Source organism: Pseudorasbora parva, chromosome 9, assembly GCF_024679245.1.
Source record: "Pseudorasbora parva isolate DD20220531a chromosome 9, ASM2467924v1, whole genome shotgun sequence".
In the NCBI taxonomy this organism is placed as follows: domain Eukaryota; kingdom Metazoa; phylum Chordata; class Actinopteri; order Cypriniformes; family Gobionidae; genus Pseudorasbora; species Pseudorasbora parva.
Window position 1 is genome coordinate 15,968,441 of NC_090180.1, and position 63,353 is coordinate 16,031,793.

Here is a 63,353-nt window from a genome sequence, read left to right on the forward strand (position 1 = left end):
ATTGCCAAAATGGTATGATCCTCATTTCATAAGATCTCTCTTCGCGGGTGAGATTGGTGATCGAATCAGGCTCCACATATCGATGCATCGAATCTTCGACTATTCGGGGTCACCCTAATGTGGATACATAAAGATTTTACGCCTGCATAATGCATAGCTATCTGATTTAAGTATTGTAAAAAAAAAACATTATTTTCATATTGTATTCTACAGATTTTTAAAATTGGCTTTAAAAATTGCAAGTTGAAGTTTGAGATGTTTTTATTTGTTTTATAAAGTATTTTTAGAATTATAAAATAAAATGTCTCAGGTTACTCACATAACCTATGTTCTCTGAATAGGGAACAAGACGCTGCGTAGTGACGCAATAGGGGAATGCCCTCTGGGTGTGCCGATTTTCTAAAGCCTTAAAGGGTTACCTCAGCGATTAGCATATGGCTTTGTATCAGTAGAAACCCTGGAGTATATTCAAATGATTGTGCTTTCCCCCCTCATATCCCCCTGAGACAAGATATTTATGCATTTTATTTCTGTAAAAATTCCTCCTATGATGCAAATTGACGATATTTGCATCATAGGAGGAATGTTTGCCCAAAGGCTAAAGACTACAGCTAGCAGAGGGAGCCATTTCCGCATGTTTTGAACCCGCGCATGGGGGATGGGAGATTACACTCAGCTTGCAGGGAGAGCTCAGCTCACAGCTACAGGCACTCATTTAAACGGAGCTATGGTGAGCAATGTAAGTCTTCTAACTTCTCAAATTAATTTCTATGAAAGTTAAGCTTGCAAAGGCATGAACTGAAACGCGCCAGACTGAACTCGCGTTGTGGATGTATGCCGCGAGTGTAGTCACGATTACCTCAGCTCTCATCACGAGACCTCATCAGCTCATTTATTTCACTCCTGCAGTTAGTGCTCAGTGCTGTGATACTCGCGTGGTGACTCGCTCATTATATTGAACAGACACAAACAAGTTTTTAATTGTAGTGTCTTCTCTAATTCAGTCACTGTAATCAAGTTGGTGGCTTTGGGAATGGCCTCACAGGGCAGCGAAGCATTCTGGGAATTGTAGTTTTTCATCCCCATGAGACAAAAATACATTTTTTGTCTTTTCTCAGTCTAGAAGGCGCCAAATTAAAAAATAATTTCACATTTCTACTACATTGATGACCCAGTTTATATACAGATTCATCTTCCCAGCGCTGAAGTACCCCTTTAATAGAATCACGCCAATTCATTGGCTGAAGGAGCAGCGCCGCCCCCCTTGCTCAACACCCTGAGATTTATTTTATCTTATCTTCATATAAGATAGGATAGTGCAAGGAGCTAGTGCAATAGTGCAAGGAGCTTGGCAGTGTACGCAGCGTCTCGTTCCATATTCAGAGAACATACAGTGCCTTGCGAAAATATTCGGCCCCCTTGAACTTTCAGAATTTCAGGCTTCAAACATAAAGATATAAAACTGTAATTTTTTGTGAAGAATCAACAAGTGGGACACAATCATTAAGTGGAATGAAATTTATTTGATATTTCAAACTTTTTTAACAAATAAAAAAAACTGAAAAATTGGGCGTGCAAAATTATTCGGCCCCTTTACTTTCAGTGCAGCAAACTCTCTCCAGAAGTTCAGTAAGGATATCTCAATGATCCAATGTTGACCTAAATGACTAATGATGATAAATAGAATCCACCTGTGTGTAATCAAGTCTCGGTATAAATGCACCTGCACTGTGATAGTCTCAGAGGTCTGTTTAAAGCGCAGAGAGCATCATGAAGAACAAGGAACACACCAGGCAGGTCCGAGATACTGTTGTGGAGAAGTTTAAAGCCGGATTTGGATACAAAAAGATTTCCCAAGCTTTTAACATCCCAAGGAGCACTGTGCAAGCGATAATATTGAAATGGAAGGAGTATCAGACCACTGCAAATCTACAAAGACCTGGCCGTCCCTTTAAACTTTCAGCTCATACAAGGAGAAGACTGATCAGAGATGCAGCCAAGAGGCCCATGATCACTCTGGATGAACTGCAGAGATCTACAGCTGAGGTGGGAGGTCCACCCCCCTGACCTGAGTTTCTGCTTCAATAGAAATTCTGCCGTGAGGATCAGGATACCAGAAACATGGACCGCCCTGAGAGACAGGAACTTGTCCTGAGCCCATAGGAGAAGGTAAGACAAATGCCTGTCCAGGGTGCGCGATCGCGATCCCCCCTGGCGATTTACATAAGAAACCATGTAACACTGCCATGTTGTCTGTCCTGACAATGACATGGTGCCCTATGAGGAAGGGAAGAAAGTGCCAAAGGCCCAGGAAGACCGCTCTAACTGTTTATGTGCCAGGCTAGAGTCTCTCCCGTCCAGACTCCGCATGCTGGCTGGCCTTCGAACACCGCACCCCAACCGATGAGAGAGGTGTCCGTCGTAATCATCTGATGATGGAAGACAAACTCCATGTTGACATCTCTTTGGAGAAAAAGACAGCAATACGGAGAGAGCTTGAGAACAACTTTGCGACACACTTAGTAGGGCAATCCTGTTGATCGAGCCCCCGCAAACTTCATCCACCAGTCGAACTGTCTCATGTGAAGCAGACCTAAAGGAAGCACTTGGGAAGCTGCGGCCATGAGACCAGGCGGTGCTCAGGAAGGCCCGACAGATATCAGCAGACATCCTACACCCACTACACTCAAAGTTTGAATTGCTTCCATCTGGCCGTAGATTCAGGGTCCCAACGGCGAGCCGGAACATCTATAATAAATCTTTTATTCCCCGTGCCATACAGGAACTTAATCTAAACTGAAATAGTTTTAAAAAGGTGTTTATTGTAGATCAAAATCTATCTTATTTTAATCAGCTACGCCGTTTTCCATTTTCTGTTGTATGTTGATGGTGGTAATATTGTACTCCTAACTGTGTGTATTTTAATGTAAGTTTAAATGTGGTGTCATTGATGTATTTCTGTTCGGAGTAGTCGAAAACAAATTTCCACTAAGGTGGACAATAAAGTCGAATAAAAATAAGACCTAGAAGCCTGCCACAGGTCCCTACAGACACATGATGGCCTGGCGTGAAGCTGGCCAGACATGTCCTGATGCTGGAAATCCGGGCAGGAGCCAAACGCGCCTGCATTGACACGGAATCCAGACACACCCCTGAAAAGATGGTCTGCTGGGACGGTGTGAGAACACTTGTCGGTAGGTGAACCGACGAACACACGGTTCACCTACCGACAAGTCTCTTGGCCTACGAACACACGCGTAGGCCATGAGACTGGACGTGGTGAAGCACAATGTCCCTGCGGCAATTCGACAGCTCGCTGGACTGAGTTAGAAGGAGCCAATCGTCCAGATAATTCAGTATACGGATGCCCTGGAGCCTCAGCGGGGCCAGCGCAGTGTCCATACACTTCGTAAATTCTCTTGGCGCTAGAGCAAGACCAAAGAGGAGTTCTTTGTACTGAAAGACCTTCCCCCCGAAGGCAATCCTGAGGAACATTCTGTGTCGCCGAATGACCTGAATATGAAAATATGCATCCTTTAGGTCTATCGAAACGAACCAGTCCCCTGCACGAACCTGGGCCAAGAGGTTGGGCAGGGTTGAGGGTTGAGGCAAAACTAAAGCATGTAGCCTAACAGAATCGTGCAAAATACCCATGGCGACACCCCTGGCAGACACTTCCACTCATGAAAGAAGTGAGACAGAGGAAGTGGAGTGGTAAGGTACAGTGAGCATACCTGTATTCCTGAGGTGATGGGCTGGACCTCGGTAAGGGGCATATCTGGCCGCAACGAAGAGCCCTTAGCGTCCAGATGCGGAGTGAAAACTTCCCTGACCTGGGTAAAGGAAAATGAAAGTTGGCTGTCATTTGGAGAAAACCGACTGTCTACCACAGAACGGGCAACCGTGGTTAGGCTCGATGGACTCAGGAAACGTACGTCGGACGCTGCTCTCCTTTTTCTGACCAAAGGGTCAGGAATGACACTGGGGAGCCAGAGCGGGGGGTCTGTTTCCGGACCTGTGTGTTCCGGACCTGTGTGACCTACGTCTGTGAGGTCTCTGGCACGGGAATGGACAGCCACAAGCTTCCCAAACCGTGGCAGGTGGGGGATGATCCTGGTCACTCCTTTCTGCAGGAAAATCCCTCCTGCGCGAAGGGCACTCTCTAGGTTGAAAGGAGGAAGTACCAGGAGATTCCCTCATCCTCCTAGGCATGAACTGCCTAAAAGTAGCCGACTGGGATTTGGCAGCTCTGAACTTGTCAACTACCGTGCTGACGGCCTCACCGAATAATCTAGACGGAGACATAAGAGTGTCCAGAAGGAAAACATTTTCCTTGTTACAGATTTTGGTTAGGTTTAACCAAAGGTGGTGCTCAGCAGCCACCGACCAAGACATCGGGCCAAATCCTTGGCCCTACGGAACTCTTTAACGGCCTCGGGCGTGACGCCGTCGCCCTTGTCCAAGTCCTTTAAGACGTCCACTTAATAGGCTTGGAGAATGGCCATTGTGTGAAGGGCCAAACCAGCCTGACCAGCCGCGATGCAGGACTTTCCGATCAACGCGGAAGTGGCCCTGCATGGTTTGTACGGGAGGAGAGGACATGACTTCCACGTGGTGGCCGAGGAAGGAGAGAGATGCGAGGCCAGCATATCCTTGACTGATATAGAGTAACCGTGCTCCACTGAACCCATAAGGTTGGTGAAGTCAACAGCTGCCTCATTAGTAAGGCAGGGAGAACGACTGCTTCCAGGATCTGGAGATCTCTTGATGCAGATCACTGAAGAACGGCAGCTTTCTCCTCGCTGGGCGAGCGTTAACGCCACTCAAAAACCTCTCATTGAGCTTAGAAGTTTGAGACTCGCGGGGTTTGTCTGGCCAGTCGATCGCGAGCTAGACCGGAAGAGACTGCATCACCTCCTGGCTAGGCATCATATAGTGGTGGGAGTGGATGACTTCTTCTCAAAAAGTGCAAGCCTCATACGGAGGGTTTTGAGAAGGAGTTTCTTGCTAAATCTAAATTTTGAAGTGCCCTGGACCGCCCCGCGGGTGTGGAAAACCCATGCACTTAACGCACTTACCATGCGGGTCGTCACTCGAAATAAAGTGATTGCACAGCAGGTGACAATGACGAAAATCAAAATCGCACTTCACAAAGAGGAGAACAAAGATCCGCTCTCTGTGATCGCTGAAGTCAATCCAGGATAGATTTGGGCCAGTAGAATCGCACAAAGGGTACCGCTTGGTGAAGGCAGTCATTAATCTGAATGAATGAGATTCAGAAAAACAGCAATCATGCTTTTAGCTTGATTGCATGGAAGTAAACATGTCCTGCCTTTCAAGTTTAATCCGGTTTTATTTTACTTTGGGTTTGAAACATTGCTGCTGTATTTAAGTAATATAAATGGTATTTTTTTACCGCGTCAATTTTGTGCAGATACCTCAAGAATTTGCTGTGTGTCTCCAGGATCAGTTTAACCGATATGGTATGCTTTGCAAGCCCGATCTCATGAAAATGCGTATAAATAGTATGACTGTGCAATCTATTGGAATGTATATGCCAAAATGAGTTTTGAGATGCATATGCATTATCGCAGTATACATTTCACACAATATACATTCCATGTACATTCCACAACATATATATTCCACACGATTTCACACACGTGCTATTGATGCGCATTATCATGTGATCGTGTTAAGAGGATGCCTCTGAAATGCATTCAGGCTGGCTACGTGGTGACACAAAAGACAATCAGGCAATTGTTGAAAATACTGGTCCCCCTTGGAGTGCCATAGCAATGTCAAGCAGATCAGTATGTTCTTTTCTGCTGTCTTGAGGTGTCGGCGCAAAGTTGACGCACTAAAAACAATACCATTTATAGTACTTAAAGACAGCAATATTTCTCAGTCTCAAACCCAAAGTAAAAAAAAAAAAAAATGGATTAAATTTGAAAGGCGGGACATGTTTACTTCCATGCAATCCAGCTAAAATAGAGCTCTTGCATGATTTTAAGGGATCTCATTAATTCAGAAAAACAGAACAAAAATATATTTTTTTCAAGAAAAAATGATCTCATAATTCTGAGATGATAATTAAGTCATTAATTCAGAAAAACAGAGAAGATTTTTTTTCTCAAGTGAATGCAATAAGCTTCCGTTATAAACGCTTGCTAGTCACCACAGATGTGACTTCTGCCCATAATGGTAAGGAGCAGTGGACAATGGTCAAAGGACAGTGGAGACAGCGGTGTGGAATAAAGGTAAAATATAAGAAAAATATGGCTTAAAAAAGAAGAAGTATTAAGATATGTTATACTGTGCCCCATAAACACAACCAAGAAAAAAACCACGGAACCACCCCTTTAACCCTTTTACCTTCAACATGGATAAATACACTATTTGAGTTGCTAACCTTTAAGGTTGCATTATCAATGTTGATTCAATTTGCAAGATCCACACCTGATTCAACCATAAGACGGTAAAACGACGTTGCTATATCAACTGTAAAACAACATCACAATATTAATATTTAAAGACCTTCCATAATAAACTTTATGTTTTTATTACCTTAGAATGAGCCGATTCTATCTACATATGTGCTGGTCCCCTTAACGTGAAGTTGCCATTTTGCGCAACCATGTTTCTACAGTAGCCCTAAACAAACAAACTGCTCTACAGAGCACCCTGCTTTCTCAGATGACAGCATCTTTGTCCTGTGTCAGCCACTGTAGCTTCTCCATGAGTTTCAAAAGTAGGCATAGCATATTTTTATACACATTTAATCAGTCAGATTTGTGAAAATAACCCATCATTTTTATTGCATAATTTATTGAAAAAAGGATAATACAAAAACACAAATAAAGTTGTCCAGAACCGTCATGTAATAAAAAATAATAATAAAAAAAACTTTTAAAAAAACACTCCAAACAGTATGACAATCTGTTTATTGGACCTTTTATCTTATTGTCTAGCAGGGATTGTGTTTGTTGCTCTGTATGTCTTGCCAGAACTGGATCATCTCATTAGGTTGAAGCCCATGGGAAGTGATCAGGTTGCTGTACTTACAGCGGGAGTAGGGCACTCGCCAGTTATAAAACAGTTCGTTTGGTGTTGGCTCTGGGTCTATCTTTAGTTTAGCTAGACAAATACCCACATAAACATCTTCTAAATGTATCCTGGGTATGATCAGAGATGCCACATATACCCTCTGAGCCACGTCACCTGAGAAAACATACCCAGTTCCCGAACAAAATGGGGGGTACTGGTTACCGGGGTACTCTTCTGGAGATATAGACCATTTGCTCTCTATGTTTCGAATTGGAGAAGCGCCCCTCATGATGTATCCTGTGAAATAGTTTTGTGTGTGTTGCGCCTTGGGCTTGAGTAATTTCTGTATGAGATATTCGGTATTGACAAACATGTCAGTATCTGTCTTCATGACATATTTGGCCTCTGGACAATACTTTGTGATCCAGTACATCCCCATCAGCGTCTTGAGGGTAAGGTTGTTGTAAGTGTCCATGAAATCTTGCTGGATGATGTCATGATGCTGTTGACTTTCCTCCACTATTGTCTTTCTTTCGGTGTCTTTATTTACACCTAAGAAGAACAGACGGATGAAACCCAAGTCCCCTTCCATACTTTCATTGCCCCATGATTTCCTGATGGCGTCCCTGGCTTCTGATTTCTTTGGCTCAACTGCAATCAAAAGCACTAAGAAAGGAGCTTGTGACCGACATGCGTTCGGCTCATTAAGGATGTACTCATAAGGCTCAACTTTAAGTGTACTCAATGCTCTCATCTTTTCACTTGAACTGATGTTCAAAACATCCAAAGCTGATATTAAATTTTCATTTGATATTAGAGGTGTAGGGGTTGATTCTCGCTCTGTCAGAGCGGTATATGGATATAGTGTGTTGTCATTTTTTATGGTTTGGAGCCTCTGAGTAGCACCCCCATCCTGGTAGATTTGGCAGCGCCACTGCTGGCCCTGAATAATGAGGCTTCCCACAACCACAAGCAGAAGAAGTAAAAGGGCAACCCTGTAGTATCTGTTCTTCAGATTCCATTGCATGATCTCTTTGGGTTCGTTGGATTTGTCAAGCCTCTTTACGAGTCTAAATATGCTGAAACCTGCAAAAAAGAAGGAGGATTTTTATTTATTTAATGTTACAATAGAAAATTTGCAATAAGTCATTCTAATATGAGGATTTGATGATCAGCAAATATTTATGATTATTATCAGTGTTGAAAACGGTTTTCTTAGGATAATTTAATGAATATAAATTTCTAAAGAACATAATTTTTCTGAAATATAAAGCTTTTGCAACATTATAAATGTCTATACTGTCACTTGTTCAATTTATTGCAACTTTGCTGAATAAATTCTCTCTCATAAGAATAAACCGACCCAAAATATTTTGAATGGTAGTACAATGCTACAAAAGCTTTTTAATTCAAAAAATAATAAATAAATGCTGTTCTTTTGAACTTTCTATTCATCAAATAATCCTCAATTCTTTTTTTACAGAACTGCTTTCAACATTGATACTCATTCATGCTTCTAGAGCAGTGAATCCTCATATGAGTGATTTGTGAAGGATCATGTGACACTGAAGACTGGAGTAATGATGATAAATTCAGCTTTGATCTCAGGAATAAATTACACTTTACTATATTCACATAGATAACAGTTATTTTACATTTGAATGATATTTCACAATATTACAGCTTTTACACACATTTTAATAACATAAATGCAGCCTTGTTGAGCAGAAGAGACTTCTTTAAAAACATTTTAAAAATCATACCATTGTCAATCTTTTGTTTGAGTAGTGTATATAATTAGCCTACATGGCTGACAACGATTTTGGATCGCTATAAGGGGCCCATGTGTTAAGGGGCCCAAACTCATATTCTTTTATAGGGCACAAAATTGCTAGCGACGCCCCTGGTCAGGGTTGAGGTATTATGAGTCTATGTCTAGTTTAGACATTTTTGAAAACATTTAATATAGTCTAATAGTTATTGATTATTCCTTTCTTATTTCAAATGATGACCGTCCCATCACTGAATATGTTGCACATCACCTTTACCATTTGGAGTTCAAGAGGATGATGGAGATGGAGAAGAGTTTGTATGTAGCTTACTTGCAAACATAACAATAATTATCCATGTTCTACACGCTTCAAACAAGAGGAGCTGTAGATGTTTCTTTGCTTTTATCTGGAAACGACAAGGGAAGCGCTAGATATTGCCAATTTAGTCGCCGTGGGATGCATCTCTCCCAGCCACCATCCCGATCGCAAAAAACAAACAAACAATAAACTGGACATACGAAAGTCCCAAAGCACTAAGTTCTTTCATCATGGCTAGGAAATATGCAGGGATACATTCAAATATCTTCACAGCATTAGGCATGACAACCCACATGTTCTCATTACGTGCATTCAAATGGCGTCTGGTTTCACATTTCACCGCATCTGGCGGGAGGGGGTGCCATTTTTTGGTCACAATGCGGCCAGCAACTGACTTATGTTGACCGTGAGGCTGCCAATAGGTCTGATGCAGACAAGGCAGAGCTGCATGGTCTAGCCACTGATCATCTAGAGAAAGAACGTTCATACTATCAGCAACTTTAAGGATTCAAAAGGAAACTTGCCTACTGGGTTACAGTTAGGTCCACACGTTCCTTGTAGCTATGAAGGGATGATACATTATAGCATGGACTTTACACAACTGATTCACTACCTCAGTGATCACCTTCAACCAGGTCCAATGTATTTTAAAACACCACGTATTTGTGGAGTTTTTGGCGTAGCATGTGAGGCCTTGCCAAGGTCAACTAAGCTTGATTAAAGCATTTGAACATTTTTTAAGTTGTCTCTTTCATTAGTCACGGTACTATGAATTAACATGAATGATCAAGGTATAATTCATATATTAATATTCTTTATTTAAAACTTACAATAAATAGTTTGCCATTTTTTATTCAAAGGAAACATAGAGTTAAAAGTAAACACAATCTTGCTGCTTGCTGAACAATTTAAAAAAAATCCTTTTGTGTTTTGCATTTACTTGTACTTTCAATAGCGAATAAAACTTTTTATACTTTAGTACAATAAATATCACATAGGCCTACTTTAAAACTTTTACCCAAGTAATATTGTGAACACTGACTTTACCAAAGTAATTTTCTGGCAAGATGTCTATACTTTTTTAAGTATGGCTTTTGAGTACTTTGTACATCACTGCTGGTCACACTTCTTGCCTTTCCTGTGACTGGTGCTGTGGACTCTTTAAAAGAAAATTGAGGAAGAATAAAGCGCCGTTTCCACCTAAATTACCCGGAACAATTTGTACCAGGAACTTTTTTACAGGAACTTTTCTCCCCCCCAGACCTGCAGCTGTCTGCGTTTCGACCGCGATAAAGTTCCGAGAAGATTAGGCAAATTAGTCCGGTGATGTAGGACTGCACGCGACTGCTCCTCCAAGCCAGTGACGGACAAGGGCTGTCACTTTTCGATATGCATTCGAAGATGACGTGAAATATCCGTAATCGAACTATAAAGAAACTATCCGGTTTTTAAAGTGCCATGTAGCCAGTGTTCGAACTATATCGTGGCCTTTGGGGGAGCCCACTTTTCGGGTGTGGGTGTGTGTGTGTGTGTGTGTGTGTGTGTGTGTGGGGGGGGGGGGGGGGGGGGGTTGTGGGGGGGGGGGGGGGATTGTGCGCGTGGAAGAGAAGACGTGTATATTCCTTCACACACTGGTGAACGGGTCAATCTATTGCTTAATGCATTGCGGAGACTCTTAATATACAATTTACAATCGTTAAAGAACATCTTTGATTTGAATGAAGGAAGAAAAAACAAGAATTGATAGGTCAAAAAGCCCACAAATAGTCTATAAACAAAGCATCTGGCTGTCTTTGAGTTCACATGAACGGTTGAAGTTACTCGTCATACAGAAGAATACCATAATTCCTCCATTTAATTAACGTTAGTCTTATTAGGACATCGATAGTCGCGCAGACCTATATCAACCCAGCCACAACACATAATTGGGAATAACATGCCTTATCACAGAATCGACCACAGAGGCCTGGGGTCAGCTTCCTTTGCTGTTCTTCCAGAAATCCAAGATCAAGAAGTGGATATTCGTTTTAGTTTTTTCTACGAATCTTTGCGTTGACATGTACTAAACATGAGTGGAATTTGCACCGCAGCGCCACCACACCTTGATGGTCATGACAAGAACAGCATGTATAGCTATCTTTATGGAAGTGAATTAGATTTAAATTGCCGTCATGCATGAATTAATTATATATTTTTAGCAATTTTACATATAATAATCCACGATGATCACATTACAGAAAACTAAAATTGCACCTCAAAATAACACGGTGTCAATATTTTTGAGACCCCCCCAAAATTTCTCAAATCACGTTTTCAGGGGAGCCCATGTCTTATTTAGGGGAGCCGAGCTCCCCCTAGCTCCCCCGTAGTTCGCACCCTGCATGTAGCGCAATTTTTGATTCCTGATCAATCGTAATAAAAATGCCCAAACTGAATGAAATTGTAATCGTTTTGAGATGGGTGGATAAACCTTTTCATGAATCGATCAAACGAAACATTTCACCATGTAAACGACCTGACCGGATTACTTTTGAGTGTGCGTCCTTATGTGATGTTACACAGCGCGCGCCTTCACCACTGAAGAGCACACGTCGCGCTCATGCACCAAGCATGACAAGAGAGGAAAATACATTTTTCTGAGGGATAAACTTTTTATTTCATAAGAAGTTATGAAGATAATGTTGGCATAATGACACTGTCCCTAAGCCTATGTAAGCAAACAATCATTAACTACTTCAACTACGCCTGACATTAGAATTTATTTTTTTCTGAGATGATTATTACACTTTACAACAAATGAATAGCTTTTATAAAACCGTATAAGTCCTGGTGGCCGTTGAGAGTTGCTATGGCATCCGTAAACACATTCCAGCTGCTGGAGATGACGGCGTTGTAGATAATTGAATATATTCGAATGCATTGCTTGATATTTTAATCAGGGTTGCCAACTTTTAAGTTTAGGTTGGAGTGAGATTTTTTGAGGGCCGGGGGGGGGGGGGGGGGGGCACTAGTTTAAACATTTCTTGGATCAAATTATATGTGCCATTCCTTAATATTCACTTGTGACTGCTTATATAAGTATCATTATTCATTAAAAAGATTAGGAAGTTATTTAAGTTTTGAAATTTCACATTTAAAGAAATCTAGTGTTTGATCATCATATCTAAATATTTATTCGAATGCAAAGACTGCAATATATTTTTGAGCAACTAGATTAGATACATGTATATTTATTAAAGAGCCATAAGGCACCTAATGGCATTACAAATAAACATTAATATTTTTTAACCACAAAATGACTCTAATTTGCCTCTTTGAATTGGAATTCTCTATTTTAATATTAATTACTACACTAATTGTAATATAAATTTATACAAATTAATACAAATATTAGAAGAAAAATATTTTAAGTGGTCATTTATTGACAATAATTGTTGCACAAATAGTAGCCTATTTAGTACCAAAAGATCTCCTCAAAATATTCAATAAATATAATTTAATGAGTATGAGTGTGACCTATTAGTAAGGAATACCTGAGGGCTAAATACAAGAATAACATTAATGTTAACAATGTTGAATCTCTATCACTCTCCATAATAAAACGATCCTGTAAATATGGCTGACTTAATAATCAATAAACACTAACACTATGCTGTACTGTTTACCAAAACTTGCAGCAAACATCTATATAGTGGAACTGTTGTGTATCCGCTTAAGCCATTTAAATTCATTGGCAGCGCTAGAAGTATTGAGCGCTCATGGGCCACGTGACCAGCGCGCACCGCAGGGAGACGAGAGCATGCAACTCCGCTTTTCAACGCCTTTAAAAATAAATATATTTCTATAATATTTATTTCTACACTTCTACAATAATCTACCAACTGTCTTTTTTTTAAAACAAAACCAACCATAGGTCTATATTCCAAAGCTTTCTTGAATAATAGCCATTTAAGTTTGGATAGTGTATTCTCATTTTTATGCAAAACAGGGGGTGGCAGTTATTTAAACCTGTTTTTCTTAAAAATCCATTCCTGAAAATCATAGCGATCAGCAGACTGCAGATAACCATAACCTTTGTTACCTACAAAACGTCATGTGTTTACTCACCCTTAAGTTGTTCCAAACCTGTTTGAGTTTTTTTGTTCTGCTGAACACAAAAGAAGATTTGAATACCATAGTCAATCTGCTTTATTACAAATATAAGGGTGAGTAAATAATGACAGAATCTTCATTTTTGGGTGAACTATCCCTTTAATTGTCCACATAAACCAGCGGTGCTGCCTCTTGACCTTCATGGCTATATACAAATTGTTCTTGTTAAATTTAATCTAACTGCAAAATTTGCCACATGGACCATTTTTATAACACAATTTAATTTAACTTTTTTTGTCATTTGGGGCACCCTTTCATTCACTTATGGAAATTGTTGCCAGGATATTTAGGAAATTCTTTTCATTTTAAGTCAGTTTTGTAAATTAATTGTTAACTGAGAGAAAGTTAACAATTTTATTTTTTGGGTGACATTTCAAGTGCTTATTGTTAATATCAGTAAATTTCTATATTTCATAATTTTAGTATTATTATTAGTTGTTGACTGATCGTTTTTTAAATTATTATTGGGGATGGCATTATCTTAAAGATGGCTTAGCCTGTGCTGTATCACACTAATTTAAGAATGGTAAAAACACATGCATATCAAAAGCTCAGAGGAAATGTATACTTATTTTAAATATTTACTAAATTAGAAAAATCTTTTGAGAATTAATTGTATATATATTGAACTTCATAAATAAAATGGTCCTGTGACTGTGGAACTTAATGGTATTTCCTGTTGTCACTGGCTAATTGTGAATACACACATCACAGACAGAATATTTCCTCCCAGTGTTTAGCCAGAAATAAAACACACACACACACACACACACACACACACACACACACACACACACACACACACACACACACACACACACACACACACACACACACACACACACACACACACACACACACACACACACACACACACACATGCGTGTTTCCATGTTTTATGGGGACTTTCCATAGGCGTAATAGATTTCATACTGTACAAACTGTACATCCTATCCCCCTAAACTGCCCTGCCCCTAAACCTACCCATCACAGGAAACATTCTGCATTTTTACTTTCTAAAAAAAAACTCCTTCTGTGTTTTTTATAAGATGTTTTCCTCATGGGGACCTAAAAATGTCCCCACAAGGACAAGGATTTCGGATATTGCCATCTTTGTGGGGACATTTTGTCCCCATAACGTGGGGATTACCAGGCGCCACACACAGCGGCGTAGCACCAAATTTTGGGCCCTGGGTACAAACCATCTTGCTGGGCCCCCGTACCATGAATGTGTATGTATAGAAAACTGACTTCTAAGGGCCCCCCCCTGCCTCGGGCCCTGGTTACTCGGTACCCTTTATCCCCCCAGTCCAACGCCCCTGGCCACACACACACGTATTTTCATGTTTTATGGGGACATTACATAGGCCTAATGTTTTTTATACTGTACAAACCACATTTTTTATCCCCCTACACTGCCCCTGCCCCTAAACCTACCCATCACAGTAAGCATTCTGCATTTTTACTTTCTAAAAAAAAAACATCACTTAGTATGATTTATAAGATGTTTTCCTCATGGGGAACAAAAAATGCCCCCACAAGGACAAGGATTTCGGATATTGCTATCTTTGTGGGGACATTTTGTCCCCATAGGGTTTACCAGGTCACACACACACACACACACACACACACACACACACACACACACACACACACACACACACACACACACACACACACACACACACACACACACACACACACACACACACACACACACACACACAATTTGTTTTTGTGACATATGGAGACATTCCATAGGCGTAATGGTTTTTATAGTGTACAAACTGTATTTTCTACCCCCTTACACTGCCCCTGCCCCTAAACCTACCCATCACAGGAAACATTCAGCATTTTTACTTTCTAAAAAAACTCATCCTGTATGATTTATAAGCATTTTGTAAAGTGGTGACATGGCCAATGTCCACATATTTCACCCTCTCCTTGTAATAGCCTACCCATGTCATACCCATGTCATTATACACATTTATGTCCTCATATATCACCAAAACATGCCCCCCCATACACACACACCAAACACAGCATCTTAGTTTGACTTACTTCATTTAAACCAGGATTGCTTGAAAGAATGAATTACATCAGCGCAGTGATCAAGCGTCAGATGATATCTGGTTTGACGGTTTGGATAAATGTTCTTTGTCTGCTCCAGCAGTCCCACACCTTTATATATCTTCTGCATTCCATTCTCTTCCTCCTCCTATGGTTTGCCACTCCTTTGCTTCTCATCGCTTCAGTTTGAGAACTCACCTGTCTTCCTGTAGAATTCACAGATGTGTGATTTTAGGAGGTCAGCAATTGACCATCGCTTTAGATGTTTCCCTCATTCATAATTTCAATTTCTAAAACCAAAATAACTGCCTCTCTCTTGACAAATGCTGTCTGAGACATGATGGGATGCAGAGCGGATGAAGCCACTTCAGGATTTTCTCATGTTGATACTAGGGCTGCTTAATTGCTTCTAATTACTTCTAATATTACTTCTAATATAGGCAAATATGGCGTTTTTGCTCGAAGGCACCCTCTGGCCTCCAGAATGAATGACACATGAGTGTATTAGTGCCCAGTAGTGTTCACTACATCCTAAATAATAATAATAATAATAATAATAATAATAGGAAAAATAATACTTTAAATATGCATATGACAATGTATATAGACTCGTTCTTGATTTTGCCTACCTACTGACAAAATAAATTTATATAACATATTTTTATAACTATAATGATAATATACTGTATTTTATAAAATCATTCTTAGACATTCCAAGTGATTTTTAGTCATAGGCTGCTTGCATGTTAACATGTAACTGCAGTTTTTTGTAATTAAAAAAAAAAAAAATCTGTAAAATATAATAATAATAATAAATTATTATTATTATTATTATTATTTTGTTATATTTATTCTTAAATACTCAAATTTTGAATAATGAAAATATTATGGTTATAGTAATATTTCTTATTTTGTTAAATATATATATATATATATATATATATATATATATATATATATATATATATATATATATATATATATATTACCAATAATAATAAACATAATAATTGTTATTAGTCTTAAGCACAAAATGATATACAGACTTTTAATTTTTAAAAATATCTTAAAATTAAATTAATTAAATTAAAATTATAATCACATTTTAAATTGCAAATCGCAATTTGAACTAGAATAATAGCAATTAGATATTTTCCACAAATCGTGCAGTCCTAGTTGCTAGGCAAGGCGTCCACCCTTTATTCCTCACAGAATTTAATACCTCTTGCCTGTACAGCGATGATGCTGTGCGGCTTTCTTCTTTTGTGCTGTGCTGCTCTGCAGTTCTGATCATTAGGAGAAGATAAGCTGGAGGAAGGGAGGTGAAATTATGCAAACTCATGGCTCTGTCGGCATTTATACACACACACACACACACACACACACACACACACACACATACATACACACCTATTTCTCCATGTGACGTGTAAGCACCTGCCCTTCTGATTTTGCATGATTGCTGGTATTTATAAACTGGTTTATACTGCAACTAGGGCTGTGTAACAAGGACTCAGGTAGATTGGGATCCATGTGCAGTTTATTAAAGTAAAACAGTCTAAGTGTACAAACAGGCGTGTGTCACGAAACCAGGGCAAACAGCAGTATCAGAGGCAAGGCAGAAAATGTGGTCATAACAGGCAAGGATCATTAGCCTGACGTGGTCATACTCAATTCTAGTCAGAATATGAGTCTGAAACTGCTCCATTGGGCTGTGATTATGGGGAGTGTATCAACCGAACTAGGAAAGACATCAATTGGATAGACCTACAACTAATCAGAGCAAAGAAGCGACGTCAACAGAGCTCAACTGCACTGTGTTGCCAAGTCTGCGTTTTTTTCCCGCGGGTTGCTTTCTATTTCTGCGGGTTGAAGCGACTATTATGTGATATATAGACCCATGAGTGCGAATTTTAGCAGGCAACCTTGCCAAAATAACACACATTTTACCCCCCAAACACCATTTTTTTCCCGGAGAACTATTGAGTAAAATAGCTCTGGCTACGTTGAGACTCCAGGGCATCCGAGTTCTGAACTATATAGATGATTGACAAATTTTAGACAGAGTCAAGACAACTGGCGGTTCAGCATCGAGATGCTGCTCTCGCTCACATGAGAACGTTGGGGCTAAGGCTACACGCAAAGAAAAGTGTGTTATCTCCACTTCAGAGTACCACCTGTCTAGGCCTAATGTGGGATTCGAAGACCCCGAGGGTTTGTTTAGTGGCTGCTCGGGTAAATGGCGATGATTCGTGCCTTGGTTATGTGGAAGGATCCTTGGTTCCTGTCCCAGGGACCGGTGTTGGGAGCTCCTTGTCGCCGAGTAACACTAACGACAGATGCATCCCTCACCGGCTAGGTGTCGATCATGAGTGTCACTCGGTCCCGGGTCTGTGGAGCGACAATCAGCTTACCTGGCACATAAACCAGCTGGAGCTGATGGCCGTGTTCCTGCCACTCAGGCACTTATTCTCCCAGACCTCAGGGGCCATCATGTGTTGGTCCGCACCGACAACAAAACGGTGGTCTCCTACATAAACCACCATGGGGTTTGTGCTCATGCCGATTATGGAAACTAGTACAGAGAACTAGAAAAGAGAAGTTATTGTCATTTTGAGCAATTTATGTTCCAGGGTGTCTGAACAAGAGGGCAAAATTCCTGTCCAGGCAGAGAGTGGTGCCCGGGGAATGGAGACTCCACCCTAAGGTGGTGGAGCTTCTCTGGAATCACTTTGGGCGAGCTCATATGGATCTGTTCGTATCACAAGAGACTATGCACTGTCCACTATATTATTCCCTCACACATCCAGCCCCTCTGTGGTTGGTTGCCATGGTACAGACGAGGCAGAGGTTGCGTCTGTACGCCCTTACCCCTGTGGTGCTGTTAGCAGGAGTTTTGGAGAGAGTACGCCAAAACGTGGTCCGTCTGATGCTAATAACCCCATTCTGGCTGGACCGAATATGGGAGTCAGACATTGTGTCTTTTCTTGAGGGCCTTCCATAGGAAAATCCGGTCAGGAGGGACCTTTTCTTCCAGGTGATGTAGTCCACCCTGCACCCACACCCAGAGCTGGGCGAAACTGTGGGCCTGGCCTTTGAGGGGGCCTAGCTCATAGATTCAGGTCTTTCTACTGAGGTAGTAGAGACTTTGCTGCACTTTAGAGCTTCCTATCCCCTTCTAACTTGAAGGTATATGTGGCAGCCCTTTCTGCTTACCACATTTCTCTAGAAGTTGCATCAGTGGGTAGACACCCATGGGTAACCCATTTCCTTTATGTTACTCTGAAGCCTTTCTCTGCCTCCTTTTTTAACTCAGACCAGGATCAATTAAATCTGCTCTGCCCAGTGTGGCCGCTAGATGCATACGTCCACAGAGCTGCACTGTGGCATAAGTCTGATCAGTTGTTTATACGTTTTGGGTCCTCGAGTAAAGGAAAGCCTGCATCTAAACAGACGCTGAGCAAATGGATAGTCGAGGCTATCTCAATTGCTTATGAATCCTCAACATTAAGGGTACGAGGCCATTCTACTCAGAGTATGGCTGCTTCTACAGCTTTGCTATCAGGAGTTCTCTTCAGGAGGTATTTCGATGCTGCAGGCTGGTCTTCACCACACACTTTTTTTTATAACACAGATTGTATAACCTGGACGTGGCCTCCATTTCAGGGTCTCGAGTGCTTGCAACATAGTGTGCAATACGATTTCACACATACATGCACTTGGGATTATGGCGGCATGGGTATTGGGTTCCTGCAGTGTTTTAAAAGTTTTAATGATGGGAAGTTCGGTTCTTTTCCGCGAACCGGTTCTTTGGGACAGTTCGTTTCAATGATCTGGTTAAAAAAAAACGGATCATCGGTTCTTTTACGTCTTTACGTAATGACGTCATTTGTATCATCCCGGCGGATGAAAATGCATTCAAACACATCCATATAAAGTATTTGTAATCAAAACTTAGTATAGTAATAATTATTATTGACATCATCATCATCTTGGATAAATTTTTTCATTTATGTTTTGCAACAGCACTCAATACAGCCACTGTCGTGCAAACACTGAGGTTTTACACAGATTAAATAAACTTACATTGACATAACATACTTACCCAAATACTCAGTTCACCCGTGCTCATGTATTATCAGCATCAGCTGTCCCAGTCCGAGAGAAACAGTTCGGTTACAACGCTATCACGCATGCTCAGTATCTCAGCTCACTGGTTCTCAGAATCGAACATGTCCGAAAGATCGAACGTGTCTGGTAGAAAGGGTTCTCGATTCTGTACTGGTGATCTGAAAGATTGAACGTGTCCGATAGAAACGGTTCTCGATTCTGTACTGGTGATCCGAGAACCGTTGCAACCCGGTCGATCTGACTCGAAGACCGCTGTATCACTGTGTGTGTGTGTGCCATAGGTGTGTGCTGAGCTGCGAACTGCTGCAAGCTGAATATGTAGTCTATATCAAACCTACTGTTTTGATTACATTTTAAAATGTGCATCGACTTAGAAATTAAATAAGAAAAAAGCTGTTCCTGAAAATATCATGCATTATTGATAAAACAAATAAATGTTTAATTTGACCGTTTTACAATCCATTGTTTCCAAACTTTAAAATAATACAGTGATAAGACAGCTTTGTTATGATGTTTCCAAACGTGATTAGTTTTATACACTTAACACGCATGCGCAGCTCATCGGTTCTCTGTATCGAACGTGTCTGACAGAAACGGTTTTCGATTCTGTACTGCTGATCCGAGAACCGCTACGTTCGGTTACACGTGCATGCTCAGTATCAGCTGCTCGTGAGCTCTCACAGCAAAACATGTCTCACTTCAGCTAATGGTTGGAGTTAATACATCTACTTCAAGATATTAGTTTATTTCTAGTCGGAGAGACTGTCACTCATGTCAGAAAGTTAATAACTATAGTAACTTGTGGGATCAGCTCTGATTTGAGACGCGAACCGTTTAGAACGATTCAGTACGATTTGGTGAACTGGTTCGACCGGTTCACTATAAAGATCCGGTTAAAAAGAATGATTCGTTCGCGAACCGGACATCACTAGTCAGTTTGAATACTGGTGTCTTCATGATTAAAGTCAATAGGAAAATATTGCCTGAAAACATACTATGTTTGTTTGAAAACAGGGAACAGAAGTATAACCTAAGAGGAGAGAGTATGTGTCAAATGGTCAGAACAAACTTTAAAATGAACATCATTTCAGTAAAAGGGGTCGACTTGTGAAATGGTTTTACCGATGATCTCAAGTAAATCTTTTTAAAAATGTAAAAACAGTTAAAAATCCAAATTTGTGACAAATGTATGAATGCTTAAAAAGAAGTTCTAAGATAAGCTTATGTATAATTTGTTAAGCATTAATTGAAACAACACAAGCAACAAACAAACATTTGTAATTAAGTGTGTGTATGTATGTAAATAGGTATGTATATAAGTATATATTCAGTATGACTATGTTTGTATGTATGCATATGTTTATACATGTATATTGTTATTATGTTTGAATTTTGATGGGTAGATGTTGTTTTGTAAATAGGGTAGGCGTAATAAGCCATGGCTTTAGCCTACAACTTTTAGGTTATTCTCCTTGTTTGTAATGAATTTGCTGTACCTACATTTTGTTCGATGTTTAGTAACCGAATAACTGAATTAACTTTCATTCATTCTATTGGTGTTGAAACCAAAGCTGACCTCCAATATGTGAATGAAGAAGACCTTGTGGAAAATAAACAGGATACTTGACTACCCAAGACTCATCACACTAAGTTCTTTCTGATACATCAAGCCCAGGATCAGAGAGTTCTAAAAGTTCTACACCATCTCAATTCTGCACTTTTGCAGCCTCAGCAATAGATATTTTTAACAGGATTCGTGCACACCAGCCTAGGGGTATACATTCCAAACAGTACTCAACTTAATGCTGATGCATTGCAGAGCTAGCCAGCACACCACCACTCAGGCCTCTCTTGCTCTGCTCATGTTTGGCCGAGAGATGGAATTGCCATTGGACAGAGTCAGACCACAAGAATTGTCGGCTGCAGCGGCAGGTGGCACCTGGGTAGCAACCAAAGCTGCCGTATCTTCAAATCAGAGGCGAAAGAAGGCAAACTTTGACAGAAGACACAAGGCAAAACCTAGAAAGATAACAGTTCTAGACTTTGCACCACCATCACTGGAGCCAGTACAACGATGTGGACAGGCAGGGTGCTTCAAGGTTCCCCTGTCAGGGCGATCCTGCAACAATCTCCACCAGTTTTGGTGGAAGTATTTTTTGAGATAGGAATTTTGGGTTTTCATGAGCTGTATGCCAAAATCATCAGTATTAAAACAATAAACGACCTGAAATATTTCAGTTGGTGTGCAATGAATCTAAAATATATGAAAGTTAATTTTTTATCATTACATTATGGAAAATAATGAACTTTTATCACATATGCTAATTTTTTGAGAAGGACCTGTTCATACGGTGACTGTTCACTGACATGAGTTTATTTTGGTTATGAATCAAAACGAGTTAAACAAATAACTTTCGTTATTGTGCAGTATTTTTTGTCCCATAATTGTAGAGCTCTGCCGGTAATCTTTGGTTCCGCTAAGTGGGAATGTACCATTTAATAATTGAGCGGGGGGTGTTTCAGGGACAACGCGGCCGAGTTGCTTCTGTTATTCCGGTTCAGTAAATGTTAAATGTGATTTGTTATGGCATCAATGAGTAGATTTATTTATTGTCAATGTTATGACAGCATGTTTCTTCTAGACTCTATATGTCTGGGAAAATGTGTAAAGTGTTGTTTGTGTTTATCCCTCCCCATGGGGTAATGGGACTGGCCGCCATTTAATATAAATGTGTGTCTGTTTAAATGGAGGTTAGTTTGTGTCGGTTGCTGCCGTTGAGAGTGTGGCCTTAGGGCTGCAGGTATTTCTATTTTGTTGTTTTATTTTTTTGGTACTTTTTGTTTAGGAAGTTAATTTTTGAAAAGATCCTATTTTGTATTATTGGTTTTGATTCTAATTTTGACTCTAATTTTGATTGTAATTGGATATCTTTTCTAGTTTATTTCATATTTGTTATTATTATTGTATTTTAAGGGTTTGGTTAGTTTCTGCTTTTCATGTTTAAATATTCATTTATACGTTAAACCTTTTTTGTGTTCACTCTGCCTGTTTAATTGGCCCACACGTTTTTTGGGGTTACTGTTACAATATAACCGTTGTTATGCCTAAACACTGGTAACAAAGACTATCGCAGCAAGCCTATTACCCGTTATTATCACTATCTAAATGAATCTACTGTGAAATATAAGAGCTTGTTACTGGGCCATAACAGACCTGTGTGTTTCTCAGTGCACTGTCCGTTCTCAGAACATATAAGCCCTAGAGAGAAGAATATGTTTAGCGCCTTCCCTCCAAATATACTGTGTTGATTACTACCAATGCTTCAAAGCTCAAATTGTATTTTGGACCAGCCCTATAGTCAGGGATGCTCATCAGCCATGTTTGTAGTTTAACACTTGGTTTTGGGAAGCACTCATTCTAATTTTGAGTACTATTTAGGATGGATAGAATGCAAACTGAGACGTTGCATACAAGTATGTGTGTTTAAGCAGAATTTTAACTTAAGGAATGTGGCCCTCCAGGTCAGGAGCTGAGATTGACACCCCTTGTTTAAGTGCTCCAACCAATTTGTCTTCAGGAAAGGAAATTCAGTTTAATATAACAAGTCAAAATTACCCCCTTTGACTTTGGTGATAAAGTTACTGGTTGGCCTTAAGACTAATTTAAATTAATCAGACTCACAACATATGAATTGTCTCTCTCCCTATCCCTCTGTGTAGGAAGAAGCATCAGCCCAAACAGAAGAAATCCTTTAAGAATAAATGACTTTTTTGTTGTTGTTGCATAATTTGATATTATCCAAGACGGTTATTTTAACTTCATTTTTTCAAAAGCCCAACAAGAAACTCTTACATTGCATTATTCACCCTAATTGTAACCAGAAAGGTGGAAGTTTTTTTTTCTTATTTTCTGAGAACAGGTTTTGTACCATGTTACCTAGTTTTTGTTTGTTTTAAACAAACTCACGTAGCATCAAAACCTGTTTAACGAGTGTGGCAAGCAGTGAGGCGAGGGACCGCGAGAGCAGGCCAGTGATGAGTGCCAGCTGCGTGCCACACCGGTCTCGCGGCGGAGTGAAGGAAACAAAAAGGGGGAGCGATGATAGTGGAAGACGAGAGAGAACCATTTTTGTTATGATTTGTTGTGTGTGTCCGTGAGGGGCTGCCCGTGTTACTTTTGTTTAGTTTATTTTTATTCGCTTAAAAGTCGTTGAATTTTTGCCGCTTCCCGCCTCCTACCTTCTCATCTACAAACCCTGTTACAACGAGATCTTGTGATTTCCTCTTGGTGACAATAGAAGTGACATACTTCAGTTTTAAAAATACTTACCCTCAAAGTCATCCTAGGTGTATTTGACTTTCTTCCTTCAGCTGGACACAACTGGAGTTGTATTAAAAAATATCCTCTTCCCAGCTTTGTAATGCCATTGAATAGTGCTCCAAAAAAAACACCCATCCATCATAATAATAATCCATATGACTAGGTTTACGAAAGAACCTGGCGTTGTTTATCTAATGTTGCAAATTTTCGTAGTTGTAGCATGTGCATAAAGGATTAAACATTTTCCAGCCAGAGTAAAACTGTCCACATTTAGTTTCGTTTTTTCCCCCTTTACTTTAGTCTCTCAAGTAAGACCCCCTCCCAACAAAAAGAAAGGTACGTCCTTAATGAGGAAAGGAAATTAAGCTATTTGGAACAAAGCATGTTTTTATAATTTAGTCTTTACCAAAATATATGGTTTTAAACCTAAATGTAATTTAAAAATTGAAGACATGCTGACAGAGTTCTCATTTTTTTTCAGACCTGCAAAGCTTCCCAGCTTCAGCCCATTCAGAAGTACCAGTTCTTAGGTAGAAACCTATACAAGGAAGCCTGACAAAAATGCTTATTTTAAAGAAAAAAGTCAGACGGATTTAGAGGCTCATCTAAAGTCTTCATATATATCTATGATTGCACGACCTTCTTCCGGCGGAAGTAATGGCATTGGGCATACAAGATGAGGTTAATCTGATATGTGGTAAAAAAAAAATACTGATCGGTAATTTTTACTCTATAGTGGATGTCATAGAAAAACACCCCATTGACATGCATTACATGAGCAACGGTTGGAGTTAAACATTTTCATTTGTGTTCTACTGAAGAAACAAACACACATATATTGCATTGTTTTATCTGGTCCAACTGGATTTGTTGGTAGTATGTTCACTCAGCTATTACTATTAATCTATTTTAGAACTACGAGGAAAGAGGAAGCTGGGTGTTTAAAAATTTGTTTTGGCCCTGAAAATAATGTTTTTTGCCAAAATCAACAAATGGTGATCAGCAATAAAAAGGTGAGCTAAAAGTGTTGTGGCCTTAGTTTGGGCATCATATTGATAAAGAAAAAAAATCTAGAGCAGTTTAATCACTTCTAGAAAAGACTGGAGAAATTGTATGAACAAAACAGAATAATCAATGGAGGAGAAAACAGTTGGAGTTACAGCGCTACCATGTTATTCAGAACTAATTCTAGCCTAATAAGTTGAACCGCCCACCACCGCCCACGGAAAACTGTTTAATACTCACTGCTCCAGTGTGTTATAAAATGAGACTTCATTACAGACAGCATACATTCATATTTAATTCATTTCAGTTGTTAAGCAATACATATTCATAACTTTTTCCATGCAACTGCTGACTCTTCAATGGCACTAAACAGCATACAATCAAACAAATCCAAAACAAAATGAGCCAAAACTCACCAAACAACTGTCATTCACCCAAATGTTTTCCCTTAATGTGCTGACTAGCATTAGTATGTCTTAAATCTCTCTCTCTCTCTCTCTCTCTCTCTCTCTCTCTCTCTCTCTCTCTCTCTCTCTCTCTCTCTCTCTCTCTCTCTCTATATATATATATATATATATATTATTATGGGTTTTTGACCATTTTCACAAAATGTATTAGCCCATACAATAATTTGTTTTAGAAAGAGCACTCTTCTTAAAGGGGGGGGGGGGGGGGGGGGGGTGAAATGCTGTTTCATGCATAGTGAGCTTTTTACACCTTTAAAGACTTGGATTCCCATCCTAAACATAGACAAAGTTTCAAAAACTAATGTTGGACGTTTGATGGAGTATTTCTGTGTTAAAAATACTCCTTCCGGTTTCTCACAAGTTTCGGCGAGTTTTTTTCGAGTATGGGTCTACTTGACGTTAAATAGAGCGGAAGGTCCTTGTATGGGCCATATGGGCTCTTCTCCCGGTAGGGTGCGCGCGCGCGTGACTAGAGGGAGAGAGAGGAAATGCACGCTGTAAACAGTCTCTCAGGTGCAGATCCAGTCGTCCGTGAACACTTATGACGCGCAGCGCTCCACTTTATTCCTATGGGTGACGTCGAGCGACTTCAACGCTTCAGCACAGCATTCCGGGAAGGCAGCGCTGCATTTGAACCGATTTGAACGCAGAAATGACGGGAAGCTTCAAGGCATCGCTTCAGTCGCGTCGCAAAGTGGATTTCCACGGTCACTGCTTTCACAGGACTTCACCAAATCATACCAAAGAAGTGTGTTTTTGACAGAGCGGTCTTGCTTTGGAAGATGCCGGTGAGTAAATCAACTTCAAATGTCTCTGCTATTGGCTACCGTCGCATGAGTAAACATCAGTAAACGATACGAACGCGTGCTTCGTCATTCAAATGCGCTAACGGTTACTCCATTGTTGTTCTGTATAACGTTACACTATTCTGACTCTGACGTGCAAAACCGTTTTGCTTGCTACCTCTAAGGTCTAGTCACATACAATAGTCCATAAACCGAATCATGTCCTCATAAACTGCACACAAAGGCCCCTAAATACAGTACATACCACAGAGACGGACATCCTGATGTTGCCGTTTCTCCTGTTCAATTTATTTCAGCCTCAGATTTGATTGTGGATCATTATCTGTATTAGCTGAGATAGATGGGTTTCTCCACGCTTGAGGACGTCAACGCTTTGCGCGCTTGTCATTCTTTAGCTCCGCCCACACGATACGCCTCCAGGCGCTCGGTTTTTTCCGGAAAGACTCGGTACAGCCCATATTTCTTTTATAAATATGATAAAACTAAAGACTTTTCGGAGATATGAAGGATGCAATACTACTCTATAGGTACTCAAGATTGACATGAGATTGACTGAAACTGAGTGTTTCACCCCCCCTTTAAAAACAAAACAAAAAACCCCTATGATGTACTATCATTGTAATGAATCATTTGATACAATGCACTGATTGTGTACATACATGTTTTATGTAACACGGGGGATCCACTGAAGGCGAGGTTAAGAACCCAAGTGCAGTTTATTAACATAAATCCAAACATAAACAAAAGTCTTGGCAAAACAAAATAAAACTTTACTAGACTTGACTTAGACTTGACTTGACATAAACTTGACTTAAACTTGACTATACGAAACACTCGACAACAGCAGGTTACAACATCATCAATAACTGACAAAGACTATGGCAAACATGAGGGCTTAAATACACAAGGGCAAGTGACAAAACGAGGGACACCTATGAACAATGATTAACCAATGAAAACAAGACAGGAACACATGAGGGCATGGAATCACATGACAAAGATCACATGACAAGACCAGGAAGTGCATGACAAAACATGACAGTGAACATGAAACCTTAAAACATAAAACATGAACCTACACCCAAACACCTTGTGACATTTTAACATTGAACTTGCATTTAAAAAAATACCAGCATGTAATTACGTCTGTTATTAATTTCTGTAGTTACATGTGTAATTACACAGTTTGCACTTCTCTTACACCTAATCCTACCCTTAAACCCTTAAACTGGCCCACAACACCACACCTGTGTCATAACAGGAGAATTCACGGCGTTCCGTCCACACTGAGACAGCGTTTTAGGTCAATGAAAACGTATTGTTTTGAAAACACTCTCCAAAGCGGATACATTTGAAAACGCTGTCTTCGCGTCGAAGTGTGGACTGTGAAAACTGAGGCTTTTTAATACGATGACGCATTTTTAGCCATGTGATGCAGTCATATGACCCATTTAGCCAAGATGGTGAACGACATTGTACAGCAGTTGTTTTGTATGCTTTCTGTATGGACAGCCTTGTTAAATGTTAATGTCAGTTTGTGCATACTGTTAAAAAACTTCTTTTCTCGACATTGCCACAAAATTTCAAAGAGTAAATAAACGAGTAGCGGAAATGACACAAGTCGAAGCGTCTTGGATTTGCTCATGTGCAGTAGGGGGATGTAAGCGTTTTCAGACGTTTCAGTGTAGATGAACATTTTTTGGAAAACAATTGAAAATGATAGTGTGGACGCGGAGCGTTTTTAGACGAAAACTCATGAAATAAAAATGTCATGCCATGGGACCTTTAATGTCGTTCCACACCCATAAGACCTCCGTTCATCTTCGGAACACAGTTTAAGAAATGTTAGTCAGAGAGCTTTTCTGTTCCTTCAATGAAAGTGTATGCACAATACTGTCCATGTCCAGAAAGGGAATAAAAACATAATCAAAGTAGTCCATATGTGACATCAGTTAGAATCTCTTGAAGAATCGAAAATACATTTTGGTCCAAAAAACACAAAAACTACGACTTTATTCAGCATTGTCTTCTCTTCCGGTTTTGTTTTCAATCCTCAAGTAAAGATTCAAACGGTTATGAATCAGCAGATTGATTCATGATTTGGATGGAGGAAAAAAATACAAGCATAACACAATGAGATATTAATTATGTATATTATATATATATATATATATATATATATATATATATATATATATATATATATATATATATATATATATATATATTTTTTTTTTAATTCCAATATAGTTACTTGTATTAATAATATCAATAAAGAACTTTAATGTAGGGTGGATACTTGTGAACCGTTTATTAATGTGCTACATGTGTTACATTAAAAACATGTGAAAGTGCACATTAATGTAAAGTGAAAACATTTGAACCATTTATTAATGTTATAAATAAAAATAATAATTCATTAATAAATGGTTCACGTGTCTACATTACATTAAGGTTCACCTTCGCAGGTTATTAATGTTTGTAACTCATTCATAAATGGTTCACATGTTTGCACTTCACAAGTAACTAAATATTGTAATTAAAATCTCATCAGGTTATTGATGAGACTACACCAGCCATGCAGCCTGTTCCCAGACCATGGGAATAACTCTGGAAGAACTCCTTTAAGATAATTTGATAGCTTTAATACTATAGCATATTATCCGAGATGGTTACTTGTGTTTTTTGTTTTTTATTTTGTTTTTTACCCAACAGGAAACTATTACATTGCATTATTTACTTGGATTATTCCTTTAAACCCGATGGTAACCTGAAAGATGGAAGTTTAAGAAGTTGAGTTTTGTACCATGCTACTGAACAGTATGTTTGTTTTGAAACAAAATTCCTGTAGCATCAAAACCTGTTTAACAAGATCTTATGATTTCCTCTTGGTGATCTCTGACTGATCAATAGAACGCACCCTCTAAGCCATTCTAGGTGTGTATGACTTTCTACCTTCAGCCGAAACATAGTGATGGGCAGACCGAAGCTTTGTGAAACACTGAAACAGTTGAAGCAAATGTGTCAAATGTGCCACCTCTGCTGGTCAGAAAAGTGAAATGCACAGGGCCGTGCAGAGACCGTTGGAGGGGCAGGTGCTCAAAGTATAAAAGGGGCACATGGAAGGCTTTTAATCAGGCTGTGCTCAAAATATCAATACAGCAATATATTGTCACACATCCCTTTCTGATACGCGTTTCAATATGGATGTTTCTGTATTGATATGTCAGCAAATGCTGTGATACAGTTTTGACAAGAAACACCTATTAATAACTCTGGGATTAGAAACTGTTATACTTACGATTCTGTTATACAGAATAGTAAAGAACCGCTGTTATAGCAAACTGTAGGTAGGACATGGTCATTTTTCAAAATCAACGTGGCCCGTTACGTACAGTACTGAATAGTTTTATTTAAAGTCATGTCAGTATCTGTGGCTATTTTCATGGCAAAAACTGAATTACAAATATACAAGAGTTACATTTATGCAATAAAAATAAAAACAAAGCAAAAAAAAAAAAAAACACACAAAAAAGCAATATTATACAAGATTTTTTAACAATAACTTCTAAAACCTTTTCGGGTAAAATCTTTAAATCTTAAATTCCTAAATAAATCCTTTAGTGGGTTTGCTGCCTTTGCTGTTGTTGTTGCTGCTGATACTGCTGGAGTATATCTGAGACTATAGACATTAAAACAAGCGCTAACACTTTACTTGAAGGGGTGTGCATCAGACTGACATGACACGTCACGAATATGAAGGAGTTTTTTATGCATGTTTATGACAACTGTCATTAAGTGTCATTCGCTCAATTATGTCATTTTTAATGCAAAGATGACATTATGTGTAGCACCTTTCTGAACTGCACAAATAAATTAAATACAGATGAATTACCATTAAAGCTACACTTTCCTCTGTGATGAACATTATTGACATGAACATGATTGAAACCTGTTCTGAATTTATATAACGTTATATTTTTAATGATAATAAAAACAGATATAGGCTAATTCAGAGGATGAAAAATCAGTATAAGCCTACCATTGTTTTTAAAATAAATACTAGAATAAAAATAATAGGTTAAAGTATAAATAGTTTTTAGTAAAATAACAAAGACAAGACTGTGTAATTCTACGCCCGTTAAACTTTTCTCCCTCAAACAGCAAGCTAATGTTAACGTTACTTCTACAATACACACACCGGAAACAGCAATATAAACAACAGCTCCATGCTCTCTCTTCACTTCGTTCTTGTAAAATGATAACAAATAATTAAAACTGCGAACAGCGACGGGCCCAAGCCGTTGGCACCACCTGGTGGCTTCAGGCAAATTGTGCAAGACAGGCAATATGCATTTAAACAGGAGAGTATTTTAAAATCGCTCAAATATGCCACATTTACCGCAGCAGCTGGTGCCGCTATGACCACAAGCCACACCCATGATGTAATTTAAATATAGATGAATTCTAATGTAATATGATATAAGAGGTAATTTTCAAATATGTGCAGTTATCTTTTGCAGCTCAAAATTTTGTAAGTCCAGAAAGCCAGCCAGTATTTAATTCAAGGTCTTTTTATTTTATTAACACAATTATTAAACTAATTATATAAAACTATATTGTTAGTGCCCTACAAATGAAGTTGGATTCACCACATTAACTGCAGCAGTTGGTGCTGCTATGACTACGAACCACAACAGTCACATCTATGAGATCAATAGACCATTTCTGTATGGTCTATTGTTTGTAAACAATCGCCTCAAGATACTTCCGGGTGGCAGAACGCGAGCGGCTTCTACTGACAAACTGAAGAGATCAGCCGGCTACTGTAAATAGTAACATAGTTAAGAACATTGCTGTTGTTTAAAGTTGAAACTATGACGGAAACGTGTTGTGTTTGGGGTTGCGCCATCAGATATACAGGAAAAGGTGTAGGATTTTATCGATTTCATTCAGAAAGAAGTAAATATATGCAGCAAAACCTGTGGGTGAGGAGGCTAAAGCGAGTGGACGTCGTCAAAAGTGGCGCTACAGAGAAGTATTCTCAAAATGGTCCATCTACAAAATCATAGCAGAGCATATTTATCTTCAGCTGGGGAATTTCGAGACTAATATTAGTAAACTTTAGATCTCTTTTAACCCCTTACGATTCAAAGATCATACGGCCTCAGATTACTATTGTTCAACATTCACTGCTCATCACACATTATCTGGACAAACTCAGTATCATCAGAAAGATTAAAGACTCCAGCTTTGATATTTGAACACTGTTTATGATAAAACTGGGTTGCAGTGACATTCAATTCTTAATTTATGTCAGGAGTGCATTATTATCGATCCGTTATGAACGATATTTTGAATAGATTATCAGACGCACTTTATTCTCTCGTCTTCACTGGCTCATTTGTGTTCAATGTTGCTGCTATAGCTTCAGATACAAAAAATAAAGAAAAAATGTGTGCAAAGGATTTGTTGAAAAGCAGAGAACAGGGAAATAGACTATCTACGATAGCCTAACATATTGTAATTCAAACAGCAACAGTCACTAAAATAACTACTCAATGGTAGGCTGAAGCTCATTTAAAAATTGTGGTATTAGACTAGCACTACATCTACTAGACCAAGGTTAGGCATTTCATGTATTGCTATCTCCTGAATTAATTAATCGGTCCCTCAATAATCATGTTAACTATGTCTGAATACTAGCGTTGCCATAGGAATGCTTCGGCTTTTGCCACCCGGAAGAACGTTTATTACTGTTGTGACGTCATGGTGAATTGTCGTATTCAATTTAATGAATCAGTTTCATGTCAGATGATGTCACATCAATTTCAAATGAGCGCAGAATACCGTCCGAATGGTGATATTGTATTATCCTAACACTTCTCTTCATGTGTTTTTGACCTACCTTAGCTATTTACAATCTTATGCAATTAAGCATGCTTTCATTTCAATATTTGTAGCATCCAATAAAACATTTTAATTACAAAATTACCAATTGGAGCCAAATCACAGAAACTGCAGCAATGATTTTAATATTAGTGTCAGGTAAGTGTAAGATGCGCGTCTACATTTTATGGAAATTTATTATAAACTTTATTATAAAATTTACTTAGACCGACTGGGTAAACCCAGCCTGATCTGCCAGCGATTTGACTTCGCCCTGCAACACAGTCTGAAAACCTGTACATTCATTTCTACTGCTTCTGTTACACTTTTGCGGGAACAAATCACAGACTAACTTATTCCCCTGGCACGCTTTTGGCGAGTTTAGTAGTCTGTTTAGTTGACTATCCAATTGCAAACAGAGTCATTCAAATAATACTCATTGATCAATCTTAAATTGAGCTTGGTCTGGTGATACCCAGACAACTTATAAACTAGAAAATCATGTGAAATTTACTTTTTAAATCAATTTGATTTTTATCAGTAAATAATTAATTTTAAGACATGTGTCTTTTCAAAAACAGCAAATGACCTTCTGTAAAGCACACACACACACACACACACACACACACACACACACACACACACACACACACACACACACACACACACACACACACACACACACACACACACACACACACACACACACACACACACACACAATTTCAAGCATGCTAAGTCTCAAAAACACCCAAAAAGATAATTAAAATTACACTTTGCCATAGCAACAGTATATAAAATATCAGGAATCGATTCGTATGTCTATAAATCGGGTGAAAGTAAGACAGTGATTAAAAAAAAATTCAAAAAGTGACACATCCTGCTGCCAGTTGGTAGCGCTATAACTTTGACTGAATACTGGAATGTAGATGTCTTCAGGCCAGGACTCTTGTCAAACATGTGAAGTTTGAGGCAGATCGGACATTGTATGCCTGAGGTACAACAAATTCCTGTGTCATGGCGAAACATCAACATTTGTGAGGCCGCCACGGACACACCCTTCAGGGAAAACTCAAGATCTTCCCAATTTAACACCACAAAGGCCTTTAGAATAGACTGTGCAAATACGATGTTGATATGATTAAATCTCTAGGAGGAGTTTGTTGTACAATGTCTGGCAATGGCAAAAACTGCACCAATTTACCAAAGAAAATTCAAAATATCTCACTTCCTGTTGGTTTTTCAGATTTGGCGCCCTGGGTCTTTTTTGTAGGTATTGGGCTGTTGAATGCGTCTACAGAATTTTCATACTCATACATGAAACGTAGCGTGAATGACGCTTAATTTAAATTTTGTAGGTGGCACTATCGAACCATTTTGCCACACCTAATTCTGAAACCCACATCAGATGTATGTTTTCACCACTTCTGATGCATGTGCAAAGTTTCATGAGTTTTCATGCGTGTTTAGGCCCTCAAAAATGTAATTCATTTGGGAAAAGAAAAATGATGGTTTGAGCAATTACAATAAGGTCCTCACACCTTAAGCCCTAAATATCTGAGTTCCTGTTCGTCGGAGCTAATGACTGTAAATTAGAAAGTTGTTCGGCTCAAAGAGAACAATATATATACAGAGTTTGGTGACTGAAGATAAAACTAACCCCCCCACTTTTGACAAAAGATTGCATTACTTTTGTCAAAAGATGGCGCTACTGAGCTCCTCCACCCAGGGCTCTACCCTAACTCTTTTCTTGAGGAGCACTTGTGCTCCTAATTAAAAAAAATTAGGAGCACAGTCAAAAATTTAGGAGCACATTCTAATCCATCAAACACATTCCAATTATAACTTTCCCATTACAGGACGATATTTGTCCTTTAATGTCCAGGGTCATTTTTACCATTATAAGAGCATGTTTTCTAATCTTATTAAATGTATGCATCATCTGTCAATTTCTTAAAGGGATCCCCTGGTGTTGAGACTTGTATGGCTTAATATAACATAAATGATGTCTCTTACTGAATTATGTAGTAGAAAACCCATGAAAAATCTACGTTATTTAAAAAATCGATTTTATATTTGGACCATGGGCGGCGCCATTTTGTTTGCGTTCTAGGTTGATGACGTAGATTGGTTGAACTCCTCAATCAGCTGGCGCTACCCGTAGCTATTTTTACCACAACGCAACTCGAAAATTGTTTCAGAGTTAAACAAAACCAATGAATTGCTTTGTAATTGTACTTAAAACACGCTCAAACATACATGTGCACACAAACTCACCTACACAAACAAATCGGCGGCCGGGCACACACACCTGACAGACTGCATTGTCTCAATCGAGATGTTGGGCTGCTCAGTCTCCATGACAGGGGCTGAATCCGAAATCGACCCCCTATACCCTGAAATAGGGCATTATTTGAAGGGACGGCCATTTGTAGTGTTGTCCGACATCATAGTGGACATGTTCGAGTGCAGTCATTCAGTCTCACGTTGCACCGCAGTGTACAGCCGATTTACAACAGCTGTCCGACTTCACACACACACACACACATGAGGCGCGAACAGATCGGCGCGAACACACACGCACTGCGTGCGCGCATACATCACTATTCCCTGTGTTGATATCATAGATAGACTGTTGATATGCAGTAGGTTAACTGTAATGCCTAATGTATCCAGCAGAGGGAAATATCTAGGTAGGATGATGGGATAAGTTAACGTGAGGAAGAGAGGCAGGATGTTTTGGTGATGATGCATGGGATTGGTTTGTGCATTAAAGTTTGAGCACGCTCAGTGAATTAACCTCAATCTTTAAACTTTCACTTTTAAGACACAAATTACTTTCGCTACTTTTGTTCACTAATACAACTTGAAGGAGTGAATGAAGACGATCGAGTGCGTGAAGTCGGACAGCTGTTGTGTGTAAATCGGCTGTACACTCGTTATTGCGGTGAACGTGAGACTGAATGACTGCACTCGAACATGTCCACTATGATGTCGGACAACACTACAAATGGCCGTCCCTTCAAATAATGCCCTATTTCAGGGTATAGGGGGTCGATTTCGGAATCAGCCCGTCGTGGAGACTGAGCATCCCAACATCTCGATTGAGACAGCGCAGTCTGTCAGGTGTGTGTGCGCGCCCGCCGATCTGTTCGTGACTTGTGTAGGTGAGTTTGTGTGCACATGTATGTTTGAGTGTGTTTTAAGTACAATTACAAAGCAATTCATTGGTTTTGTTTAACTCTGAAACAATTTTCGAGTTGCGTTGTGGTAAAAATAGCTACGGGTAATGCCAGCTGATTGAGGAGTTCAACCAATCCAACAGTTAATTTTGTCTAAAATGTATAGTTATATTTAAGTTTTTTTCACTAAAATAATTTAGTATTCAAATAACCAATTATTTATTTTAAATATACTTAATACATTTGCGAAATTTATTTCAAAATATTTGAGAATGGAGAATTAAACCGATCTGTTTCAAGAACCACAAATATTACTTAATTAAAATCAAGATTATTAATATTTAACACACACTGAAGAAATTGAGTAAGTTTACTCGATTAAAACAACGCACCCCTCCCCCACCCTCTGACGTCACGTCAGCTCGACGGTTGAGTGATGCAGATATTTGAATTCTCCTCAGTCACCAGAGCAGTTTCTTCTTCTCAGCGTCGCAGAATTGGGGCATTTCCTCTGTGAAATTCAGGTTTGTATGTTTTTTTTTAATCTATATAATCATTACTGCGCTAAAAGGCATTTTATTTAATTCAAAACAACATACAGGGACAGTGTGAGTCACCTTAAGTTAACGTGTGGCGTTGGTCTTTGAAACGCCTGCTGTGTTGCTCAAAACACACAACTTTATTCGTAAAGATAATGAATATAATGAATTTGGATGATAAAATCTTATTAAAACTGGGCACTGTTTGTTTATTGTCAGGTTATGGAGTCTGTTGCCTCGCAGCATCTTTCAGCTACGAATGAAACGCAGGACAGCAGGACAGCGGTCTCAAGTTCAAAGTCCACCCGCAGACCACTAACGTTAGTCCATCTCAGGCTCGAGAAACAGCACTGATACGGTGGAAATGGGATAACAGACCGGTTGATTACACTTGAATTACTTTTAAATGTTTAATTTTTACTTCTAAAATGTTTGTAACATGAGTTTAAATGTTGTAAAATAACTTTACATGTCAAAACAGTAATATATGCTGTAACGTTATTGCTGTACTCGTCGACAATAAAGGCCATGTCATGTATAAGTGTGTTTGTGTGGACTGTGGAGTATTTTACAAAGGTTTAGAGGAAATTAAAGTTATACTATACAAGTTAGTAATACTCATAAATAAAAACAGTTCATATTAGTCATAAATATTGTTTTTTAAAATGCTTTTTACCCAATTTTTTCTACTCAATTGAATTTGTTAATGTAACAAATGCAGTTACTCAGATCTACTTAATTTTTTTACTTACATTTACTACTTACAGAGTGTAGGCTCACCAAGACCTGGTGAACTGAAAAACGGTAGGACAACATGACCTGGTCAGCAGGGTCCTGATGGTGTGTTCAACACCAGACACGAATTAAGCGATAAGAATGAATGATTTACTTGTTAATGCCCCAGTGAACCGGAAGTAGCAAGTGAGTTTTCTTCAGTGCTGTGACATGTTTCAAAGTGAATATTGAACAGAGGGCAGGGTTTTACCTCAGCGCTCCTCCTCTCCATCAATCGCTCATAGCAGACTATTGCCCAGCCAACACGTGTATGTGGGACCCACATGGATTAAACATGGGCTACAGGGGTACAGAGTGGGCATCGGCTCAAAATGGGCATCTTATCTGGGGCCCAATTGGGTGAACTAAGTAGGTCCCACATGGGCAAACCCAGCTGGGCTCCCCATGTGGGACCTAGTTGGTTCACTAATGGGAAATGACATGGGTTGAAAATGGGCAACTCAGTGGTCTAATTCATTCACAGTCAAGACAAGTGCAAACACAGTCAATTCCAAAGGTTAATTGGGTTGATAGCACACAAATATCACCCTTGAAATAATTTCATTGTTATTTTGAGACTTAAACATAATGTGACTTCAATCTAATCAAAATCTAAAAATGCCAGCACAATGGCAATTTTACCAAATATTATGCCATTTAGTGGTAACAGGCATCAAGAGCCTGTGGATACAGAGAGAAAAAAGGCAATACAAAGTGTATTTTGTGATCACAGAACAGTGCCATACAGGGACCATTTTAGCTTTTATTCTAAAAGTGTACACATTGAGTGAAATATTTCCATTCTCAAATGTTTAATTTTAAATAGATCTTTAATCTTTTAGTTTATTTTGTCACAGAACAACTAGTTATCCACTGAGCAATGAGATCTGAGGAGTTTTATCCATCTCCTCACTCAGCTGTCAGTGCTTTTTACCCTTTTTTTTAGTGCTAATTCAAATAAAAAAAAATGCACAAAAGATACCACATATAATAACACTTTAGAATACTCTTACAAATTCAGAATGATTTGGTAATACTGAGTCATTATTAGTAGGTTACACCCAGCTCTTCACTTTATAATTAATTATATAAAGTCTCCTACATCTGTCACACCTAAATCAACTCATGAGCTCATTAGACTGAAAAACCTGAAATGGGTGTGTCAGATATAGGGAGACATACAACATTTGCAGGGCTGGTGATACTCCAAGACAGGTTTGTAACCATAACCATAACCATGTATTTCACAACACATCTGTCCTCACTTGGCAAGACATTTTGCCACTCCTGGGGTTGAAACATTCCACTTGCAGCTGGATACCCCAAAGTGCTCCCATACGTAGGTCATATGTGTATTCCTAAGTCCTTCCTGCAGGCAGGCATTGTGTTGCATTTCTCAACACAGGGCTCTACATAACGCCCATTTACGCCTAAAAATGACTGCGTGCGACTGTGAAAAAATATTTAGGCGCACCGGTGCGAGTGACCCGATCTATTCTCATGAATGGATGTGTAATACAATCGGAATAAAAACTACAACACTGAGTGAATCAACACTGAGAAACTGATAGGCTACGTTTCCTACTTCAATCAACTGCTTTTCATGCATTCAGTCAGCAGAAGAAGTGCAAAAACATGTGCAACGGACTACACTTCAAACAACGATTGTTTACAAAGTGAAACCATAGACAGAGTACGTGTGACGACGCAGCCATGCGCACTTTACCAGACGCCTCGCGCTGTTTATTTACAGCCAAAATGAACTGGAAATACCACATTTGGATTATCATAAACAAGCTCAGAAATTAGCGGATGCTTAGGGGTATAAATGCCATCAAACAATAATGTATTAATAATACATTTAAAAAAGCCCTTGAGTTAATCTATGGTTAATCTTTATCACTCATGCTGTTTAAAAAAATACTAAATGTATATAATGAGCAAGTGTATCATGAAGACTTTTTCCAAACCGGGTTTTGTCTTATTCTGAATCACTGTACACACAAAATAAGTTATTCCTGCTGCGGATTAGCACAATATCTGCGTGACTCGTATTTTTTTTACGGTCTCTGGACTCACCACAAACCAAGCCTGCAGTCTCCCTCTCATTTACTGAAGCTTTCGCGCCTCGATCGCCCCCCGGTGACCGGTCCCAGTATAGCCGCCCCTCTGTGATTTCTAATGGACGCGAGGCAAACTAAATAATAAAATTACACTTCAAAAAATTTCCCCCAAAGTTAGTTTATGGCACTGAAGGCAGTTATCATCACGACGATTTCATTTCAGGTATTCGTTTTAAAAATAAGTTTAGTTTGAGTTAGTTATTTGATTCTATAAAAACGGGGGTGTGACGTCATGATTGACAGCTGAGACTGACGGCTTCTCTGAGTGAAGTTGTCACTGAGGCACTAACGGACTTTTTTCGAAATTTTTGGGAGCAGATTAGAGCTTTAGCTTTAATTTCTACATTTCCATAACTGTTTATTTCACACCAACATAATTAATTGTTCTGCATCTGCGAGAGTGTGGGCGGGCTTTTGATATCGCGGCTGTACTTCCTGCTCTACTTCCTGCGCTCTACTGCGCAACTCCGGTCCCGAAATCGCTACTGCGCAGACTCGGTCCCAAGATGTCCGCGCCGTGCAAGGCTGCCTGAAAGCTTCAAATATGGCAAGCGGAAACGGATGATGTCGAGTCGTCCATATTTTTTTACGGTCTATGCCACAAACAGAGAGAAGTAGATCCGGCTGCAATGTTCTTCCGCGAGGCGCATGCGGTTCTGTTTATGAAGCGCCAGAGCGCCAAAAGTTACGGCTTGCTATAGCTCCGAGTATTGGCATGATTGCATGTGTGATACTGATCTCGTACAAAAATCGAATAGACAAGTTAATATTGAGTAACAACGTTTTAGCCACAACACTGTCTATTTGTGAAAATCAAAGCCAAACCAGAACTGATTCGCATCTCCAAGCGATTCGATTCAAATGAATCTGTTTTGAATTATTGACTGAACTATTGACTGAATGACTTGCCGCCACCTACTGGCGGTTTTATTTTCATATTTATACTTAGCATGGACTTTTTATTTAAAATATTAAACTTTTAAAGTTTAATTTGTACATATTTCTAAATTCAAAAACTTATATGTAAAACAGTCATACAACATTAACCCATGCATTAATGCATTATCTCAGAAGTTAATGATAATATTATGTCAGAATTATGTTGAATTTAAAGGGATCCCCTGGTGTTGAGACTTGTATGGCTTAATATAACATAAATGATGTCTCTTACTGAATTTTGTAGTAGAAAACCCATGAAAGATCTACGTTATTTAAAAAAAATCGATTTTATATTTGGACCATGGGCGGCGCCATTTTGTTTGTGTTCTAGGTTGATGACGTAGATTGGTTGAACTCCTCAATCAGCTGGCATTACCCGTAGCTATTTTTACCACAACGCAACTCGAAAATTGTTTCAGAGTTAAACAAAACCAATGAATTGCTTTGTAATTGTACTTAAAACACACTCAAACATACATGTGCACACAAACTCAACTACACAAGTCACGAACAGATCGGCGGGCGCGCACACACACCTGACAGACTGCGCTGTCTCAATCGAGATGTTGGGCTGCTCAGTCTCCACGACAGGGGCTGAATCCGAAATCGACCCCCTATACCCTGAAATAGGGCATTATTTGAAGGGACGGCCATTTGTAGTGTTGTCCTACACCATAGGGACATGTTCGAGTGCAGTCATTCAGTCTCACGTTCACCGCAATAACGAGTGTACAGCCGATTTACACACAACAGCTGTCCGACTTCACGCACTCGATCGTCTTCATTCACTCCTTCAAGTTGTATTAGTGAACAAAAGTAGCGAAAGTAATTTGTGTCTTAAAAGTGAAAGTTTAAAGATTGAGGTTAATTCACTGAGCGTGCTCAAACTTTAATGCACAAACCAATTCCATGCATCATCACCAAAACATCCTGCCTCTCTTCCTCACGTTAACTTATCCCATCATCCTACCTAGATATTTCCCTCTGCTGGATACATTAGGCATTACAGTTAATCTACTGCATATCAACAGTCTATCTATGATATCAACACAGGGAATAGTGATGTATGCGCGCACGCAGTGCGTGTGTGTTCGCGCCGATCTGTTCGCGCCTCATATGTGTGTGTGTGTGTGTGTGTGTTCGCGCCGATCTGCTGGGGTGTGTGTGAGTCTGTGTGAGCGAGAGAGTTTGTGTCCACATGTATGTTTGGGTGCGTGAAGTCGGACAGCTGTTGTAAATCGGCTGTACACTGCGGTGCAACGTGAGACTGAATGACTGCACTTGAACATGTCCACTATGATGTCGGACAACACTACAAATGGCCGTCCCTTCAAATAATGCCCTATTTCAGGGTATAGGGGGTCGATTTCGGATTCAGCCCCTGTCATGGAGACTGAGCAGCCCAACATCTCGATTGAGACAATGCAGTCTGTCAGGTGTGTGTGCCCGGCCGCCGATCTGTTTGTGTAGGTGAGTTTGTGTGCACATGTATGTTTGAGTGTGTTTTAAGTACAATTACAAAGCAATTCATTGGTTTTGTTTAACTCTGAAACAATTTTCGAGTTGCGTTGTGGTAAAAATAGCTACGGGTAACGCCAGCTGATTGAGGAGTTCAACCAATCTACGTCATCAACCTAGAACGCAAACAAAATGGCGCCGCCCATGGTCCAAATATAAAATCGATTTTTTAAATAACGTAGATCTTTCATGGGTTTTCTACTACATAATTCAGTAAGAGACATCATTTATGTTATATTAAGCCATACAAGTCTCAACACCAGGGGATCCCTTTAAGAAGGAAACACATCTTGACAAAGATGACAGGATGCCATAACACTTTTGTCGTTTGAAAGTGAACAGAATATGAATACAGAATATGATGATATTATCAACATCTTCAGCCAACTCCTATATGTTGAGAACAGTCATCAGCTATAAGGTAAGCTACGGGTAGGTTTCTAGTGTGGCCCGCCGTGGCATGACATTTGCATGTAATATTTGTGAGCAAGGGGTTTCCTTAAATGTACATATTGCCAGTTGCCACATGGACTGTATTAGCAATGGCAGGTTCTTGATAAAGGACTCAGACATTGTGATTTCTCTTCATGATATAGTTATCAGGACTCGGGTTATATCTATCACTTACTTTGTTTGTTTTTCTTTTCAATTTTTTCCACGTTGCAGCGGATCACACGGAGCTTAGTGTTACGTTGCAGCGGATCACACGGAGCTTAGTGTTACAGTATTACGTTTCTGCGACACTATAGTAGAATTTTTTTTAATTATGCGCGCTGCGCTCAAATATCACAAACAGCTTGTACTACAGGGGCTTGAGAAGGCATCAACATGTAGAATAGACTACATTAAAAGTCAATAGACAATAAAAGGTCCAACATATGAGGAATAGCCTACTATTTGCTGTGTTGCTATATGTTTCAACAGGATTTTGAATAACAGGATTTTTGAACACTAGGAAGGGTTCTGGTTGTCCCAAATGTCTCCCATTTAAGGATTATGGAGGCCACTGTGCTCTTAGGAACCTTAAATGCAGCAGAATTTATTTGTTACCATGGCAAGATCGGTGCCTTGCCACAATTCTGTCTCTGAGTTATTCAGGCAGTTTCTTTGACCTCATGATTCTCATTTGCTCTGACATGCACTGTGAGCTGTAAGGTCTTATATAGACAGGTGTGTGGTTTCCTAATCAAGTCCAATCAGTATAATCAAACACAGCTGGACTCAAATAAAGGTGTAAAATCATCTCAAGGATAATCAGAAGAAAAGGACAGCACCTGAGTTAAATATATGATTGTCACAGCTAAGGGTCTGAATACTTTATTATATTATATAATATATTATTTTATTTATTTTATTTTAGTTTTTTCTTTTTTAATAAATGTGACCCTGTCTGTGAAACCCCTCCTAAAGTCATTTTTTTGTGATTCACTGTTCACATAAAATCATTCTACATAATGTAAAGAACATTCTGTTAAAATATTACCTTGATATCTCTAATATTAACTGAGTATGGCTACATTAAAGATTTGCTGAATTTCAGGCTTAGAAAATCATCTTTTTGAGAAATTCCAATGTAAACACAAGCTTATTTTTTAAAACTGCAACACATTTGATGCATAATTATCCTGCATATGAGCCATATACCACATTAAAGCTGAGATTCTCCCATTTTCAGTGATATATGACACATTTAAAGGCACAATATGTAATGTTTCAGCATTAAAAATATAAAAGATCACTATATCTATGTTATATATTTTTTAAAGTTGTGTGTTTACATTATCCCGACAGTTCCAATTAACTTCTAAATCCAGAGAAATTAATATTTTAATTCGAAGACACGGACCGTGTCTTTATTTCCGTTATGTCGCCAGTCTTTCACGTCATATCCACGTTTGCGTCTTGCTTCCTGCGAACTCGGCGGAACCGCCAAACTCAAAGAGGAACACTGACAGACAGTATAAGGGGAACACCCGTATAAAAAAGTCTGTATGATAATGGATCATGACTACTCTTTGCCTGTACGTTTTGCCAGCTCAACAAAGCGCAAACGTACGGGTGAAAAAAATGACCCGAGAAGATTTTGGGACAGAAGAAGAAAAAAAAAAACGTGTAAACCTTGGAGAAGCCTTTGAAAGATGGCGAAATCTTCGTGACAAGCTCGGACTGCAGAGAGATGCTGATCTCGCTTGCGTTTTAATAAACAGGTCATTTAAGTAACCATTCAGCTAACATAATAATCATATAATCATAACATGCTGTATGTTTGCATATTGCATAGCGATCTTGACCACATTGAGACGCGTTTAGCTGAATACGTAACGTTATACATTTTGTATCGGCTTTTCAAACAAGCGGATTCTCTGTTTTTGGAGACTGAACAGCTATTTTTTTTAAAACTGATTCAAAAGTATTTCTATCCGTATATTTGGTGACACGATGATGTCATGTGTAAAACGCAGATGGACTAGCTATTATTGGTTTTATATGTAGCTGGAGAAAGTAACGTTAGCTTCATAAGGTAATATGCCACTATCTTGGTCAATTAATATAAGGTGACCGTCACTTTTATCATATGTTAATACTAGCTACATATAATATTGATTTAATAATGATCTACTTATTCATATATCTCTGAGTTCCAAAATAAATGTTTATTAGAATGATTGATGAACGTGGGGAGCGACACAGCGCGTGTTCCAATAAACAACGTATTGCTGGTGCTGGTTCTCTCATTTACTATGTTTTATGTTGGTAATGATAAACTAAATTGAAATTTATTTCCTTATTGAAGAGTTGATATACAGAATGTTCGACAATCGCGGATGCCATGTCAACATATCTATAATTTGAGTAACTCAAATTATGATGCGCGGTTAATATGTCAACATAGCCTACCAACTTATAGGTATGTTGGCATAGCGACCGCCCGCACAACATTCTGTCTCGCACATTATCTAACGTTACTGATAAGTTTGTTAAGTAACAGTAGCTCGCTGCTATTTCATTAGATTGACATTACATAAAGTGAAAAGCCGTAACTAAACTTAACAATAATAGAGATGTAATATAACAATTACCTTGTCAGTGAACATGTTTTCTGCTGGAGATGCCAGATTCGCTGGTTGACAGTGGCAATAATGACAACAACTCCCATGAGCCCACGCACTTTCCCGACGTCATCAAAGTACGTCTGTTGTTATTATTTTGAATGAGTGACCCCTAGTGGCCAAAAGTTGCATACTGCACGTTTAAGGGAAAATTCTTAAAGTTTTGTAAAACAGACCTATTTATTATGATGTGTATGTCCAAAAAGCACAAAAACATTCAAACAAATTGGGGTACAAGAGCTTGATTGTTGCAACAATTACCAAGTCAATTAATTGAAATTATTTGTGTAACTTTATTAATAAAATTAAATATCCATGGAAAAAGTCATTAATATATAAATGAATTAATATATTACATTTCAGTAGAAAATCTCTAACTTAAATTATTTTACTGGGCTACTATGTAACATTAAGTACAATACTGGAGTAAAAAAAAAAGAGGGATAGACCCAAAAATGAAAATTCTGTCATCATTTAATTACCCTCATGTTGTTCCAAACCTGCACTTTCTGCAATAAACCCGGTTATATCATTATTCGGGGTAATTCCACTGAGATTAATTTCGGAAAAGCTGTTTAAGCAATCAGCTATTTTCTTTTACTGCTCGCGTTTAAGTGCTGCCATGTCAAATAGCCTATATAACTTCCATTCATGAATCCAGTGTTTCCCAACCTTTTTTCAGTCATGGTGCCCTTTGAAAATGTTCTAAAGTTTGTGGTACCCCCTCGCATATGTTACGCTAGAGGTGTAACGGTACAGATTGTTCACGATTCAGTTTGTATCAAGGTTTTAGGTTCACAGTTTCAGGGTTTTCACAGTTTTCACGGTTTCTGTATGGTTCAGTATTTGCTATGTTCATGGAAAAAAGGACTACTGTCAAATAAAAATGAAGAAAAGAACAAATAACTTGAATACAAGCAGCCGGAAAAAAGGACTACTGTCAAATAAAAATGAAGAAAAGAACAAATAACTTGAATACAAGCAGCCGCACAAATAAATTCTATTGAGCATAGATAGGCTAGTAATAAAAATAATACTTTTCGGGCTTTTCAGGCCTAGGTCTAACATTAGTTTTAGTAAATAAATTTAATAAAGTAATCAAATGAAAAATTACTACATATTTAACTGTTTAAATTAAATATTAATCCTTATTAAACTTACAAAAGCTATTCAATCAAGAGCAGTGAGTGATTCTCTATCTTTTTTACATTAACAGACAGCAGTACGCTACTGCTCCTTTAAGACCCAGGCGTATCGCTTTCTTGACTGTATGTTTACTTAAGGCATATTCAGACTATGTCTGCTTGGATACTCATCAAGATGGACATGTTGACATCAGCTACTTCTTGTGTGAGTTTGTCCGTTCAAGCGCAAGACTTAAAAGAGAGCTCAATAGATGTGCGCTGAGAGATGTGCATGTGCGCGCTTTCGGATCGCACAGAGACAGATCTTGTCCCATCGCGATCACACGTGAGTTGTCAACCGCGTTTTCTGGCTCTACACCCGTATTCATATTCGAAGATACGGCAGCACTCACATGCATTGAACAAAGTTTACACAGACCGTTTTGCCCACTTCTTTTATTATTATCGCTGTTGTAATTTATCACTGATGAGCCAGCACGTGTAGCCTATCCATCGATAGAAACATACATAACGCATTATTTTCAAGTTACAACCCATATTAAAGATGTGTCATCAGATGTGAGATGAACCGCGATGGTGGTTTGAAACCTGAAACATTTTACGCGGCACCTCACGCACCCCGGTTGGGAAACACAGCATTAATCTGATCCACAACATGTTTTATATTGACACATAGCAGGCCTAATATGACTTTAAATTAAGATGGTTATTATTGGCACAATGTTGAGCTACAAAACAAAGAAGAAAATATTAAAATATTGGCGATGACATGAAAATATCTCCAGAGACATCTGAACCCGGCTAAAGTTGCGATGACCTGATTGGCGCTCGTGCCGATTGATATTAATGTATTTCTCTTCTGAATGGTAAAAAAAATAAGTTCCTGAACTGAATAACATACGAATCAGCTGGTGTTGTTGTGATGAAAACCCCCTGAGATTAAAATCGATGTTTAGGGAGCCCGCATCCGGTATTTTTTGTGTGCAAAATTATAGAGTGTAGTGTCATTGAAATCACTAATTTCAGTTTTTATAATGTTATGAATTAAAAAATGAGTATTTTATGTCTAATTAAGTATATTTATGTGGTATAATTTGTCATTTACAGCAATAAACAAAAATTACCTATTTTCGTCATTTTTATGGCTATGGCACTTTGACGATCAAAATCTCATAATTAAATTTTGTGATTTTAGCCGGGGTTTCACTGACGGGGTCACAAATCTGTAAAAATGTCAACATTTCTATGATTTTCTGTCAATATGGGGTGCTGTGTGTCCATTAATGAGAAAAAAAGAACTTAAATGATTTTAGCAAATGGCTGCGATATAACAAAGTGTGAAAAATGTAAGTGGGTCTGAATACTTTCCATACCCACTGTACCTTAGAATGAGTTGTTTTTATTTACATACACCGCAAGTCCCCTTACTGTAAAGTTGCCATTTTGTAGAGCAATGTTTATACAGTTGCCCTAAATGGGTAGACTGCTCTACGGAGCGCTAGCTACTTTCTGCTGTCTCAGACGATGATATTTGTCCTGTGTCAGCCACTGTAGCTTCAAAAAGAGGCATTTAATCAGTCAAATTTGTGAAAATAACCCATTCTTTTTATTGCATATTGAAAAATGATAATCAAAAAACAAGGCAAGGCAAGTTTATTTATATAGCACATTTCATACACAATGGCAATTCAAAGTGCTTTACATAGAAAGGAATTAAAATAGGGATAAAAAATGCATAAGAAAAAGAATACAATGTAAAGAGAATAAAAAAAAAATAGAATGATGATAACCAAAGAAAAGAACAAAGTGTAACAATATTGACTATGAGTTTAATGTCTCGGGGAATAATTAACTCAAAAGGGATTCAATATTCATGAAGTTAAAAATATAATTTGTTAGTCGTTCATTACGTTATTTAAATTTTCCGATAAGGAAAATGTTTAATTAAATATAAGTAACCTTTACGGAATTGCTTGAAATTATCTTACTAAGTCTGTCCTGCAACTAGTTATAAACTTTCAAATCAATTCTCAATAAGGGATTACTGCTTTACGAGCGCATAATAAACATTAACTTTACTGATCAGGACAAATTCATATTTCATATGTTCGTACAGTTTATGTTCCTAAAATAGTAGCATAAGTGTCAGGTCGCAGGTTCTTTCTCTTTCTCGATCGTCTCTCATTCTCATTTGTCACACACACACACACACACACACACACACACACACACACACACACACACACACACACATACGCACACGCGCAGTCACACACATACTGTTTCTCTCTCTCTCTACCTGCACCTGTTAGTCATCGCAATCAGCGCTCCGCTGCCGTGCGATGACACCTGTTCCCACTTTGGTGTGAGTGCTTACCCTTTATCTAGTGTTTGTTCTTGCTGGCCCTTGTTGGATCATTATTTCATGTCTTGCGTTACGACTGCTGCTATTTTCATGTCTGATAAGTTTGGAAGTTGTCTTGATTGTCTGTTTCAGCCTTGCGCCTAGGGTTTGCCTGAGTCCTGCATTTCTGACCTTCGTGGTCCCATACCTGGCTGTGACTTTCTCCCTAGCACTGCCTATCCCTCTGGGGTGTCCGGTCCTCTCAGCTCTTCTAGACCGGATCAGCTCCACGGTGTTCTGAGTTTGTTTCTTCTACAGACTGCCTTGTTTAAGTCCTCATTAAAGACTGTTGTTTTCCTGTCAACTCTGCTCTTGGATCCATTATTTATCTCCGTGACAGAATGATCCAACCACCCATGGATCCAGCAGAGGGGGAGCCCGTCCGATCTGCTGTCGAGTTCCAAGGAGCAATGCTCGGAAGACACGAGGAGGAGTTGGCTGCCGCTCACCAAGCAGTTAGGACTCTTTCTGATCAGGTCGCGGATCTTTCAGCCCGTTTCCTCCACTTTCACAAGGAATCAGCGGTGACGCTCAACCGACAGCTACCTTCAGAACCGCGAGTCAACAATCCATCCTGTTATGCCGGTGAGCCCACTGAGTGCAGAGCCTTTCTCATACAATGTGAGGTTGTCTTTTCTCTGCAGCCCCAGACGTATGCGGGGGATCAGGCTCGCATTGCATTTGTTCTCTCGCTTCTCACGGGGCGCGCACGCGAGTGGGGAACGTCTGTTTGGGAGGCTAAATCGGCGTGCTGCAGCCAGTACGGGCTCTTTAAGGACGAGATGATTAAGGTCTTTGATAGATCTGTCTTCGGCTGTGAGGCTTCACGGCTTCTTGCTGTTCTTCGTCAGGGCAGAAGGTCTGTGGCCGATTTCGCTATAGAATTCAGGACACTGGCAACTACTAGTGAGTGGAACGAACCTGCACTAACCGCTCGTTTTCTGGAGGGGTTAAACCTGGACCTTAAGGAGGAGATTTACGCACGGGGGTTGCCGGCTCAGCTGGATCAGCTCATCGATCTGGCCATTCGCTTGGAGAGATGTTTCGAGCAGAGGCGACGGGTTCGCTCTTCTTATTCCAAGCCATTCGACGATTCCTTCTCCGCGGCTGTTCCCGTTCGCAACCATTCTGAGGCTGAGCCCATGCAAGTCGGGAGCATGCGAATCTCCGCAGAGGAACGACAACGGCGGATACTTAATCGTCTCTGCTTCTACTGTGGACGGGCTGGTCACGCGGTTGCATCGTGCCCGTTAAAAGCCAGAGCTCACCAGTAGGCAGAGGAGTACTGGTGAGCGCTTCTGTCGTTTCTTCCTCACCCAGAGCTCGTACCATGATATCTGCTGTTCTCCGGTGGGCGGGCTCTTCAGCAGCTGCACCTGCCCTCCTCGACTCGGGGGCCGAGGGCAACTTCATTGACGAAGGATGGGCGTGTGAGCACAAGATTCCCTTGGTCAACTTAACTGAGTGCACTACTGTATTTGGCCTGGACGGCAGAGAGCTTGCTTCGGTTCGCCGCGTCACCGTTCCGGTGAGTCTCACCGTCTCCGGCAACCACCAAGAGACTATTTCTTTTTATGTTTTTCAGTCTCCCTATACCCCCATTGTTTTAGGGCATCCCTGGCTTGTCCATCATAATCCTCAGATTGACTGGGTTAAGGGGTCTATTCATAGTTGGAAGTTGTCTTGTCATGTAAATTGTTTGGTCTCTGCTGTTTCTGCCGTGTCTTCTGTTTCTGTCTTCCAGGAGGAGCCTGATGACCTGTCTGGAGTCCCGGAGGAGTACCATGATCTGCGGGCGGTGTTCAGTCGTTCCCGGGCGGTTTCCTTGCCGCCTCACCGTCCTTATGACTGTGGGATCGAGCTTCTCCCTGGTACAGCGCCTCCTCGTGGTAGATTGTACTCCCTTTCGGTGCCTGAGCGGGAGGCTCTGGAGAAGTATCTCTCAGAGTCCCTCGACGCAGGGATAATTGTTCCTTCTTCGTCGCCTGCCGGTGCGGGGTTTTTCTTTGTAAAGAAGAAGGATGGTTCTTTGCGTCCCTGTATCGATTATCGAGGACTGAATGACATAACAGTCAAGAACCGATATCCCTTGCCTCTTATGTCGTCGGCCTTTGAGATCCTACAGGGCGCAAAGATATTCACGAAATTAGACTTGCGTAACGCCTACCATTTGGTGCGGATCAAGGAGGGAGACGAGTGGAAGACCGCGTTCAACACTCCTGTCGGGCACTTTGAGTATCGCGTCCTTCCTTTCGGGCTGGTCAACGCTCCCGCGGTTTTTCAAGCCCTAGTTAACGACGTCTTGCGTGACATGCTCAACGTTTTTGTATTTGTGTATCTGGATGACATTCTGATTTTCTCTCCATCCCTCCAGGTTCACGTTCAACACGTTCGTCGTGTCCTGCAGCGCTTATTAGAGAACCGCCTATTCGTTAAGGCAGAGAAGTGCGTCTTTCACGCCCAATCGGTCACGTTTCTCGGTTCGGTGATCTCTACGGAGGGGATCAGCATGGACCCTAACAAGGTCCGTGCGGTTCTCGATTGGCCAGTTCCAGATTCACGTGTCGCCCTTCAGCGGTTTCTGGGATTTGCAAATTTTTATAGGCGCTTTATTCGAGGTTTTAGCCAGGTTGCCGCCCCCCTTACCGCCCTCACCTCCTCCAAGGCCAGGTTTGCTTGGTCGGGGGCGGCTGAGGGGGCATTTAACCGTCTTAAGAACCTTTTTACCTCCGCGCCCATTTTGATCACCCCCGACCCGAGGCGTCAGTTCATCGTCGAGGTCGATGCCTCCGACATTGGGGTGGGAGCTATCTTGTCGCAGCGTTCGGCCCAGGATGACAAGGTACATCCGTGTGCGTTCTACTCGCATCGTCTTTCACCCGCGGAGCAAAACTACGATGTGGGCAACCGAGAACTCTTAGCGATCCGTCTGGCACTGGGTGAGTGGCGACATTGGCTTGAAGGAGCCAGTGTACCATTCATAGTCTGGACGGATCATCGCAATCTAGAATATATCCGCTCGGCGAAACGCCTTAACGCCCGTCAAGCCCGCTGGGCATTGTTTTTCGATCGCTTTGACTTCTCTATTTCTTTTAGACCTGGTTCGAAGAACCTCAAACCCGACGCCCTTTCTCGCCAGTTCGGCTCATCAGAGGTTACCTCGACCATAGAGGGGATTTTGCCTCAGCGATGTGTGGTCGGGGGAGCCACCTGGGGAGTGGAGCAGATGGTTAAGCGTTCTCTCTCGCAGATTCCCAGACCGCCGTGCGCTCCGGATGGAACGTTATTCGTACCCAAAGACGCTCGTCCTACGGTTCTTCGTTGGGGGCATTCGTCGAAATTGGTCGCGCATCCCGGGGTTAGAGGAACTTTAGCGGCCATTCGTCAGAGATTTTGGTGGCCCACTCGTGAGCGCGATATCCGGCAGTTTGTAGCAGCTTGTTCTATTTGCGCCCAGACTAAGTCTAGCAATAGTCCTCCGGCGGGCCTTCTAAGACCTCTTCCTATTGCTTCTCGTCCCTGGTCTCACATCGCGTTGGATTTTGTTACCGGGTTGCCTTCGTCGGCGGGTAATACGGTCGTTCTCACCGTCGTAGATCGTTTTTCTAAAGCGGCACACTTTATCCCGCTTCCTAAACTACCGTCGGCTCTTGAGACCGCCCAGATTATGGTTAATCACGTGTTCAAGATCCATGGTCTTCCTTCGGACATTGTGTCTGACAGGGGACCCCAATTTACCTCCCAGGTCTGGAGGGAATTCTGTCGTCAGATAGGGGCTTCCCCCAGTCTGTCGTCAGGATTCCATCCGCAGACTAATGGGCAGGCCGAGAGGACCAATCAAATTCTTGGTCGCATGCTACGCTGTCTCACGTCACAGAACCCGGCTTCTTGGTGTGATCAGCTCCCGTGGGCCGAATATGCTCACAATTCTCTTCCGTCGTCCGCTACTGGGTTGTCTCCGTTTGAGAGTTGCCTCGGTTACCAACCTCCCATTTTTCCGGCGCAGGAGACTCGGGCCTCGGTCCCGTCCATCGAGGCTTTTATTCAGAGATGTAAGCGAACCTGGAGGAGAGTGAGATCTGCATTATGTCATTCCAGGGCACATAACCGTCGAGCCGCTAATCGTCACCGTGTTAAGTCGCCAAGATATGTCTGTGGGCAGAAGGTGTGGCTTTCCACCCGCAACTTGCCTATTCAAGAGACGTCTCGTAAGCTAATGCCTCGGTTTATCGGGCCCTTTCCCGTGGTAAAGGTTATCAGTCCAGTCGCTGTTAAACTCAGGCTCTCCCGTCGGTTGTGTCGCGTTCATCCGGTTTTTCATGTGTCATGCATTAAACCGGTTATTCGTGCGCCCTCCCGTCCCTCCCTTCCTCCTCCTCCTATCGACGAGGAGGCCTCTATCTATAGGGTTCGCAAGCTCCTCGACGTCCGCACTAGGGGGCGTGGCCACCAGTTTTTGGTAGATTGGGAGGGGTACGGTCCTGAGGAGAGGCGGTGGATTCCGGCCCGGGACGTCCTGGATCGCTCGCTGATTGATGACTTCTACCGGTCTCGTCAGGCTCCTTCCTCGGGAGCGCCCGGTGGCGCTCGTTGAGAGAGGGGTACTGTCAGGTCGCAGGTTCTTTCTCTTTCTCGATCGTCTCTCATTCTCATTTGTCACACACACACACACACACACACACACACACACACACACACACACACACACATACGCACACGCGCAGTCACACACATACTGTTTCTCTCTCTCTCTACCTGCACCTGTTAGTCATCGCAATCAGCGCTCCGCTGCCGTGCGATGACACCTGTTCCCACTTTGGTGTGAGTGCTTACCCTTTATCTAGTGTTTGTTCTTGCTGGCCCTTGTTGGATCATTATTTCATGTCTTGCGTTACGACTGCTGCTATTTTCATGTCTGATAAGTTTGGAAGTTGTCTTGATTGTCTGTTTCAGCCTTGCGCCTAGGGTTTGCCTGAGTCCTGCATTTCTGACCTTCGTGGTCCCATACCTGGCTGTGACTTTCTCCCTAGCACTGCCTATCCCTCTGGGGTGTCCGGTCCTCTCAGCTCTTCTAGACCGGATCAGCTCCACGGTGTTCTGAGTTTGTTTCTTCTACAGACTGCCTTGTTTAAGTCCTCATTAAAGACTGTTGTTTTCCTGTCAACTCTGCTCTTGGATCCATTATTTATCTCCGTGACAATAAGGCAGCTTTAGGTAACGTTTGGATCGTAAGTTTCATTGACTTTGTGTATGTGGAAGAGTAACAGATTCAATTCAAAAATATCTTTTGGAAGTTTAATAAACACAGACTAAAAATAACACTACAATTCACACAGAAAGTACATACTAAATATGCATAAAGAGAGTAGAAAAGATGATACCTAAAAGAAAAGAATGAAAAGAAACAAAAATAAAGAGAGAGAGAGAGAGAGAGACACTTCAGTTCGTTACACAGAGCCCTCGCGGAGTTAAACTCGTCCCAAACGGGAATAACACGACCTTTTTAACAGCAGTTTGGATTGTAGAAATACGAATGCTTGCTTTGGTTTTGACTTCTCGCGTGTGTGCGTGTATTCTGAGTTCAAATGTCCTGTGCGTCCGGTGGTTCTTTCCGAGGTCGGTTTGGTGTGGCGGGTCTCCTGGAAGTGCACTGTAAAAAATCCAACTTGCATATTGTTAACTCAGTTTAAAATTGTATGTCAAGTGGACAAATTTTCATGCACAGTATTGAGTTTACTTATACAAACAATTTAACTGCATGTTGATTACTACTTTGTCCAATGAATTCAAACAGTTAAGTTTAGAAAACGTCACATTTCGATTTCTAAATGAGATCGTTTAACTTCCTGTTATTGCGCATGCGCAGTCTGTCGTCGCGGTAACTTGCACGGGGTTTCCCTCTTCAATCACGCTGACGAAGGGAGTGGATTTCGTCTGGTTGAGGTAAGTTTGATTTTAACGTTATTATTGAAATTAAGCTAAATAAATTTTACATTCAGATTATTAGTGCCATGTTATGTTGCTAAAAGTTTTTCAAAAGCTCAGACAGCGAGTTCAGCCGTCTTTATAGTTTAGCTGCCAACATTTGAAGGGTATCAAATAACGTTACACAGTCAGTGTGTCAATTACAACAACAAAATGTCTAACGTAACTTAGAAGTGGGTTTTTTGTTGTAGATGGTGTTATTTTTTTCATTAATGTTCATCCTTTTCGATTTTATTTCGATTATACTGTATTTTACTGTGTTTCAATTGCCATAAAACGTTATTGTGCCACATTTCATTCCCCTTTTAGCCTCTCAGCTGTCCTTAAAGCTGCACTATAACTGTTTTTGTGTTCAAAATTGATATAATGAGTGAGTACATCATGAATCCATTTTTCCAAACGGTGATTTTGTGTTGTCGGGTTTCGACAACCTATTACTACAGTACACTGAAGTGTTTATATTCGGATTAATATTATAGACTAGTCCTTACACAGCAGCGGAGTAGCCCAGTACGTTACTTGCGTGATTCGTCACATAAAAGGAGAGAAGTAGCTCCAGCTACAATGTTCTTCCGCAAGACACGTGCAGTTTTGTTAAGTGCTAAAACGCCACAAGTTACTCTAGCTTTAATGTAAAAATCAGTCAAATCATCTAAGTAATTGGTGGCAGTAATCGAATATATTTTTTATTGTCTGACAATAATTTGGATATTATTTAAGGAATTCAGGTTTTTTTAGTGCAGTATGTGCCACAGGCTCACGTTACCATGCCATGTGATTATATATATATATATATATATATATATATATATATATATATATATATATATATATATATATATATAATCACATAGTAAAACTTAACAATAATGTCTCATTTGTAAATGTGTGTTAATGTATAAATTAACTAACAATGAGCAATACATTTGTTACAGTATTTATGAATCTTTGTTAATGTTGGTTAATAAAAATACAGCTGTTCACAATGAATTAACATTAAGATTCATAAATGCTATAGAAGTGCAGTTTATATATATATATATATATATATATATATATATATATATATATATATATATATATATATGTTTTTTTCTCTCTCTCTCTCTCTCTCTCTCTCTCTCTCTCTCTCTCTCTCTCTCTCTCTCTCTCTCTCTCTCTCTCTCTCTCTCTCTCTCTCTTCTTTTTGTGTCTAAGGCACATTTATAAAAGCTATTTAAATGTCCCAAATTAACTAATGCCTAATCCTGGCTTAATCTAAGCCTTGTCTGTGAACAAGGACATTCAACAAACAACAAACATTGCACATCTCAAACTGTTAATTTTTTTATTTTCATAGGTTTGGAATGCAGTGCAAACTTTGCAAATTTGCCCACAGTAGCAGAGAGGTCCTCTTGAAACACTATAGGTTTCACCACTATCAAGGACGATCCTGGCAGCAGCCTTGCTTGTATACGGACTGCGTCTGCACTTTCAAAACTGTAGGTGCGTTAAAGTCACATTTGACAAGAGCACACAAACTGACTGCTGCAGTTAAAGAGCACTTTCATTTTTCGTGTGAGTTATGTGATTTTAAAGATGTTTGTCAGCCAGCTCAGTTTTTAAACCATATCAGAAATCATTTGAAGAAACATGACACAGTCAAATGTCCTTTTAAAGATTGCGAGCTGACAACCAATGTCCTTTCAACTTTTAGTAGTCACATAACTCGTAGACATAAGTCTCAAGGTTTCAAAGATTTTAGCTCTTCTGTTCGGACCTTTCAAACGGATGATTTGGAAAGCAATGAAGAGTCATGTTCGGAAGAGACTGGAGGTCCTATACCAAATCAACAGTCAAATGTTACAGATAGCACCATTTCTTTAACTTCTTCTGAACCTGAAAGTAGCTCATATTCAGAGCCTGTAGACTATACAGTGCTAGAGTGCAAGCTTGCATCATTGATACTTTATATGCAGACAATTTTGCATGTTTCAAAAAGTGCAACTCAGGAGATATTAAGTTGGATGAGTGATATTGCTTCATTGTCTAAGTATGCAGCAAAACAATCGATCAGGGACATTTTAAGAAAATATGAAAGCCACATTGATGATTCACTGGCCGAGGAGCTTACTGAATTGATATCAGCAGAAGTGCTTAAAACAAACCCTGTTTTTACAGCCACTGCAAAGAAGGGTTCACTCTCAACAGACTACAGAAGGAATGCTTATTTTAAAGAGCATTTTCAAGTAATTGATCCTGTGGAGTACCGTTTTGATAGGATACACCAAAATACCTTTGTGTATGTCTCAGTGTTGAAAGTTCTTGAAGTGTTACTCAACAGAGCAGATGTCTTAGAAAGAGCAGTTTTTGTTGAGGATGGGATACCAGGGCAGTATACATCTACTCGTAGTGGGCAGTATTACAAAGAAAACCGACTTTTAGGTGTTCAAAGTGATTGCATTTCAGTGGGTATCTACATTGATGATTTTGAGGTTTGCAATCCTCTGGGAACTTCGAGAAAGATTCACAAGATCACAGCTGTTTATTGGGTACTTCTAAATTTGCCTGCCAAATTCCGTTCTACACTTCCCTCAATACAACTGGCTATACTTGGAAAAAGCAGTGATGTAAAAATTTTTGGCTATGACAAATTTTTCGATCCACTGTTAAAAGACATGAAAGACCTGGAGCAGCAAGGTGTGTTTGTTGAAGCCCTGAATGCACATCTTAGAGGAACGGTGTATTGTGTATGTGCTGACAATCTTGGGGCTCACAGTCTTGCTGGCTTTCAAGAAAGCTTTCAAGCTGAGAACCTGTGTAGATTTTGCCAAGTCAGCAAAGATGACATACAGACACAAGATGCTAGCTGTTTTCAGCTTCGAACCGTTGAACAACACAATTCAATTACAGATGAACTGAGAGACCACCATGAGCTTCAGAGCAGACTTGGTGTAAAAAAAGAATGTGTCCTCAGTAAGCACCTTTCTTTCTTTCACCCAATAACTGGGTTCCCGCCAGATGTCCTACATGACACATTGGAGGGAATTGTCCCATTTGAGTTATCAATTTGCTTGAAAGAACTCATCTCAAAAGGACATTTTACTCTTCATACTCTAAACAACTGTATTAAGTCCTTTCCTTACAAGGACTCAGACAGAGTGAACAGACCCCAAGTAATTTCCCAGTCCAGCTTTTCAAAGAAAACCATAGGTGGGAATGGGCATGAGAATTGGGCGTTGCTACGCTTATTACCATTAATGATTGGTAACCTTGTACCCAATTCTGAACCTGCTTGGGAAATTTTGATGGACTTGAGAGAGATAGTGGAGTTGGTAATGTCAGGCCAGTTCTCAGAAGCAACCCTATGCTTTTTAGAACGCAAAATTTTAGAACACCGACAACTACGTAAAGACACGTTCCCAAACCTGAAATTGCGACCAAAACACCACTATGTGGAGCACTATCCGCACTTGATTCGCTGCTTTGGGCCATTAATTGAGCTCTGGACAATCAGATTTGAGGCCAAGCATAGCTATTTTAAAGGTGTGGTGAGTGACGTCCACAATTTCAGAAACATTCCACTCACCTTGGCAACCAAGCATCAGCTTATGATGGCCCATTTTCTCAATGGTCCAAGTCTCTTTTCATTACCCTTTTCTGTGCAGAAGGTCAAAACAGTAAGAACATGTACATTAGAAGTGCTACATAAGACTGCACTTCAGAAAAAATACCCACACAAAGAAGTTTTGTCTTTCGCATCTGATGTACATCTGCATGGAGTTCACTTCAGTGAAGGCATGATTTTGTCCTCAGGTCAATGCAGTGGCTTGCCTGAATTCTTCAGAATTCTCAGTGTAATAGTGAATGCTAACAAAGTGTCCTTCCTTTGCAAAAGGCTTTCATCATGGTACATTGAACACTATAGGTGTTATGAGGTTTCTGAAACGAGTACAGTTGAAATACTTGATCCAGAGGACCTTAATGATCACCAACCTCTCACCTCATATACAGTTCAGGGAAAGAACATGATTGTGCTAAAGAGGTTCCTTCTTCATTAATTGTTCTTCACATAGCCGCACGGTGTCTATTATGATTGGGTCATTGTATTCTTATTTGAAATTTTACTTAATGGTAGTATTTGTCATGGGTTAAAGGGATAGTTTCCCAAAATGTAAATTGTCACAAGTTGCTTGCCCTCATGACATTCTAAACCTGTCCTAATGCAGAAGACAAGAGCATCTTTTAAAAATAATGCTAAATACCCAGACTTCTCAATAGTAGTAATTTTCTTATGAAGTAGACTCTTGGCAAATTATGATTTTTTTTTTTTGAACTACCCCTTCGAATCATATAACATGTTGGCACATATTTTTAAGCTTTGCCCTCTAATTGATGTACTTTAATATTTTAATACATTTTACAGAATATGCGGCTACATGTTGTGTTGGCCCCTGATAATATCAGGAGGTTGGATATTTCAGAAAATCTCACTTCAGTTGAACACTTGAAAATTATTCTTCAAGAAAAGCTTGAAATCAAGGATGACTTCTTGATTCAATTTGAGGATCCTGAGTTCGGAAATGAACTCTGTAACTTGACCAGTATCACAGAGCTTCCACCAGATAGAGCAGTGCTGAAGATACTCCTGAAACTACCTGAAGAATGTGAATCTGAGATCTCCATTTCATCTTTAGACACTGCCAGTATGTCATCCCCATCCATCAGCTCAAACCAGAGTTCCCCTTCCTTAAATATCAGACACCAGGAAAATTCTCAGTGGCCCTCTTCTTTCCCGATTCCCAAGTTTAAGTATGATGTTGAGTTACGCCTTGCCAAAGGGAATGAGAATTTTAGAGAAGATGGATCACTTCTCACAATACCAAGAGAAATGAAAATGGAGATCTTGGATGCCATTGCTCAAGCTATTTTTTCATTCAAAGCTTATCCAAATAATCAAGAATTGGAGTCGGTGTCTGCTGCATTGATTAAAAAGCATCCATGTCTCAAGGATCCAGGCGCAGGAACAGGTTATCACAGCTGGACTATGAGTATCAAATATAAGGTTGGGAACTACCGCCAGAAACTACGATCAGTAGGTTGCTCTGAAGTTGCTGTAAACCAAAGAGCGGACAAGGATTCTAGACGTTTGAAAAAAGCAAAGCGATGCGAAGTAAACTTCCTCCCAGACATCCCACTTGGGCAGACAGAATATTCGCTACAAAAGGAAAGAGATGCACTACAGGAGGAGTTGAAGAAGAAACATTTCAACATGGCATTTGTTGACTCAAAAATGGAACTGACATTCCCACTGAGAAGAAAGGAGATAGTCGACAAAGAACCTCTTGTGGCCGATGTCCTAAAACAATGGCCAGCATTGTTTTTGGAAGATCAGGTGAGTTTTTGAAGATTCATTTTTAAAGAAACTTGTATTTTAATTTTTTACATTGTGTACACTTAATTCTTATTGTTAACTGTTTTTTTTAAAGGTATGTGCCGAGTTTTACCGGATTACTCAAACTAACCTGAAGAGCACGTTTTTCTCATCTTTGGATGAATACGCATCACCGATGATCAAGCTGTACAGAGCCCGTGGTGGAGCGTATGAAGAGGAAATGAAGACCCTAATTGACCAACTTGATAATCAAGTAATTATTTAGCAAGTGTTCATATATTTCTGGTTTAAGGGACCTATTATGATTATGATTTTTCCTTTTTTGTAAAGGGAATTTACCTGAAACACTTAATTTGTAGCCTTTTTTCTGCTTCTGTATGCATATAACATGCATTTAACTTTTGTATTTGTTTTTCTTTCTTTTTTAGACCGATGTCCTTGCTCATAGAAAGGCTGCAGCCCTCAGAGGGCTCCCGTTGTATATGAGGGAAAAGTCGGCAAACTTTCTGAAGACTTGCCTGGTAAGATGCATGTTATCAGCATATACACTGTCCCTAGACCCTGTCAGGAGATAGTTTGGTCTGTTATTATTTCTAATAAATAAAATAACTGTTCTTTCACACAAAACACTGGTGAAAGAGTAAAAATAAGGACACATGATGGTGATAAATAGTTTATTTAATAATAATCTGTTACACTTTACAGCGTTTAATTTGTCATTTAATTTGTTAACATTAGTTAATGTATAAACTAACATGAACTAACCATGAGCAATATTACTCATGTTACTGTTTTTGTTAATCTTTGTTTGATGTTTGTTCATGTTACTTCACAGTGCATTAACTTGTTAACAAATACAACTTTTGATTTTAACAATGTATTAGTAAATATTGAAATTAACATGAACAAAGCTTAATAAATGCTGTAGAAGTGCAGTTCATTAACTAATGAAACCTTATTGTAAAGTGTTGACAAATAATCAAAGATCAGAGGGATGTCTCAGTCTTTAGGCTTTTAAAGTCTCAGGATGGTGTTGTGAAGCAGTAACTGTAAAGTGTTGCAGAATAATCTTAGTTGAATTTTTCATCATTGATCAGTCTGATTTCATCTGACAGCACACTATTCATCAAGTGTTATACCAAAGCAAAGACAGTGTTCACTTGTTGAATTTGTGCTGTCAGATGAAATCAGACTGATCATAGATTAAAAATTCAAATAAGATTATTCTGCAACACTTTACAGTTACTGCTTCACAACACCATCCTGAGACTTTGAAAATCTGAAGAGTGAGACATTCCCTCTGATCTTCAACCTGTAAAAACAATACAGCACACAATCATGAAATTAAAAAGTGTAGCAATAGTAAATAATAAATAAATATAATATGAAAAAGTAAACAAGAATATTAACAGCAGATATAAACTTAAACTGTACTAAAGAGAAAATTAAATCATTTTTCACTTTTGAGGATCACAAAAGATATTCTGAAGGATTTTTTAGATGTATTTGTCTATTCAATGCATTTTACATCTCTTTCAATTGTTCATACCATTAAAAAAAAGTTAGGTAAACATGGCTGTGTATTCTACTACCAAAGTGTGCTAAAGGTATTCGCATTCCATGCTGATATGCTGTCTAACAGTACAGTGTTTCATTGTTTGGGGTTAAGACATATTGTCCGTTTTTTTGTGCTGTAGTTAAATTGGAACAAGCTTCAAAACATGACCACTTTTATTTTCCAAATTAAGTTATGTGTGAGAAGAGTGTGCATGAATGTGTTTAAAGGACAACTCCGGTGAAAAATGAACCTAGGGGTAACTAACAGATGGTTACCGAGTAGATCGTTCTCTGGGATGTGGTTTCATGAAAATCGAATGTAAAGAGTTTTATCTCTAAAAACAGATTAGCTTATAACGCTAGTTTATGGAGCATAGAATAAGTAAAATTAAATCGCTAGTTAATACCACTAACAAGGCTCAGAATAGCCTCACACTAACACGGCAGCATAATAAAGGGTCTCTCAATGCAAACCGAAGCATTGAGAACTTTGTAAGAGTACAAACAGTTTAATAAGAAGATACTTTATAAACACAGTGCATTACACATTTACAGACAGCAGCCATCGCTTCTCGACCAGTCGAGCCACAAACGCTGTGCTAAGTGATGAACTGTGACTTGGAATCTCATATGGGATACCTTCTTCCCTTGTAGTTAGTCAACCATATATTTTAATAAACAGATATAATTCATGCATTTACATGTAATTGCATAGATTTCACAAACTTAATTCCTATCGATCAGCTCACTTAGCACAGTGCTCGTGGTTCGAGTCATCGAGACTGTTTTCCAAGATTGCTACTGTCTGTAAACACGTGATGCACTTTATAAAGTATCTTCTTATTAAACTGTTTGTACTACAAATTTCTCATGGCTTCGGTTTGCATGTAGGGACCCTCCTTATACTACCATGTTAAATTGAGGCTATTTTGAGCCTTGTTAGTGGTATTAACTAGCGATTTAATTTTACTTACTCTGTGCCTCGCGTTAATTACCCCTTAGGTTCATTTTTCACCGGAGTTGTCCTTTAACACTGTGGTCTAGCAGAATTAAATATATCAAAATTAGATTTTGACCTGTTTTTATGCTGCTTTTAATTCTAGGACACAGAGCCAGAGGACAGTTACAAAACAGGAATGAAGATGGGCATCTTGAGCATTGTAAAAGATGATGTTTCCACTATTCATTCCAACCCGAATGTAAGCCGCCTTTCCATTGTTCTAGAGGAGCTGGTTGTTCTTGATCATGTGGAAGACCTTCCAACTGCTTTTGCTCTCCTCTTTGGCTTGATTTATTGCCTAAACATGAGTTACCCTAAAGAGCTTAAATACACTTTTGAAACTATTCAAAAAGTGTTTATTGGCCTTGACCACACATGCTCAGCAAGAGTGCAATCATTCAGAAACAAAGTGTTGATGGCTAAGAAACATCACATTTTCATTTTTGGGTGAACTATCCCTTTAAGGAACAACTGTTACTGAAACGACAGGAACAACTCGAATAACAAATTACTGTTTATTGACTGCAGCTAATCTGCTTACCCCCAGTGCATCCAACATGTAGGTGTGTTTGTTTCTTCTGTACACAAATGAAGATTTTTAACTCCAACCGTTGCTTTGTGTCGGCCATATAATGATGTGAATGGGTAAAAATTCTATGAGAGCAACAAAAAAAAAAACATGCTTAGACAACATGTACAAAGAGCCCTGTAACTCATAACGACACATTGATATCTTAAGACACAAAACGATCGGTTTGTGTGAGAAATCGAGCCGTATTTATATTATTTTTTTACCTTGAATACAACAGTATATCCAACAACCTGGATGCCAGAGCGTGTATTTTGACCTTACTTGAAGTGAAGCCCGTCCAGGCTGTTGGATATAGTTTTATATTTGTCTCGATTTCTCACACAAATTGATCATTTTGTGTCTTAAGATATCAGTGTGTTGTCATGAGCCACAGGGCTCTTTGTACATGTTGTCTAAGCATGTTTTTTTTTTTTTTTTTTTTTTTTGCTCTCATAGACTTGTTACCTATTCACCCCATTATATGACTGGCACAAAGCAACGGTTGGAGTTAAGAATCTTCATTTGTGTACTAAAGAAACAAACACACCTACATGTTGGATGCACTGGGGGTAAGCAGATAAACATCACTTTCATTTCTGGGTGAACTATCCCTTTAAAAGTGCAACATATGCCAAAAAGAAAGATTGAGTTTTAATGTAGGTTTATTAATGTTGTTTTAACAGTTGAAGTACTTTACCATGTTTATTGCATGATGTACAAAATGTAAAAAACAAAATTGTGTTGTAACAGCTTTAGAAAACGTTGAAGTCTTGTTTATTGTGGCAGCATTTATGATTGCTATTCTAGCACTTTAAGAAAAATGTTACTCCAGCACATAAAACAATTGTTGTATTACAAGATTTTTTGTTTTTGTTTTTTGTAATTCATCTTGTTGATTGGAGTATATACTTCATTACACTCAATTTTCTGAACCTCATGCTGACAGAAAATGTGACGTTTTGTGAATGTATCAATAAATATGTTCTGTAATGTCATTTGAGTATTTGCATCGTATTTACAGTATGGTTTGTAATCGGTGGATTTGTATTATATTTTCAGGGTCATACAAGAAAATAGGGTTAAAAAATAGGGCATAAAGTGTAGGTGAAATATAAGTTGAATAAACTTAAAAAAATAAAAAGTTGAGTTAACTT

At 39.6% G+C, this 63,353-nt stretch overlaps 2 protein-coding genes across 2 annotated transcripts; one reads left to right on the forward strand and one right to left on the reverse strand.

Annotated features, from left to right (window-relative positions):
• Positions 1–6,811: 6,811 nt before the first annotated feature.
• LOC137089539 (beta-1,3-galactosyltransferase 2-like) lies at positions 6,812–16,681 on the reverse strand. The gene is made up of 3 exons (XM_067453139.1): positions 16,582–16,681; positions 15,351–15,565; positions 6,812–8,133 (listed from the first exon to the last, which is right to left on the reverse strand). The coding sequence occupies exon 3, from the start codon at positions 8,072–8,074 to the stop codon at positions 6,968–6,970; it is 1,107 nt and encodes a 368-aa protein (XP_067309240.1). The 5' UTR covers positions 8,075–8,133; positions 15,351–15,565; positions 16,582–16,681; the 3' UTR covers positions 6,812–6,967.
• A 36,948-nt stretch (positions 16,682–53,629) lies between these two features.
• LOC137089540 (uncharacterized) lies at positions 53,630–59,356 on the forward strand. The gene is made up of 4 exons (XM_067453140.1): positions 53,630–53,655; positions 55,037–55,182; positions 58,103–59,071; positions 59,166–59,356. Exons 3-4 carry the CDS (start codon positions 58,106–58,108, stop codon positions 59,334–59,336), a joined length of 1,137 nt encoding a protein of 378 aa, XP_067309241.1. The 5' UTR covers positions 53,630–53,655; positions 55,037–55,182; positions 58,103–58,105; the 3' UTR covers positions 59,337–59,356.
• Positions 59,357–63,353: the final 3,997 nt, after the last annotated feature.

What these genes read in the sequence shown, in the direction of transcription:
- LOC137089539 (XM_067453139.1), bottom strand. Translation starts at nt 8,074, where the DNA reads ATGCAATGGAATCTGAAGAACAGATACTACAGGGTTGCCCTTTTACTT.
- LOC137089540 (XM_067453140.1), top strand. Translation starts at nt 58,106, where the DNA reads ATGCGGCTACATGTTGTGTTGGCCCCTGATAATATCAGGAGGTTGGAT. An exon ending in CATTGTTTTTGGAAGATCAG is followed by an intron (nt 59,072 to 59,165) that starts GTGAGTTTTTGA and finishes TTTTTTTTAAAG; the next exon opens with GTATGTGCCGAGTTTTACCG.